The 72089-nt window shown below is 37.0% G+C and overlaps 1 pseudogene; it reads left to right on the top strand.

Annotated features, from left to right (window-relative positions):
• The first annotated feature begins 26200 nt into the window (after window positions 1-26200).
• On the top strand, window positions 26201-34400 carry LOC125963475 (protein tyrosine phosphatase type IVA 1-like; annotated as a pseudogene).
• Window positions 34401-72089: the final 37689 nt, after the last annotated feature.

The raw sequence follows: 72089 nt of genomic DNA, 5'->3' as shown, positions 1-72089 counted from the left end.
TCTGTGGTACTTAGAGTAAAATCCATACCCTGACCATAGCTTACCAGGTCCTATGAGATTAAACATCTGCCCCCCTCATTCTTATTTGTCCCATCGTATGCTTCATTCACCTAATCTAAACATTCAACTTTTGGGGACTTCCCTGGTGGTCCAGTAATTAAGACTCCGCCTTCCAGTGCAGGGGATACAGGTTCGATCCTTGGTCAGGGATCTAAGATCCCACATGCCGCAGGGCAACTAAGCCTGGGCACAGTAACTACTGAACCCACGCACTCTGGAGCCCGCGCACCACAACTACAGAGTCCATGCATTCTGGAGCCTGTGTGCCACAACTAGAGAGCACACATGCTGCAACTATTGAGCCCGCATGCTCTGGAGCCTGTGCGCCACAACTGGATGAGAAGCCTGTGCACCACAACTAGAGAGAAGCCCATGCGCTGCAGTGAAAGATCCCATGTGCCACAACTAAGACCCTACACTGCCAAAAATAAATAAATATTAAAAAAAGAGAAAAACAGCTCACCTTTTTAACTTCTCAACTCTGCTCCTTACATAGGCCTAGCTTATTTCTGACTGATCTTTCTTGACTATCAATTTAAAGTTCTCTTACAATTTCAGTCTCTATCATATTACTCTATTTTATATTCTTTATCTTGTTTATATCTTTTTATTTATCTTTCTTTCTTGCAGAATGTAAGCTCTTGTTCCCCAACTGTGACCTCAGCACTTGCAGCAGTACCTGGAACAGACAGTGCTTAAATATTTGTTCAATTAATGAATATGTAAATGCTTTACATTTTAATTAATAATACTTTCCTAAATCCCTCAAAGATAAACATTATATTTCATCCATCTATGGATCTCTAGCTGCTGTGGTCCCTGCTCTCATGAAACATATTCTGTGGAGGAGATAGAATGTAAATGAGTAAACAAATGAGGTAACTTTCAGATGGTGAGAAGTACTAGGGAGAACTTAGTTTCCTAGGGCTGCTTTTACAAAGTACCAAAAACTGGGTGGCTAAGAACAGCAGAAATGTATTGCCTCACAGTCCTGGTAGCCAGAAGCCCATACTGAAGGTGGCTTGTGGCAGCATAATTCCAATCTTAACCTGGTATTTTCCCTGTGTTAACATAGGGAAACATAGTTAACTTTCCTTATATACTTGTACTCTCTTCTCAATTAATTTGTAAACATTTCAAGGAGAAAGACCAGGTTGATGGTCTCACATTCCATGTATGTGATGTTCAGACTTAATATATATATAGCTAGAAATAAATGGGCCCATTTTATTAGAGAGCAGTCAGCAATAGTAGGAATGAACTTGTTATTCTTATTAGAGTGAATAGATCTTTTAAAATCCCATGCATTCCTACTGTTAACTGACCCCAGAGGAAGCTGGAAATAAATTGTTTATTAAGGGAAATAATATTTTATGGCCCAGAACTTTGCTTTAAACATATCTTAGCATATAAATTTAGATATTAGGAATAGTCACAGTGGTATACACAGAAAAGACTTGTCAAATGGAGCTATAATACAGATATCAAAAAATAAAAACTTCTCAAAAGGACATTCTGTACCTTCAACCTTTCTTTCACCTCTCAGTTAACTAACCTGATAATGGGGTTGTGCTATGTCAGTAATTAGAGCTATATTGGAGTAATAAGCCTGCCGTCTGTTTCCCTACCATTTCACTGCATTTAATATGCTATTGCTGATGTTTGGCTTATAACTCTTTGGAATGACCTTTACCAAAGATGCGGGACTGAGAAGATGGCACAGTGAGGACTTTTAAGTTTAGAAGCTCACCCTAAGTGTCTGAGAATAGAATTCCAGTTTTACCTTAGGCTCTCCTGTGACAGTCTTCAGAAGACAGCACATTAGCCGCAGAGTTATGCTGTGCTATGGAGTGATTTCCTGCACATCCTAATCAAGGTACTTAAACTCTGAACTCAAACAGCATTGTCAGTTGATAGTTCTACCAGTTGTACATAAGTCTGGAAACTTAGATAATTTTTTTTCTGTATGCATGCATTTACAGTTAGAAAATGTCTTTCATGACATTCTATATATTTGATTATGTTTTCCAGACTTTATGGACCCTCTGTTTTCTCTTGGGATTTTTCTGGACTCTCCAGAAAGTTGTAGAGATATAGGATCTTCTTAAGGAAAATTGACATTTTTGGTACAATTTTACTTCTAAAAGAGTTTATATAGTGTTTGTTGAATCCTCAATGTCTACTGTCTTTCTCGAGGAATTTTGGCAATATACATCAAAAGCTTTAGTATTTTGCATCCTATGAATTAATAATTCTATCTTTAGAAATTTATCATAAAGACATAATCATGAATGTGAATAAAGACTTAACTGTGTAAATGTTCATCAAAGCTCTGCTTGTCAGAGGGGAAGCATAAGTTGTATTTTGCTGCAAGGCACAGAAAATCATATTAATAGTGTGGAAATAGTCTACTCCTAGTTTGATTTTGCAATCCGTTTGAGAAACTAGGCTCTTTCTATCCTTCTTCTCTGCCATCCTCATTGGGCAGCATTTTTTTAGTCCTCTTTCTGTTGGCCATAAAATTATGGCCACAGATCCAAGCAGCAACCTGGAGAAAATGAAGTAAATGATAAGAAAAGCTCTCCATTCATCATGGGGAGGGGTGATATTTCCCAGAAGTCTCCCTGTCTCAGTAGATTTGCCCCTACCTGTCATTGGCCAGAAGTGGGTCATATGGCAAATTCTAGATGCAAGGAAGCTGGGAAAGTAGGTACCTGGAAAAAGAGATAGAATTTCCATGATTTATATGGAACACTCTTCAATCATTTCCTAGGGGATAAATACACTGCAACCCCAAGAAAAATCGGGGTTAAATTGACAGGAAAAGGAGAAAATATGGCCATTGGGTAGGTACTAACATTCTTGCCACTCATGTGTGAAATAATTAGGTATAGATGCAATGAAACTTCCAAAGTTATGTTATAAATTTACTTCATACCATGGAAAGTAATTGTTAACTTATAAATATTACAGTTCTCTGTACTTTGGAAGATTAAAAAAAATTCCTGGACTCAAAATATGGAAGGAAGACAGTAAGGCTTTGCACTAAAGTATTCCAAAATTCATCTCTGGGTATAAGGAATTGTTAGGAATCAGAGTGAGCTTAGAGTTTTGGTAGGTAATATTTGACCAGGTAATCAAGTAATACTGGACTTCCATCCCATATTTCAGCCATTCTTCTACACAAATCCTCCAAGGAACAAATTTGTTATCTAGCAGTATATCTAACATCCCAACAAGCTGGTGCCCCAGGATAGAGATATAAATAATCTCTTCTAAATCTAATGCTCTCTCAGCCCCCATTTCCCTCTACTCCCAAGTCCAGCCTTCATCTTGGGACCTCTCTTTTCTCTTGTGGCAGAGAAAAGAGAGGGGAACAGACAGGGTCTCATGAAAGGCCTGGATTCAATTGCAACTACTGCCTCCTATTTGGAGGTGTGAAGAGGGGAAAAAATTTCATCCAGTGTTTAACTTTTTAAAATATAATGACTCTGACCACTGGAAAATATACCCTAGCAGCATTCCAATCTATAGCCTATAATGTTAAATCTCTATTTCAGAAAGTGAAAGAGGAGGAAGAGAGGAGAGAAAAAATGTTTCCCTCTCCTGGTCCACAGGATAATTTACATTTCATATGAATCTTCTAAATTTTCTACAATGAACATATTTTAATTCTATAATAATAAAATATTATAATAGCATGACATTTTTGACATAAGTTGCATATTTAATGAGGTGTTATTTCCTGAAAGACTGTTTTCCACTCTTTTAGTTTCATAGGTCATAACTTTTGCTGCAGTAAATAACATGCAGTAGTCAATACTGGGGAAGTGATTTTTTATAACTAAAAGGAATAGGATCAGGAAAAGGAATATAAACAAAAAATTAAATGTGATAGAAAAATAATATCTTAGATTTGAAATGAAGCTTAGAAGTCATCTACTTATTCTAATTTTTCACTCTCAAAAAGCAATCACCTCTTGACATAGTCACTTAAGTTCTGCTTGAATGCTTTCAGTAACACAGCATTCACTATTATTTATATTAGTATAAGTTATATTACCACTGTTTAGTTATTACCAGCCATTTCTTGTGTTGTACCAAAAACTTTTGCTTTAAGATCCCACCTCCTCTTCATCTCATGGTCTAAACTTGCAAACTTCCTGATATGTGTCTGGTGAGATGGATGCAGATGGATCATGTTCTTTCTAAAAGTTTTACATTATTTATTTTTACTCAAAAGATCATAATTTCTATCTATGATCCTAATAGTATTTAAACCCCCATATTTTCAATATTAGGTATAATTCTAATATTCCCTACTCATTCATTAATTGATAATTCTCTTGATTTTCTTATCTGAAGAACTTTTCTTTTTATGTGTCTTGCAAGTTCTGTCTCCCTTTTTATGATCTTTCCTAATTCTCTATCTGACTCTGTGCCACTTTTTTATTCTCCTTCTTGATGACTTTATTCTATTGGTTGCTATATTACTGTGTGGCTATATCACAATACAAGACAAAAGTATTTAAGTTTCTCTTTCTATAGAATTCTGAATTATTCAGATAGGCCGTATGTTACAGAGGTAGTTCTACTATGTTTCATCTGCTCTTAAAGCACAGGTGGAAGTCTCCATGTCTTATACAAATTTGTGTCATCCAGTGCTTAACAGAGAACCTAACTGTAAGGTCTCTACATAGGGTATGCAAGGAAGCATACTATATCCTTCATCTATACTATAAATATTAGCTATATGTGTATATACAATATTGATAAAATCAGATATATATATGTATATATGATAATGAAAAATTTATAGTGAATCTAGTACACTGAAACTGTTTGTCTTTTGAACCTTTAAGAAGCCTGACTGTAAGCAATACTAAGACCATTGGCTTTCTCATCAGCTGACTCTTGAACTAGTTAATAGTTCTTCCAGAAGTGAGCTTCTTGCTTCTGCTGATAATTTCTTGGGAGTACTGAAAAAAGCATTTTTAAAAAGCTAGTATTACAGAAAAGATTGGTAAGTGAAAGAGTGATTACAAAACTATGGAAACAATAAGAAATTTTGAGTTACAGCCATTCACCCGAGTGCAGGATTGATCTTCTTGCCACACTTATGCTCTGTCCATCTTGTGCAATTACTGTTTTTTCACATAAATAGGATCCTTTTTGGAGTATGCCAAGAAGGATGCTAATCTATGCTTTTACCTATAATGGTGTATTTGCTCTTAAAATACAAAATTACTTATCTTCATTTCTCGTGCATCATCACACAAATATAACCAGTCTGTCTGGTTTTAATTAGTGATTCAGATAAGAAACAAATCGATCTTAAAGAATATTTTAGATTTTCTGCTACTGAATTTCCATTTATGATGCAGACTCCAGAAGTCACCCATGACTTCTCTTGATGAATTTTATCACAGTTTTAGAAGAATGTAGAATTTATCTGCTGTAATTAAAGATTTTACACTCAGTCTTTTTCCTCCAAGCAAATATTTAAAATTCCAAATATCCACAAAATGTAAATTTTTGTTAGTTCTCCTTCCTTTGAAAGAAATCAGTGAGGAAAAAGATACGTAAAGGAACATTACCGAGCAAATGAGAAATACATAATTTAGAAAGTGCACTAATGGTATTGCTTTTGTAATTGACATAAAGGCAAAGTGTATAGGAAAGTTTATTGTTTTTGAGGTCACTCACACCTGATTCAAACTCCAGGTCGGTCCATCACTTTCTAGGTATGTAATCTCATGATATTTATTTAGCATCTGCTTCATTCTTCTTATCTCTAAAATGGGGATGATAATATCTATCTTTTAGCATTGTAATGAAAATTAAATGGAAACATGTATATGAAACACTTAGCTTAATGTCTGACATATATATTATTATTATTAATGTCAAATATAGTTTCTCTTCAATTCAACATTCTATTGGAAGTTCTAGCCAGAGCAATTGGAGAAGTAAAAAAAAAAAAAAAAAACCATAAAAGACATCCAAATTAGAAAAAAAGATGTAAAATGATTTCTGTTCACAGATGACATAATCTTATATGTAGAAACCCTAACTATTCCACAAAAAAGTTAGAGATAATAAATTCAGAAAGTTGTAGGATATAAAATCAGCATGCAAAAATCAGTTGTATTTCTATACATTAACAATGAGCAATCCAAAAAGGATATTAAGAAACAATTTCATAAAAATAGCATCAAAAAGAATAAAGTACTTAAGAATAAATTTAACCAGGGTGGAAAAGACTTGTACACTGCAAACTACAAACCATTCCTGCAATATATTAAAGAAGACATAAAAATAAACATAAAAAGTCCCACATTCATGGATTGGAAGACTTAATATTTTTAAGATGGCAATACTATCCAAAGCCAGCTGAAGATTCAAAGCAATTCCTAACAAAATGTCAACAATGCTTTTTGCATAAATAGAAAAATCTATCTTTAAGTTCATTTGTAATTTCAAGTGACCCCACATAGCCAAAACAATCTTGAAAAAGATAAAGTTGGAGAACTCATACTTCTTGAATTCAGAACTTGCTACAAAGCTACCATAACAAACAGCATGATTCTAGCATGGGAAACAGATACATAGATAAATGAAATCAAATAGAGAGTCAAGAAATAAACTATTGCATATATGGTAAATTGATTTTTGACAAGGGTGTCAAGACCATTAACAGAGAAAGGACAGTCTTTTCAACAAAGGGTGCTGGGAAAACTAGATATCCATATGTAAAAGACTGAAATTATACCCTTACCTTACACCATATACAAAAATTAACTCAAAATGGACTAAAATCTCAATGTAAGAACTAAAACTGTGACAACTTTATTAAAAAAAAAAACCTAGAGGAAAATATTCATGACATTTGTTTTGCCAATGATTTGAATATTGTCATAAAGTACAAGCAACAAAAGAAAAGTAGATAAACTGGACTTCATTAAAATTTAAAACTGTCCATTAAATGACATTATCTAGGGAGTGAAAAAGCCACCCTCAGAATTAGAGGAAATATCTGCAAAGCATTTATTTGATAAGGGATTGATGTCCAGAATAAAGAACTCCTATAAGTCAGCAACTACTAAAAAATAAACAATTTAATTTAAAAAATACATAAGGACTTGAAAAGACATTTCTCCAAGGAGCATATGCAAATGACCAGTGAGCACATGGAAATATCTCAACATTATTAGCCATTGGGTAAATTAAAATCACAATGAGATACTACTTCACACTCATTAGCATGGCTATTATAAAAAACAGGAAAATAAATATCAGTGAAGATGCTGGAGAAATTGGAAATCTTGTGCATTCTTGAAGGGATATAAAATGGTTCATCCACTGTGCAAAACAGTTTGGTGGGTCCTCATAAAGCTAAAATAGAAGAATTACTATATGATACAGCAATTCCACTTCTCATTATATACTTAAAAGCTTTATTCAAACAGATACTTGAATGCCTATGTTCATAGCAGCATTATTCACAATAGCCAAAACGTTGAAAACAACCCAAATATCCACAACAGGTAAATGGATAAACAAAATGTGGCATATACATATAATGGAATGAAATGGTTGAAAGGGATAAAATTCTGATACATGCTACAACTTGGATGAGCCTTGAGAACATTTTGCTAAGTGAAAGAAAGCCAGACACAAAAAAACAATCGTATAATTCCACATATACAGGTACCTAGGATAGGCAAATTCTTAGAGACAGAAAGTAAAACAGATGTTATTAGGGGCTGTGGGGTGGGGAGAATGGAGAGTTATTGTTTAATGGGTACAGAGATCCTGTTTCAGATTATGAAAAGTTATAGAGTTAGATGGTGGTGATAGTTGCACAACATTGTGAATGTACATAATGCCACTGAACTGTACACTTTAAATTGGTTAAGATGGTAAATTTTATTTTATGAATATTTTAGCACAATAAAATATTTTCAAGGAACAGGATACAAAAAGATATCCCATATATACACTAATTAATAGAAAGCTGGAGTAGATATATTCTGTCAGAAAAGTTTATATTGAGTCAAGTAAAATTACCAAGAGTAAAGAAGGAAATTACAGTCAACCCTTAAACAACATGGGTGTTAGGGGCACCAACCCTAGCACAGTCAAAAATCCACATATAACTTTACAGTCGGCCCTCCATAGTTTCAGTTCCGCACCCAGATTCAACCAAATGTGGATTATGAGTATGTATTTATTGAAAAGATTGCATATAAGTTGACCCACACAGTTCAAATCCCTGTTGTTCAAGGGTCAACTGTACATACAATCAAAAGGTCAAGTCAGGGCTTCCCTGGTGGCGCAGTGGTTGAGAGTCCGCCTGCCGATTCAGGGGACACGGGTTCATGCCCCGGTTCGGGGGGATCCCGCATGCCGCGGAGCGGCTGGGCCCGTGAGCTATGGCCACTGAGCCTGCACGTCCGGAGCCTGTGCTCTGCAGTGGGAGGGGCCACAGCGGTGAGAGGCCCGCGTACAGGAAAAAAAAAAAAAGTCAAGTCAGCAAAAAGACACAAAAATCCTAAATGCGTTTGCATATAGCACATACCAATAGAATTTCAAACTAGAAGAAACAAAAACTGATAGAACTAAAAGGAGATATAAACAAACCAACAATAATAGTTTGGAGATTCAAAACCCCTTTCTCAGTAACCAATAGAAAGTCAATAGGATATAGAAAAAGAACCAGATAACACCAGTAACCAACACACGTGGCATTTTGAAAACACCCCAAACTAACAGAAGAATAAACATTATTTTCAAATCCTATGGATCATTTGCTGAAATAGAGAAAAAAAAAAGACAAACTATATCTTAAAACAAAACTACTATATCATATATTCATAAATTTATGGATCCTCAAAGTACTCGAGATATATCCCAGAATGATAATGGCTCATTGGATTTCTTAAAGATCAAATCAAATCTTTATAAAACCCAAGAATGAAGAAATGCCACTGTCATATTTTCCCAAATTTATTAATACTATTCACATACTATATTACTTTCCTTGAGTGGCCAAATATCTAACCATTTAGAACACATATTCTCAAACTTTAACATGCCTCAGAATCACCTGGAAGGCTTATTACAACCCTATTTGCTGTACCCTACTTCCAGAGTTTCTAATTCCGTAGGTCTGGGGTGAGGCCCAAGAATTTGCAATGCTGACCAAATTCCCAAGTGAGGCTGAGGCTGATGATCCAGGAACCACACTTGGAGAACCTCTGCTTTGGAGGATTGGAGCCAAGTTGTTCCAGATTTATATAGCCGTTTCACTATAATCTATAAAAACATTCTTTGACTTTCTTACGATCAGGTGGCAAAAATTATACATTACAAAAATGAATTAAGACCAAAATAGCCATAATGTTTTCAAATAGATGTTATTTTGAAATAAAATATTATATTAGAAGTACTATACTGAGAAAATATGTAGTTTTTTTAACTCAAATTAAAATCTGATAAAACTCTTATATAGATCAATTTTGTAATACTTATCACTATTATATTTAAATGATTAACTAATTGCATACCTAATATCTCTTTTCTCCACTTGATTTCTCTCACTTGCCCACAAGGGCAAAGACTCTTCTCTCCTCTGTAGTTTACTGTTGTATCTCTATTGCCTAGTGCAATGTGTAATACATAACAGGTATTTTAAAAATAATTGTTGAATAAATGAATAAATAAACTTTAAAAAACTACTATATCTTAAACCAAACATTAACCAAATTTAACATAATTGAAATTATGCAAATTATGTTCTCTGACCATATGGAATTCAACAAGAACTTAATAACAGAAAGATAACAAGAAAATCTCCAAATACTTGAAAATTAAACAACATATCTAAGTGATACGTGGATTAAAAAGGAAGTCACAGGAAAATTAGAAAATATTTGGAACTGAATGAGTATGAAAGTCCAAATAAATGAAAGTTTGTGGGATGTATCTGAGGCAGTGCTTAGAGGTAAATTTATACCCTTAAATGCTTATATTAGAAAAGAAGCAAGATCTCAACTGAATAATCTATTTTTTCACCTTAAAAGCTGAAAAATGTTAAATAACCCAGAGTAAGTAGAAGAAAGGAAATAATAAAAACCAAATCTATTCAATAAAATTGAAAAGAGAAAATCAGTGACCCAAGGATGATTCGTTGAAAATATCAATAGAGAAAATCAGTGAAACCCAAAGATGATTCTTTGAAAACATCAATAATAATAATAAATTAATGCTAACTTCTGCCAAAACATACAAGTAAACTATAGACAAGTATTTCTCTTAAATACAAACACAAAAAATCTTCAATAATATACCAGCAAATCTAATCTAATTACATATAGAAAAAAGAGTACAACATAACTGAATGATGTTTAATCCAGGAACAGAAAGTTCGCTCAATATTTGAAAGTCAGTCAATGTAACCCACCATATTAACGCAATAAAGAAAAAAATCACATAATCATATCAGTTGATGCAGAAAAAGAATTTGACAAAGTTCAACATCACAAAAACTAATCAAACTGGGAATATAAGGCACTTCCTCAACTTGATAAACAACATCTACAAAAACCTACCACAAATATCACTTAATAGTAAGAAACTAAATGTGTTCACTCTAACCTTGTGAATAAAACCAACTGTCTACCCTCACCAACACTAGTCAACATTATAAGTCATAGTACAATAAGGTAGAGAAAAGAAATAAAAAGCATATATATCAGAAATAAAGAAATATAACTGTCCCTATTCACAGATTACATGATTGTCTAGGTGAAAATGTTCATGGAATCTATCAAAAACTTTCTAGAACTAATAAATGTTTTGGAAAGCAGCAGGGCGTAAGGTCAACACACAAATATCAATCTTATTTCTATGTACTAGCAATGAATAACTGGAAAATGAAATTTTGAAAAATAGTATAACTTACTTTAGCACCAAAACTTGAAATTTGTAGGTATAAATCTACCAAAACATGTGCAGGCTCGCTATACATAATGCTACGAATCACTAATGAAACAATTCAAGGATGATGTAAGTATATCAGAAGGTATACTATGTCTTGGACTGAAATACTCAAAATAGTTAAGATGATCTTACAATTTTCTTTGTCAATAATACCTCAGCAAAGCTGAAAAAAAATAGTTCAGATGTCAATTTTCTCCAAACTAATCTACTTATTGAAGAAAAATCCCAACCGGAATTTTTGTAGATAGATACTAGACAAGTTGATTCAAAAATTTATAGGGAAAGGTAAAAAAATAGAATAACCAAAGTAATTTTGAAAAAGAAAAATAAAGTCGAATGACTCACATTACCCAATTTAAACACTATAAAAATCTAAATAATCAAGACAGCATGGTCCTAGTGAATGAGCAGATACAGATATCAACAGAACAGATAGATGTTTCATTGAACATAGAATCCATAAATAGTTCCTCATAAATATGACCAACTGATATTTTATTGTGGGAAAATACACATGAAGTTAATCACATTTATGCTTTTAAATGTACAATTCAGAAGAATTCAGTTCATTTGGCCAATTGATTTTTGACAAAGTTGCAAAGGCGATTTCATACAGAATAGATTGTCATTTTGACAAATGGTGTTGGGATAATTTGACATGCAAAAAAACAATCTTGACTCAAACCTCATCCCTTATACAAAAAATAATTCAAAATGAGCCATAGAACTAAATTCAAAACATAAAACTATAATAAAACTTTAAAATAGGAGAAAATCTTTATTACTGGGATTTAGGTTAAAAGTTCCCAGACACGATTTTAAAAGAACAGTCCATCAAAGAAAAAAAAAGATTGCCAAATTAAACTTCATCATAATTAACATTTTTTTCAGTGGATACACTGCTGTGAATACACAATGAAATACTGCTAAGAGAATAAAAAGACAAGCTGCAGACTGGGAAAAATATTTGCAAATCTGATATCCAACAAAACATGTGTATCCAGAATACATAAAGAATATGTAAAGAACTCTCATATCTCAACAGAAAGGAAAAAAAAACCCAACTAACACATGGGCAAAAGGCTTGAAAAAACACTTTACCCAAGAGAATATACAAATGGAAAATAAGAACATTAAAAGTATCACATGCTAACCAGAAACAAAGATGAAAAAGGAATTCTGGGAACTTTAGTTCAGCATGACCAAGTTGGCACATAACAAAAACATGACAATTGTTAAGTAGTATTCTATGATATGGATATACCACAATTTGTTCTTCCATTTGACAATTGACAGATATTAGGGATCTTTTCACTTTTAGACTTTGATGAATAAAATGGCCTCAGAATTTTTTGTTCAAGTGTTTTGATTGAGCTGTGTTTTAATTGCTCTTGGGCAAATATCTAGGCATGGGATCCCTGGATTCTATAAATGTATATTTAACTTCACAAGAAACTGCCAAACTGTTTGTAAAGTAGCTGTACCATTTTGCATTTCTAGCAACATTTATTCAACATTCTTGCCAACCCTTTGCATTGTCAGTCTTTTTGATTACAGTCATTCTAGTGAGTGTCTAGTGGTATTTCATTGCAGCTTAGTTCATACTTCCTTAATAGTTAATAGTGTTGGTAATCTTTTTATGTACTTATCTGCCATCTGAACTTCTTTTCTGAGGGTCTTTTCAAATATTTTGGCCGTTTGTTTTGGATTGCTATCTCGTATTATTCAGTTGTAAGACTTCTTTACATTTTAAGGGCATCTTTTAAAAATAAACTTCTTACTTTATAATAGGTTTAGATTTACAGAAAACTTGCAAAGAGAATACAGAGAGTTCCCATATAGCCCCCACCTAGACTCTGCCATTATTAACATCTTACTTTTAGTATGGTACATTTGTCACAATTAATGAACTGACATATTAACTAAAATCTATACTTTATTCATATTTCCTTAGTTTTTCTTAATGTCCTTTTTCTGTTCCATGTCCAGTTGAGGATTCCACATTACTCTTAGTCATTCTGTGTCTCTTTTGTTCCACTTGGTGGTTACAGTTTCTCAGACTTTCCTTGTTTTTGATAACCTTGATAGTTTCAAGGAGTACTGGTTAGGTATTTTGCAGAATGTCCCTCAATTGAGATTTGTCTGATTTTTATATCATGATCACACACGGGTTATGGATTCATCTGAAAATGCCTTTATTCCCCCTTTCTGAAGGATATTTCCCTGGACATAAAATGTGCCACTGGCAGTTCTTTCTTTTTCATAACTTTAAAAATGTTGTGTCACTTCCTCCTGGTCTCCATTTAAATCAGTGTTCCCCTATAGATACTGTGGGCTTTTTTCAGGCTGGTTGTTATCTTTGTCTTTAGCTCTCTAAAATTTACTGATGATGTATCTTGGTTTATCCTATTTGAAATTAGTTTGGTTTCTTGAATCTGTAGGTTTATGTCTTTTGCTAAATATGGGAAGTTTTCAGCTGTTATTTCTTTGAATAATTTTTCAGTTCAACTCTCTCTCTTCTCCTTCTGGCACTCTAATGATATAAACATTAACTTTTTTGTTATTGTTCCAAAGGTCCCTGAGACTCTGTTCATTTTAAGAAAATTTATTTTCTCTCTGTTGGTCAGACTGGGTAAATTCTATTGTTGTATGCTCAAGTTCACTGATTCCATTCTCTGTCATCCCCATTCCATTATTTATCAAGTTTTAAAATTTTGGTATTTATATTTTTTAGCTCTACAGTTTATATTGATTATTTTTTATAGTTTCTATTACTTTGCTAAGATTTTCTAATTTTTAATGTATTTCAAAAGAATATGTAATTGTTTATTAAAGCATTTTAATGATGGCTGCTTTGAAATCTTATCAGATAATTCCAACAATTAAATCATCTCCTGATTCTTGGTATGTGATTTTTATCTACTGTCTCCTGGATATTTTGGATATTATGTTGAGAGACTATGGATTCTATCTTTTTATCATCTCTTATTAGTAGGCAGTCTTCATGTTGAAGTATAGCACTAGGGCCAGTTGGATATGTATGGTCCACTCCTCGCCCTTTGATATCAGAAGAGGGGAGGGGGAAACAGAATGCCAGCTAGCCCTGCTTCCCACACCTCCTTCTACTTCGTTGATGAATAATTGGATAGTATCTTAGTTACCCCCTTGGCCCTAAATGGGTGGGGGAGTAAAGCCTGATGGTGCCGAGTCCCACCTCACACTGCTTTGCGAAGCTGGTGGCTGCTGGGTGGGAATAGAAGTTCAGTTGCTGCTGAACCCCACTGACAGCACCTTGCTAGGGAAATTGGAGCACAGCTTTCCGTAGGCCAGCAAGGATGTAACATCAGCTTCCTGCTTGGCTCATCACAGCACAGGACAGGGGAATCAGAGTGCTGCCTGCTTCTGTCAGACTGAGGAGTGCGTGAAAGATTAATTTCCACTTGGCCTTTCTGAAATGATAGTGGGTGGGGGTGAACTTTTTCCATTGGTATTTGATTGGAGTAGGGTGGGAATTGCCAATAAGTTTATCCTTGTTGGGTCACCCTATTGTGGGCCCTTAAACTAGAGGTAAGGGTTTACTTGAAGCCTTTTTAACCGTGCCCATTGTCATTCAGAGTTGGAGGCTTCTGCAGCACGCTGTCCAGAGAGATATGGGAGGCAATGAGGAAACAGAAGAACTCACCACTGTTGTTCCTCAAGTCCCCAGAAGCCTAGGCTGTTCACCTCCTTTTTTCCACCTTTCAAACTTTCTTTGCTTGTTGTGTTATCCTGTCTGGGATTTCTCAGTTTTTCCAGTTGATTTTTGATACAGCGATCCAAACAATTCAATGGAACAATTCAATAAAAATTCAACCATTGGGTTTGAATATGATTTTGTATTACTGAATATATGTATGAAAAAAAGTAAGCCTCAACTCCAATGTCTCCCTATATACAAAAAAAGAAGTTTGAGAAAGATTTTTGACCTAAAACTAAAAGCTAACATTATATAACTTCTAGAAAAAAGACATGAGAATGAGAATATCTTTGTGACCTGGGGTTAGGTAAACATCTCTTAGGCAGACACAGAAAGCAACCATAAAAGAAAAAAAATGTTATGGTACACTTAATCAAAATGTAAACTTCTACTCATAAAAATAGAGCTTTAAGAAAATGAACAAGCAAATATTTATATAACATATATATGACAAGTTATATGCAGAATATACTAAGAATTCTTATAAGTCAAGAATAGACAAAATCCAGTTTTAAAAACATGTAAAGGACTTGATAAAGATGATACATGAATGCCTGATAAGCACGTGCAAGCTTGTACTAGTTTCCAGGACATTAGATATTAAAACCATAATAGCATGTCACTTCAAGTCCCTAGAATGGCTAAAATTAAAAAGGCTGTCAGGGGCTCCCCTGGTGGCGCAGTGGTTGAGAGTCCGCCTGCCGTTGCAGGGCACATGGGTTCGTGCCCCGGTCCGGGAAGATCCCACATGCCGTGGAGCGGCTGGGCCCGTGAGCCATGGCCGCTGAGCCTGCGCGTCCGGAGCCTGTGTTCCGCAACGGGAGAGGCCACAACAGTGAGAGGGCCATGTACCACAAAAAGAAAAACAAAAACAAACAAAAACAAACAAACAAAAACAAACAAAAAAAGGCTGTCAGTACCAGTCTTTGGGGAGATTGGATAACAACAGAAACTCTTATATGTTATTAGTGGGAGAGTAAAATGATAAAAAACAGAAAATTGGAAAACAGTTTGGAAGTTTCTTATAAAGTTAGATATACTACTACTCTATGATCCAAAAATTTCAGTCCTAGGCATTTACCCAAGAGAAATAAAAACCTGTCCACATAGATACTTGTACAAGAATGTTCCAGCAGCTTTATTCACAGTAGCAATAAAACTGGAAACCATGTAAATATTTATCAACAATAAAATAATCAAATTCTTGTTTAATCATGCAATGGACTACTTCTTAACAACAATAAAAAAATTACACACAACAATGTGCAAGAATCTCATAAACATTATACCAAAGGAAACAAGCCAGATCTAAAGGCTGCATGCTGTGTGTGATTCCATTTATATGAAACCCTAGAACAGGCAAAACAAATCAGAAAAACAGTTGCTTTTGATGGGGAGGAATTACACAGGAAGAGCATGAGACAATAGTCTGAAGTAAGGAAAATGTTTTATATTTTAACATGAGTATGAGTTACCCAGGTGTATGCCTTCTTCAAAACTAATAGATTGGTACACTTAAGACAGAGGCATATCACTGTATGTAAATTTCACTTCCAAAGAAAAAAGAACTGTAATTAAATTTTGAAATAGAGAATTTTCCCCAGCTTACCCTTCCCACTCCCCGTAGGAGGGAGATGCAAGAGGGAGGAGATATGGGGATATATGTATATGTATAGCTGATTCACTTTGTTATAAAGCAGAAACTAACACACCATTGTAAAGCAATTATACTCCAATAAAGATGTGAAATATAAAATGGAGAATTTTTAAATATTAGGACAATGGGTTGAAAGTTCCTGTTTAAAGTCGTTGAGGTAAGTTTAGGGCGAAAGAAGAACATGCTACAAATTTTTCAATGAGAAAAATGTCTATTAATCTCATTCCATCAAAAAGTAATCTAGAAAGAAAAATGTGAATATATTAAAAAGGATATATGCTGAGAGACAAGCATTTACCTCTCAGATTTGTGTGAAGATAGTCCTTCTAGTCTGAACTGGATCACCTCATCTGACAGTTCTGTTGCCAATAATGATGGAAGTGCTGTCAAAGTATGGAAGAGGAAAACAGATCGTACATGGAAGGTGGGTTGGTCCAACAAAAGACTGAAGAACCCTGGCCTCAGGAGCTATTTCCTCCAAAGCCCTTTTCAAATATGCTTCATGTGTTAATTTTCATTTGGAGATGGAAGAGCAATGTACTGCTAACAATCTGTGTATGTCAAAATCTTCTCTTTATTATGCTGGTAACAGTGAAAAAGGACTTTTACTTAGACCTACAGGTTGTTGATTAGATGAAAACATTTCCTAGATCTAAAAGCTTTGAATATTTTGTGGGAAAAATAAACAATTTATTAGAATCTCCAGTTTCTCAAATAGTGTACTTACTTAGCTTCAATGCTATCTCATGCTTTGGGACTGGCTAGACAATCTCAGAAAGGACATTTTAGCTCTGGGATTCTTAAGCATTTATTTAAGTGTTTCCAGTCCTCATAAATATTTGTTGTGATAATCAGAATTTCATCTTCTCCCCTAGATACAATTCAGCAGATTATTTTTATACTTTGAAGCATCAATGCAAAAATTCACTGTCAGAGTGTCACTTAAGACTAAACAGCACAGTACAAAGGCCATGGAGTAATATTTTAACAACTGATCTATTTCTTGACATTACTTCTAGCTGTGCTGCTAATATACATTACCCTCAAGTCCAAATCAAAAACTGAATCATGAGTAAATATTTGAAATAACCACCAAAATGTGGTACATGGGTCACAATTTTACCCTCTAAATGTGCCACTAGTAAATTTTACTCTCTGTCCTACTAGTAAGTTGAAGACAAGTGTGGGCTGTCCTTGGAAGTTCTCTTTGTTATGTTTTGCATTTTTTTGTTCTGACATAGAACTAGATCTCATTAACGGTAACAATAGTGCATTAGATGATATTGAAATTTAACTTTCCATCACATTCCCATTAAAGTGTCATTTCTAGTCAATTCTTTGTTCTTATGAAACAGTTATAAGGATGAGCTTAACTTGAACCATTATAACACTGCTAACATTATAATGCTGCTAATAATTGTAATGGAAACTGCTATAACCTTTTATAATTGTTACATTATAGTTAACATGCTGAACCACAGATGATAAGTAATAAAAATTAGGTGGTAGATGTAGCCATTATTATTATTATTATTTTGCTTTGGGGAGAATCCATTTTGTAATATACAAAGTTTATCTGAACAGGAAGTTGCAGCGACAGTGTACTATGCTATGACCTTAAAATGCTATCATCTCAAGGACCTTCAGAAATATTGTAAGTTCTACAGGATTCTAAACTATGTTTTATTTTTTAATATAGGAAGGTAAACTTCTTATGATAAAGCATTGTTTATTAGAAGGATACAAAGTAGTGCAGGAGATTTCACGTCAATATTTTAGTCTGGCCCACAGCCTGAAACTTGGCTTCAGAAAGTGCTGGAGGCAGTGAGAGGAAGACGTGAAAACCAGGCTCCACTAAGTCCTAAAACTGACATTCCCTTCACCTGCCAGGAGCTTCAGTTTCTCCCTCAGCCGACTTTGGTTTTCAGCATGAATAAAGGCAGAGTTTTTCTTGTCGGTAATAGAAGAACATTTGCTCCACTTCTTATTTATATACTTTGTTTTGGATGCCAGAAAGTGAGTTAAGTAGTATATCGTAGGTTTCGGATGTGAAAGCAGCTGCTGAAGGAAATTACCAGCATGAGGCTTCTCTCCTGTGCAGCAAATCCATATTCTTATCAATCTTATATCACACGTGATATAATAGTCAACTGATGGTAATTCTTTAAATGATTGCAAGCAGCTGGAGTTTTTCAAGTTCTAATGTGCTTAAATATACAATAACTATGGCAGTGATCGAGCTAAATACGGTAGAAATAAAATAACATAAGAAACTATACTTACAATCATTTCAAAGCTCTAACTAGAATTAGAATGATGGAAGAGAAACTCTAAACTTACTCTTGCAGCTTTCTCTAGCTTTGTAGAACAAAAAACTCTGGACTCTCACCTAAAGGGTAAACCCACCTGATGTGAGATGCTTTTAATTAGATTGAGCCAGACCCCAGAGTAGGTCAGGAAGGAAAAAAGAGGAAAAATGTTCCTCAGAGCTTTTCTTCTACCACTGTTCTCCTGAATAGGCCTAGAAAATAGTCCAAACTTTCTCCCTGGGACAAAAACCTAAAGACATATCTTGTTTTTGAAAATAGTGCATGGTCTTTACATGATTTTCAACTCCATTCAACCCTCTTTGAGTACTATTCTATGCTAGGTACATATGTTAGGCCCCAAACCTGGGCCCTAAATATGAAAAAGACACAATTCCTGAGCCTAAAGAATTTAGTCCATTATGGGAGACGAACCCTTTAGTACTAACTATAAAGCAAAGTGATGGCGAGGTTTGAAAAAAGCAAAAATGCATGTCTATGGATCCCAAATGACTTCATCAGCCATCATTCATTTAAAGGCCTTTTCCTTTGTCACATTGTTTTTATGCTAATGGGAGGATTTATGAGGCTGTGCTAGAGAAAAAAAAAATGTTAAAGGCATACCTATACAGAGCTAGCAATATCTCCTTTGTCAATAACAAATCTAGGTAATTTTAGTTCCTGCTCAATTATGCAAAAGGAAATTGATAGAAAACAGTATAAAACATAGATGTGAATAATACTGAGTAACTCAAGGAGACGGAAATGGAGCGGATTATTCAGACTTCAAACAGGACTGCTAACAAAGATGGCTTTTGTTTCTTGCCACTTCCTTTAGAGCTAGAGAGAACAAGATGATTTTACGTATTGGAAGTATAAATTGCTTGTACATAGAGTTCCCCTTTTCATCCTCAGATTGGATGAAAGGAAAACTTCCTTAACTGATGGAGAGGCAGTAATAGGTTCAGTCTGATGGATATTATTTGAATTTCCCGTTTTCTTCATAGCCCCTTGCCTAGTTTCTAGGGAGAGAGAAAGACACACTTAGAAATTTAAAAAGCTATATTACTAAATCAGTAATGTTTTAGAACCCCTTTATCTCAATGTAACACAGAAGGGTTAGAGAAGCTTACCTCCCTCCTGTGTCACAGAACCCCCCTGAAACTTTGGTACCTTGTGTTCTTCAGTTTTTCATTGATAGTACCAGGCAAAGAGCAATATCCAAAGGGGCCATGAAAAGTTCTACTGGGGCAGACATTTGTCCGTACCCGAGAAACTCTCCCTGGAGATACCGAGAAATAAAGGGTTTTGATTGTGAGGAGGGGGAAACCTTTTCAAAGGGCCTGAATATCACGCATCAGAAAGTGTGAGCAAGTCCCAATTAAATCTGAGTTATTACTACATGTGTGACTCTTTACCTGCCCAGATGTTAACGAGGCTTGGGGCATTTTGGTTAGAAAAATAATTGGGAACAATATTAATTTTATAGGGCTGCCATAACCAATTACTACAAATTGAGTGGCTCAAAACAACAGAAATTTATTCTCTCACAGTTTTGGAGGCTTGAAGTCTAAAATTAAGACGTCGGTAAGATTGGTTTCTTCTGGAGGCTCTGAGGGAGAGTCTGTTCCAGGCCTGTCTCCCGGGCCTTCTCGGCCAGCAATCATCTGGCATCCTTTGGCTTGTGAAGACATCACTGCAGTCTCTGCCTCTGTTTTCACATGGTGCCCCTCCTCCGTGGAAATCTCTGTGTGTCCTCTCCTGTTATTAAGGACACGAGTCATCGGATTTAGGGCCCACACTAATCCAGAATGACTTCGCTTTATCTAATGATTTCTGCAAAAATCCCTATTTCCAGATAAGGTTGAATTTGGAGTGTCATCTGTGTTATATGGACAATGACTTCTATCTTTTGTGAGAATATTTATATATTTAAGGTCCTAACTTAAGCGGTAACACTGAGCCCTCAGAGGAAATAAATGTCTGCAGCAAGTCATGGTTGAAACAGAAACCAGCAAAAAGCATGTTCATACTTGATCTACAAGGTAGATTTATTATAGGAAATTCTACTTTTAATCATTTCAAATGACATTCTTCTTGGTGCGCATTCAGAAATCCAGAATGTCTTTCATGTAGAATTCCACTGTTATTAGACTTAATTTAGAATGACTCCTGATAAGTCCATTCATTAAAAAATGGAAAATAAAGGTCATATCGTACTTCAGAAGAAAGGTCCAGAAAAACTGCCTGAATCAAGGGTTTGGAAGAACAATGGCTAGTGAAAGTCAAACATGACAAAATCAAATAAAAGATAACAGGGAGTCTGAGATTCTAAAGCCTGCTTTCAGTTGGCATAGTTTTCCTTTCATCCAATCTGAGGGTGAAAAGGGGAACTCTATGTACAAGCAATTTATACTCTCAATACGTAAAATCATCTTGTTCTCTCTAGCTCTAAAGGAAGTGGCAAGAAACAAAAGCCATCTTTGTTAGCAGTCCTGTTTGAAGTCTGAATAATCCGCTCCATTTCCGTCTCCTTGAGTTACTCAGTATTATTCACATCTATGTTTTATACTGTTTTCTATCAATTTCCTTTTGCATAATTGAGCAGGAACTAAAATTACCTAGATTTGTTATTGACAAAGGAGATATTGCTAGCTCTGTATAGGTATGCCTTTAACATTTTTTTTTTCTCTAGCACAGCCTCATAAATCCTCCCATTAGCATAAAAACAATGTGACAAAGGAAAAGGCCTTTAAATGAATGATGGCTGATGAAGTCATTTGGGATCCATAGACATGCATTTTTGCTTTTTTCAAACCTCGCCATCACTTTGCTTTATAGTTAGTACTAAAGGGTTCATCTCCCATAATGGACTAAATTCTTTAGGCTCAGGAATTGTGTCTTTTTCATATTTAGGGCCCAGGTTTGGGGCCTAACATATGTACCTAGCATAGAATAGTACTCGAAGAGGGTTGAATTGAGTTGAAAATCATGTAAAGACCATGCACTATTTTCAAAAACAAGATATGTCTTTAGGTTTTTGTCCCAGGGAGAAAGTTTGGACTATTTTCTAGGCCTATTCAGGAGAACAGTGGTAGAAGAAAAGCTCTGAGGAACATTTTTCCTCTTTTTTCCTTCCTGACCTACTCTGGGGTCTGGCTCAATCTAATTAAAAGCATCTCACATCAGGTGGGTTTACCCTTTAGGTGAGAGTTCAGAGTTTTTTGTTCTACAAAGTTAGAGAAAGCTGCAAGAGTAAGTTTAGAGTTTCTCTTCCATCATTCTAATTCTAGTTAGAGCTTTGAAATGATTGTAAGTATAGTTTCTTATGTTATTTTATTTCTACCGTATTTAGCTTGATCACTGCCATAGTTATTGTATATTTAAGCACATTAGAACTTGAAAAATTCCAGCTGCTTGCAATCATTTAAAGAATTACCATAAGTTGACTATTATATCAGGTGTTTAAATACAGCAAATAGATCTTGTTTAGTCCACCTGCCAATTCAAGTGTTTCCAAATTTTAACTATGGATGAATGAGATGAAATCCTCCCTGAATGTCTGGGTGATTCTAGAGTAAATCTAACCTTTCCTTTCCTCAAAAGAAAATGTTTTAAAACTCTCTGTTATTTTCCATGTTTTCTCCTCTCATGAGATTCTGTAGAGGTTCTGATATAATATTATGATAGGTTTTTCTTCAACCTGCCCCTTTTCTCAGGTCCAGTGGGGGGTGGAAGCTGAGTGAAGAGAAAAAAAGTAGGTCAGCTCTTTCAAAAAAAGTAGCAGCCATTAAAAGTAAATATTACCCCAGCTACAGGCTCAGGTGCTGACATTCACTCACATCAGCTTCCCCTCTGCTCCTCCACAGCAAACTTGAGAGCTATTGTTACTGACCAGGGAATATTTCCTGTGTAACAGTCAGTCTTGCTGATTTGTTCTCATATCAGGTACTGCTAGACATGATGGAAAATACGCTAAAGAGATCACAGTTCTGTACTGAATTTTATAATTTTAACAAATCCCTCTCAGTGTATAGCAGTTGGGAAGAATGGCCTATATGTGGTCGTGGTGGGTAACTCTGGGATAGGCCTGAAAGTGTAAAGGTGCACTGGAGGAAGCTCCAAGGCTTTGATCCTTCTCTTCAGTTCCTACAGTATTTGATTCTGACCCTGTCTCTTTTTAAGTCCAATCTCTAGGCTCTGTGTAGTAATGACCACCATTTATTTTGGTTTTTTGTTGGTTTTAATTGAAATTTTTATCGAGATATTTGAAGATTCATGTGCAGTTTTTTCATTATAGGTTTCTTTTATAATTTATTCTTTAAAAGTTTTTTTAACATCTTTATTGGAGTATAATTGCTTTACAATGTTGTGTTAGTTTCTGCTGTACAACAAAGTGAATCAGCTATATGTATACATATATCCCCATATCCCCTCCCTCTTGCATCTCCCTCCCACCCTCCCCATCCCATCCCTCTGTACCATGCAGTCCTGTCTAGGGTTTGAGTCTCATTTCTCCCTAATAGTTCTTCCAAAAGGTCATGGCACATGGGGCTCTCTGTCCACACTTGAAAACAAAGGTTGCCTGAGGAGTTTGGGCACCTATCTTTCATTTCACTACATCCCCATTCTTCATCTTGTTTGTTCCTTGTTTCTGTGTGCCTGAATTCTCACTTTCTCTCTAGTCCCTTGGACTCATTTAGAAGAGCTGTTTCACAGGTTTTCTTTCTTCCCCAGCACCTTCTGTCTTGTACATCTCCTCTAGGCTCTACAAACTGCCGCTAGGAGGCAATGGAACACACAAACTTTAGGCTTTCCTATCGTTCCTCAGGCCCAGGTTCCCCTTAATTGGGAGATGGAGAAAAATCAGGATAAAGGGCACCTTGGAAATAAACAGAAGAGAAATTTTTCTATAATTCATTGTTTCCTAAAGATTTAGATTTCTCATCTAATAAGTCTTGTTAATTGGCTAGACAAATCATAAATGAAGAGGATGAAAGTCCCTGCATATTTAATAGTGCTTTATTCCCTGGCCAAGCACTGGATTTTCACATGGTCGTGGATCCAATGGCTCAACACAGGGATATAATTATTTCCACTGAAGCAAAGTAAGTGATGACAATTAGATAATCAATCTAATCCTCATGACTATTGTTATGATTGTATTTACTTACTAAGGTCTGCCTAAAGAGAGTAGTTTATTGAAATAATAGCATAAATGATGAAAGGTAGTGAAGATCAAAGCAAAGGTTAATTTTCTATTGAAATGTGCCTGGTGCATAAACAACATACAAGATTCTTCTTCTTCCTTGTTGAGCAAGTTGATTTTACCATACCACTGTAGAAGTCATCACAGTTCAAGTGGATTCGATGTTTCTTCTTGTGGTTTGTCTTCCAAGTTCTGCTTCTCTGTGGACAATGCTAGACATCAGCTTACTGTTGGACATTAGCCTTGGCAAATGTACTGGGAGAAGACTTAAGTTGGGAGACCCAGATTCTATCCTACATCTCCCTACATTGGCTCTGTATTGGGTCAGCTTAGCTAAGCTAAACTATGTTTTTTAGAGCTCCTCTGCATGATTCTGGGTTTGCATGGTCCATAGGAGATATTGTGCACAAGATTTGGTAGATGGATATGAGGCAGCTCTGAAGGTTGGTGCAGGGCACCAGGCAATTTGGCTTATGCACAAGAGCATGTGCAACTATGTAGTGAAGATGCCAGCTTCTGCTATATACCCATGGCATTGAGGTTGGATATGGTAAGACACAGACATGAGTTCCAGTTTGTTTTCGCAAGTTCCAGTTGCCATTCTTTGTCTCCTTCTATTTTTGCAAGTTCCAGTTTGTCCTTGCTCTCATTCACATCCAGTTTTCCAACTGCCCCTCTGGCTAACCTATAGTGACTTGAGGTTCAACATTAGACACAGAAATAATAGGCTGCTCCAACAACTCCCATAATTGTATGATGCCCAACCCCTAAAATAAATTATTCATTCTGTATCACTTGTAGCAGTTCTGTTTCTATGATATAAACCTGACTGGTATGTTCTCTAATTAGGTAAATTTAGGTATGCTTTAATTTCTAAAATTAGGATACATACTTGGTTTATATTTATCCTAATTGCTTTGTGAGAATCAACAGAATAATCTCATATGAAAAAAATTGAAGAGTATTTGGCGTACAAATGAAAGGTATATATGTGTGTGTGAACAGACACAGGTATACATTTTTACATACTAATTGGTATAGTGTCAGTGAGTTTTGCTTTATCTAGGAATAAAATAATTATTAATTTAATTAAAGCTTTTAAAGGTTCAAATTAATTTTAAGACTTCCAAACAAGTGCCCCAGGCAATTTACTTGACACATGCAAATAATATTGAAGTTAATTACGGAAGATAATGAAATGCTATAGAGATGTCTGGAAATGCAAAATATTATTCAATTAAAATATTTTTTTCTTTTTAGATCAAATTTGACTCTGCAAACTAATTGCATTCAGGTTTTGATTTCTGACGTTAAAAGACAGCCAGTGTTCCTGAATTTTCCTTCTAGGACTTTCTGGAAGACAATCAAAATCCATTTTGTCTGATCTCTCATCTGTCCTGAATGGAAGAGATGAGATCTTTGTAATTGTTTAAAGTCAGAATGAGCACATATGGAAGGTTCTCTCTGCATGGAACATGATTTATACTACATAATGTTTGTTGAATAAATAAATGGATGAATGAACCAATCAATCAATGAGAACATGGTCTGCACATATTGATGTCTTCTTACATTGCAGAAGAAGGAAAAGCACCTAACTTCTGATAGATTCCTGCCTCATTTTCTAGGTAGAAGCTTTGCCTGTTTCCACAGATTCGCTTTAGTTAACCTGGTCAGAGGGTAAAAACTAGAGACAACTATGCCAAGTGGTACCCCAGTTAACAATATAGGCCATAAGGCTAAGAGAAGTTGATAGTAGCAATGTATTTTCTTTTTGGTTTATCCTTTATGTAGTTAATGACACCTACTAAGATTCATTGGTGGCTTCTGTTTGATAGTATAAAACACTGAGAGGAGAGGCCAGGCTGTACTACCTCGTACATCTGACGAGCTGATGAATTTCATGAGTATGAGTTAAGAGTATTTTAGAGTCAGGTAACTTTTGAATGAAAAAGGTAAAGATCTTCCAAAATGCCAATTTCTCTGACTCTAACTACCTGGATTTTTAAAATTTTATATTATGAGAAAGTCAGAGTCATGGAAGAATTTAGTCACCCCTTAATTAAACATGTAGGTAGATCCAGTTCTGGCCAATCACATGAGATTGTCAACTGGAAATGAAAGTGTGTGCTCTTGTTAAACGAGTATAATTAAAGGCCAGGTAGATTGAGATAGATTAAGTACCTCCACTTTAAATCCGTCCTCTGTGTTCCTGTTGTGATACCATGATGGCTGTGATGGATGGTGAGTAGTGAAATTGACTTGCAATGTACACGTAACCCAAGAGTTTTACATAATGACATAATATTTAAAGACTGTTCCTAAGGAATGAGCAGTACTTCAACTATTTAAGGGTTTTATTTTCATGTAAGACTGAAACTCCAATCAGCTTTTCAAATAAAAATGACTAGAGGAAAAAACCTCAAATTTTGTCTTAACGACCTAGTGTTGTTAAAAACATTTTTATTTGCATCTTGATGTTTTGTATTCCCTTAGGCAGAAATAAGATCAAGAGTATGGAAATTGAATACATCAGGATCGCATTATAGCCTGTTAATATTAAGCAGCCAAAATGTCCTCTTTCACCTGTTATAATGACTGCATTACTCCAAAGAGATATTTGTGCTAAGTGATAGATACAATGAAATCTTCAATTTCAGGTCCTTTATGGGGGCAAAGAAGTTAACTGTATAATGGAAAACTCTTCAGAGCAGAAGGTCATGTTTTTCACTCAAAGATCATACCATTTAGCGTAATTGATTTAAAATATCTTGTTTTAATTGGCAATGGTCAGAAAAGGGGAATAACTCAGCAGAACAGAGAAAAGCCTTCATCTATAGGGAAGCTAGATTATTAGAATTTGAGTCATTGTTTTAGAAGGGCAGAAAGGACAAAAACAAGATGGTTAAGACACCCTAGTGCCATGTTATTTGGTGCTTAAAAGTCCATGATTTAGCTATTCAAATTAATTCTATGGTACTTTCATCCCAAGATGAGAATTGTATTCCTGAAAAATTTGTGTAGGAGACTTAGACTTTGTGGTTAAGAAACAAGACCTTTAACAAGCATGATTAAAATAAGCCAAATTCATCGTGGCAGTTTTAAAATATAGCCCCCAATTCATTGAGAAGTAGGGTGTATATTTCCCCCTCCCCTTGAATTTGGGAGAATTTGTGACTACAAGAGAAATGATGGTAAGTGACTTTTTGAGCTAGGTCACAAAAGGAAATAAGACTACAGTCTTGCTCACTGGAATACTTGTACAAGAGCCCTGAGGTTGCCATGCTGTAGAAGTCCATAGAGCCCATGCAAAATCACAGGGACAAGCCTGAGACTGAGTGAGAGAGCCCTAGCAGGTGCCAGCTGCTCCAGCCCCCTTCTCTTCCAGCTCCAGCTACCATCCAAGTTCAACCTGATGAAAGACACCAAGGCAGAACATACTGCCATGCTCTTTAGGAATTCTTGACCTGCAGAAATTGTGAGACATAACAAAAATGATTGCTGTATTAAGCCATTAAGCTTTGAGTTAATTTTTCATGTGGTAACAGAGAAAAAGAACATAATTTGGTATCTGGAATTGGACTGTATCTGTAACACAAGCCTAAAACAGCTGACATTGGCTTTGGACTCCAGTGGTGAGCAGTTGAGTGGACTTGAGGAGTCTGTAAATAGAAGCTAGATAGGCCTCAAGGAGATTGTTAGTGAGGACTTAAAGGAAATTAAGAAAAATGTTATTTGAAGCTGGAGGAAAGGAGATTCATTTCATGTAGTGCAGAATGTTTCACAAAACTCTTAATTATGGAAATATTAAAAATAGAAAATGTACCTCATGAACTGATAGATCTAGCTAAGATTTTTGTGCAGAATATTGGAAGTATAAGCTCTTTTAGCCATGTATAATAAGTTATAAACAGATGAACCACAAAAGGGAATTACTCATTTTTCAAGCATAATTTGGAAGAAATATAAAGGATCCAGGGCTTTCTGGGTGTTAAGATAAAATCATTTCTCAGTGCCAGTCTCTCCAGATGGCAAAAATAAAATAATATAACGTTTAAATTAAGAAATAGCTTCAGGGCAAAGACCAAATCCTGGGTGGGCCTATAAGATTCCTTGTTAAGACCTCAGAAAAATTTAACTGTCACATAAATCCTTTCAAACAGAAAAAAAAGCCTTCTAAATGTTTTAAGGGCATCCCTGGCAGACCACACCCCCTCACTGGTAAACAATAGGTCCCTAAGAATCTTAGGAGTGTTTCCCCATAGAAACCTCGCAGGAAACTCAAGGTAGAAAAGTGTTTATCTTGAAAAGATTTGTGGGTTTGATCTCTGTCTAAAAGAATCAGTTATAAGTTGCTACACAGAAAGCCCATATCATTTTTAATGTAATTGTGTTAGTGTGGACAGAATGGGACAAAGACAACACAAAATGCAAAAGAGCATTTGGATCTTTGAGTCTCTACAGGCAGGAGACAATCTGAGAAAATGACTCAGTTGCATACACAGCCTCCTTTTCATGGGAAAGGAAGGATAACTCAAGTGGCAGAACAAGGATCCAATAAGATGGAACCAAGAACTCTGAAGAATCAGTCCCAGGTTGCAGAACTGGCTCCTAATCAAGGAACTGCAAACGTGTCTGACTGGGTTTCAAAATTGCTGTGTATCAGTGAACTTTGTGCCTCCCATTTCCACCTCCCCTTTCCTTTTGAATAGTTGTGTCTATAGCACTTATCCTATGCCTACCCCACCAGTGTATATTGGATGTATAGGAGGAAAATAACTTTTCATTTTAATTCACACATCTTAAAATTGAGAGAAACCACACCTGAGGAGATGCATCCAAGGAAACTAATCCAGGGACCCGCGTGCCCTTCTGTAATGAGGTCTTGGGCCTCAGCCCTGAGCCTGAGGCTGCAATGAGATCAAACTTGTGGAGGCTATCAGGAGAGAGTGACTGTATTTTGAAAGTGGAAATAACGCAAATAATTTTGGACCAAAGTGCAAATTGTGGAGGTTTAAGAATATGACCCCATATTATTTGGCACTCCATTATTGCAAAATGGCTATATTCCCTGTGTTGTACAATATATCCTAGTAGCGTATCTATTTTATACATAGTAGTTTATACCTTTTAGTCCCCTAATCCTAACTTGCCCCTTCCCCCTTCCCTCTCCCCACTGGTAACCACTAGTTTGTTCTCTATATCTGTGAGTCTGTTTCTTTTTTGTTATACTCACTACTTTGTTTCATTTTTTGGATTTCACATATAAGTGATATCATACAGTATTTGTCTTTTTCTGTCTGACTTATTTTACTTAGCAAAATACCCCCAAGTCCATCCATGTTGTTGCAAATGGCAAAATTTCATTCTTTTCATGGCTGAGTAGTATTTTATCATGCATGTGTGTTCGGGGGACATCTTCTTTATCCAATCATCTGTTGATGGGCACTTAGGTTGCTTCCATATCTTGTCAATTGTAAATACTACTACTATGAACATTGGGGTGCATGTATCTATTTGAATTAGTGTTTTTGAGGTTTATTGAGTATATACCCAGGAGAGGAATTGCTGAGTCATATGGTAGTTCTACTTTTAGTTTTTTGAGAAACCACCATACTGTTTTTCATAGTGGCTGCACTTCCCACCAACAGTGTACTAGGGTTTCCTCTTTTCCATATACTCACCAACATTTGTTATTTGTGTTCTTGTTGATCATAGCCATTCTGACAGGTGTGAGTTGATATCTCATTGTGGTATTAATTTGCATTTGTCTGATCAGTAACAGTGTTGAGCATCTTTTCATGTGCCTGTTGTCCATCTGTATGCCTTGCTTGGGAAAATGTCTATTTAGGCCTCTGTGCATTTCTTTTTTTTTTAAGATTTTTTTTTTATGTGGACCATTTTTAAAGTTTTTATTGAATTTGTTACAGTATTGCTTCTGTTTTATGTTTTGGTTTTTTGGCCACGAGGCATGTGGAAACTTAGCTCCCCGAATAGGGATTGAGCCCGCACCCCCTGCATTGGAAGATGAAGTCTTAAACATTGGACTGCAAGGAAGTCCCCCATTCTTAATCAGGTTTTTGTGTGTGTGTGTTGAGTCGTATTAACTGTTTACATAGTTTGGCTATTAACCCCTTATCGGTCATATCATTTGCAAATATTTTCTCCCATTCAGTAGGTTGTCTTTTCATTTTGTTGATGGTGTCCTTTGATGTGCAAAAGCTTTTAAGTTTAATCAGATCCCATTTGTTTATTTTTGTTTTTATTTCCTTTGCTTTAGTAGATAGGTCCAAAAAATATTGCTATAATTTTTGTCAGAGTGTTCTGCCTATGTTTCCTTTTGGGAGTTTTATGGTTTCTGCTTTTATATTTAGATCTTTAATCCATTTTGAGTTTATTTTTGTATATGGTGTTAGATAATGATCTAATCTCATTCTTTTACATGTATCTGTCCAGTTTTCCCAGCACTGCTTATTGAAGAGACTGTCTTTTCTTCATTGTATATTCTTGCCTTTTTTGACATAGTTTAATTGACCATAAGTGCATGGGTTTATTTCTGGGCTGTCTCTTCTTTTCCAGTGATCTATGTATCTGTTTTTGTGTTAGTACCATACTGTTTTGATTACTGTAGCTTTGTAGTACAGTCTGAAGTCAAGGAGCATGATTCCTCTAGCTCTGTTCTTCTTTCTCAATATCGTTTTGGCCATTTGAGGTCCTTTGTGTTTCCATACAAATTTTTAAATTAGTTTTCCTAGTTCTGTGAAAAATGCCCTTGGTATTTTGATAGGGATAATAAGAGCTCATTTAATTAAGAGACTACCAATTATATTGTACATGTCTTAAATTAGAAATGCTAATTATTATCCAATTATTTTTATTTATCATACATTGCTCACTAAAACTCTTTTAACGTGATTCTGTAAATCCTTTTTGTAGCTGTAGAAATATACAAATCATAGGTATATTTTTAAAATTTGTTATTAATATTTTTTATTGGAGTATAGTTGATTTACAATGTTGTGTTAGTTTCTGCTATACAGCAAAGTGAGTCAGTTATACATACACATATATCCACTCTTTTTTAGATTCTATTTCCATATAGATCATTACATAGATATATTTTAATGTATGTAGTTCTCCATGCAAATACTTAGCATATGTCTTTCTGACTTCCTCATTTGGATACATTAATGACTGACTCAGGTTACAGGACTCAGAGATAGTAATTTAGAGGTTGTTAATGGAAAAGCCATTAAAATATTTACAAGTTGTATCCCAATAGAAATGTTCTGAATTTCAAGTATACTAGAACTGAAATCCTGGTAAATGAGAGATAGTCATACAGAAGTTTGTTTGTTACATGAGCTAGAATTTTGCAAAAGAGAAATCCAAAGTTACAAAGGGATTGATGAATCATGTCTAATAAAGTTTCAAAAGTTTATCTCTATAAATTGTGAAAACTAGGATCCCTAAACCTCAATAGTGTTGAACAACCCATATCTATCCACCTTTTCCCCTGACCAAAAGAGGGGATAGATATGAGATGGGTGTCTCAGAGGCATGCAGGGATGAAAGGAGATGCAGCTCTGGAGGGGTTGTGGGGTGGCTAAACTCTCCCTGGAGAAGTGGGATATATATGCTTTCAGGCTAATATGGTACAGTAAATGTGTTTCTTAAAATGTATCTGCCCCATTTTGAAATGGTGTGATAGCAGGTAATGTTGGTCTGTCTCCCTGAGGGACAAATAGGAAGAGGCAAAACACTCCTGATGGTGCTACTTCATCAGGGACTCTAAAGAGTCAGTGTGCGGAATGTAACAGAAAAGTGTCGGCATAGCAGTGAGAAGAGTAATGTGGTTGGTGGGTGCAGTCCAGAGAACTAGGGTAAGTGTGATGTTTGTGAGGTTAGCATGAAACTGTGGGAAAAAGGAGGATTACTGAAATCCTTCCCACCTCAGCAGAAAGAGTATCTGGATTGGGATGAGAGGAGGAGGAGGGAATAGGGAATACTTATATCCCCCTGACTTTCTTGTTGGTTTAGGAAACTCTATGACACTAACACATAGAGAAAATAAGTGTTTTTCCTTCTTTCTATCTTAACTGCACTAGAGGAATGGATAGAAAGCCCATGGGAAAAACAAAGGGAAAAGCTTGGGAAACCATCCACCCAGATCACAAGTCCTTTAACATCAAAATTCACAGTTATCCCTTACCAATGTAACTGAAAGTTAGTGAGGAGACTTGCTTTCCTGTTTGATGAGTCGTTATTTTAAGTTCCCCTTATTCTTTTTTTCTATTATTCTACTGTGCCTTAGATGTATATAGCAATTTATGTCCACAGAGCTCAAAATATTATACAAGTTATCTCATTTATCTTCAATCCCTGGAATTTTATACCCATGTGAAATTTTCCTAGTCAGATTCTATAAATTCAAAGGTATAAATTTGGGTACATTTTACCCAGGGGGTTTTAGATGTTGAGAACTGTCAGGGGCTATTTTTAGACTAGAAGGAATGCAGCATTTCTAAAAATAAGGATTCCATCGACTAGAGCCCTGTGCATTGCTGAAAGCAGCCTTTTGAGCAGAATCATCAGCAGGAATTCGATAATCCACTGACCCTGTCTCTTGGGAATTGGTAAGTGAGACAGTTGGCTCCAAAGTTAAAGGCATATTCTGCCCTATATTTTTGTACTGATGGTACAAAGAAATGGATATATCAATTTTAGGATGGCCTCTGAAGCTAGCTATATACTACAATTGGATTCCATTTAGCAAGAAGGAAGCTAAATATGTTAGAAAGTTTGGACCTTCATGAGAATCCATGCTTTAACTCTTACCAGCCCTTTTTAGAAAGAGACAGAAGTATGAAATCATGCATCTTAGAGTTATGCCAAGGGACTTGAATTGCTAGAGCACAGGGCGAATGTGGTGAGGATGAGTGGTAATTGAAGACGGAGAGGTAAGGCTGTGGCCAGACAATATATGGTGTGATGAAAATTCTGGATTTTATTCTGAAACAAGGGAAGTTAGCGGAGAGTTTTCAGCCGGTTGGAAACAGAGACTAGAGTAATCCTGAGAAACAGCTAAGAGACATTTCTGCCCAGCCCCATGTACATCCTTACATTTCTCCATGCAAAACACACATAAACATCCTGCCTCTATCCATTAAGTCTCTTGGCTAAATAGGTTCAGTTCATAAATTTTTTCATTAATGTGCTTTTGAATTCCCTCATTTCCCAGCTTTCCCTTCTTTGAATAAAAGTTAATCTTTGGGCCTCAGCATGCATGTCGGCTCCCTCTGCTGTGGGCCAACTTAGCACCAGGCTTTCCTCGGGGCCTCTCACTGCATGGTAGAAGGTGATGCCCCACCACCACCTGTGTCCCTACCACCTACGGTCCAGCTGTATGATTAGACCACAGCCTTTAATGAGTATTCCTTTCTTGGCCACATTTCTGGAGTTTCTGACGGCCAGTGGAGATTCTTCCAGGCACAGAATGGCCTCTCTGGAGACAAGTGAAATATAGAAATTCATCACCATTTCACCAAGAAGCCCCCATAAGAGCATTTAACCTGGACACAGAGTGTTGAATTGAAATCTGCAGAATATTTGCAATGAGTTCTGACCTAGATGGGATAAAACTCAGTGTACTTCCTATCCACTGCCTCAGTATTACTGGATTGAAAGATTTCTGCTTCTTGTTAGGAAGTTCACTTCATTTCCTATTACTTCCAGCTTCACACTCAAAGCACTGAGAATTTCAAGTGGAGTATATTAAAATAGACCAGTTTCTTTATGTCATTTCTTTATTCAATTTAAAAAATTTTTTTCATAACCTTATTGGATGTTTTTAACTAAATTAACATAGCTTGAATAAACCTTCCAGATCCTGTGGAAGTCTCATACAAGAACATGAGATTTCCCATTACATTCAGTCTAACGAATGCAACCTTAAACATTTTATGGAGAAATTTAAGAAGTAAGGAGTTATCACAACAGGATAGCACTGCCCTTGTGAAGAAAGAAGGTATCCATGTTCACAAGTGGCCTTTTGATGACGGTGTCCCGCCATCCAGCCAGATTGTTGATGACTGGTTAAGTCTTGTAAAAAGTTAAGTTTTGTGAAAAACATGGTTGCTGTGTTGCTACTGAGTTGTAGGTCTTAGCAGAGCGCCAGTGTTTGTCGTCCTGGTATTAACAGGTGGAATGAATGAAGGTGGAATGAAATATGAAGATGAAATATGAAGATGCAGTGCAGTTCATAAGACAAAAGCAGTGTGGAGCTTTTAACAGCAAGGAACTTTTGTATATGAAGAAATATTATGCTAAAATATGGATGTGCTTCAAAACTCCAATGACCTTAGAAACAACTATTATAGTCAACAAAACCAGGATGCCTGTTGCTGTTGCCTTAGAAGTGGAACTTGAGACAGGTCCTAATTTGACGTCCATACTAGCCAACATGGTGGCTTAGTGAGCAAGTCTAATGAAGCTTCCATAGCAGGCTGAAAAGTAGCTTTACCAGATCGCAAGCTTGGCATAATTATAATCTCTATGTTTCAATTACAGTCAACCTATTTGGATGCTTAACGAAAGGTTCTCATTGTTCAGCATTTAAAATGTACTTATTTTTTGTACCAATGGAATGTTCCTTTCCTGAAATCATGCAGAATTATGTTGTCTTTAAATTGATTCTCATGCCAGAATCTTATCAAAGTATAAAAAAATTAGGGATATCAGGTGCCAAAATATCCAACACAATACTTGTATATTTTTAGTATCACGCAAAACTGAAATCCCAGGAACTATGAACATTCTAGTACTTATGTGGTTCATTTCTTCAGTCATTTCAAACACTGAAAGTAGGGCCTATATGGTTATTTGCCTGCTCCCATCTCCCATATTTGTACCAGTCCACATTAGGTTCATACAACCATTGGTATTTACTGAATTTTTACCAAATCTTATGTTGATTATTTAACACCTTCATATGCATCTCCTTTTATGTTCTTTCTTTTATATATAAATTTCTTTCTTTCTTTCTTGATTTATTTTTGGCTGCATTTGGTCTTTGTTGCTGCGCACGGGCTTTCTCTAGTTGTAGTGAGCGGGGGCTACTCTTCATTGTGGTGCATGGGCTTCTCATTGCAGTGGCTTCTCTTTGTTGCAGAACACGGGCTCTAGGCGTGTGGGCTTCAGTAGTTGTGGCAGGCAGGCTCCGTAGTTGTGGCTCACGGGCTCTAGAGTGCAAGCTCAGTAGTTGTGGCACACAGGCTTAATTGCTTCGTGGCATGTAGGATCTTACTGGACCAGGGATTGAACCCACGTCCCCTGCCTTGGCAGGTGGATTCTTAACCACTGCACCACCAGGGAAGTCCTCCTTTTATGTTCTTATGGAAAATCTCCATTTTGAAAATCTACATTCTACAGAAGCACATGTTTTTAATGACTCCAGATAAAAAAACCTTACAGCTTATGTTTGTACTTTATGGCACAACTTAACAGGGAGGGTCTGAAAAAATCAGTGGGAGGGGATATTAAATATTTTTCATAAAATGTTGCCTTTGTCTTGTATGGAACATGTAGGATATATCCTTTAATTTAGTGAATATTTTTAAAGGGTAGGGTGCTTTATCATGCTTAAAATAATTTTCAATTATCAAATTTCTGAAATTCTTATAATTTTCTTATGAACACTGGAAGTTGCTCACCAACTATTATTCTTCTTTGAAGTGTTACTTTTTTCCCTTCTCTTGCCAACGTCTCTTGCAAAAAAAAGTGGGCTTCTGCTAATGAATTGAGTAGACGTCTAATAATTTATATCTTTTGCATTGTGCAACCAAATATTTGGATACTTGGTCATTGGTTTTTTTTTTGTTAACTGATAAAATTATGATGTATATTAATGTTATTTCAACCATATATTTATACTGTCTGGGAAAGTGTGGTTAGAGTTCTGTGGAAGATATCATTTGTCAGTGTTCAGCAGCTTGTAAAAACCCTAGTGTAAGAGCTGAAACATCTAAATAAATAATAACATACAAAATATAAAATAAAATAAAATCTAAAGAGAGCTACTCTTTGCACCTTATTACAGTGAAGCACCCAAGTTTATTCAAGAATTTTATTTTAACCTCTCATCCAGGGCTTGAGCCCCATGGACACGTCCTCTCTAAGGCAAATGTTTTTGATCTCCTTTTTCCTATTACAACTTCCTATCATGTCTCTTATACTCTAAATGCTCAGCTCTCTGATACTGATAGAATAATCCTTTCTAAGGTTTCAAATTCTTGTTTTCTTTCTGTGTTTCCTTTTAGATAGTTTCTTTTGTTATGTCTTCAAGTTTACTAATCTTTCTTTCTGTAATGTCTAATCTGTTTTTAATCTACCCCATGTACTTTTCATTACATGCATTGTAGTTTTCATCTATACAAATTTGATTTGCAACTTCTTCCATGCCTCAATATCTAGAATGCAGTTAAAATAACTGTTTTAGGGCTTCCCTGGTGGCGCAGTGGTTGAGAGTCCGCCTGCCGATGCAGGGGACGTGGGTTCGTGCCCCGGTCTGGGAGGATCCCACATGCCGCGAAGCGGCTGGGCCCATGAGCCATGGCCGCTGAGCCTGCACGTCCGGAGCCTGTGCTCCGCAACGGGACAGGCCACAACAGTGAGAGGCCCACGTACCGCTAAATAAATAAATAAATAAAAATAAATAACTGTTTTAATATCTTTATCTGCTAATTTTAGTAATTATATTGGTTCTGGATCTGTTTTGCCATTTTTCTCCTCATTATTGGTATTTATATGTTTTTTCCCATGCCTGGTATTTTTGATTGGATATCATTTATTGTGAATTTTGTCTCAGTGAGTATTGCATATTTTTGTGTCCCTATAAGTTTTCTTGAGCTTTGTTTTGGGATGTAGTTAATTTATTGGTAACACTTTGATTGTTTTAGGTTCTCTTTTTAAGACTTATTAGGTTGCAACCACAGCATTGTTTAGTCTAGGGCTGACTAGTCCCCAATACTGAAGCAAGATGCTTCTGACTCCTTTACCTAATACTCTGTGAAGTGAGATATTTTCCAACCTGGAAGATGGGAACAGGCATTATTCATGGTCCTATATGAGTGACACATTCTGTTCCCTCTAATTCTTTCAGTTAGCTCTTTTCCCAGCCTCAGGTAATTCCCTCCCATGCACATGCATATTTTAATTAAGACTCTAGGTTGAAAAAACTGAAGACTGACCTTATGGAGATTTTTGGAGTTCCTTCTCTGTGCTGCTGTCCCTATTTGTTCATTTTTGTGAACTGTAGTATCTTTAGTTTCCTGGATTCTCAGCTCCATTTCAATTTGAGTTGTATAGGTAAAGTGACCAACTGTCCTAGTTATCCCAGAATTTGGGTGGAAGGGGATCATGGGATGCAGAACTTTCACGTTTAAAATTGGGAAAATCTTAGGCAAATTGGAACAAGTTTGTCACCCTCTGCCCTGTTTTCCTCCCTGTGGTGTTACAGCCTGGAAACTCTCTCAAAATAATAAAATGGAGAACCTATAGGATAACCTCTTTGTTCCAGTGTCTTGGGGGTCACTGTCCTGCATTGCCTGAAATCCAGGGTCTTAAAAACCGTTGTCCCATATTTTGTCTGTTTATTTTTTTCTCTTTTGATTGTTTCAAATGGGATGGTAAATCCTCCATTTTGGCTGGAACTGAAACTCATTCTCTCTTGATTTCAGTCTATCAGGTTTTCTTCACCATCTCTCCCCTGAAAGTGCCCTCATTGGAAGTCACCAATGGGCTGGATGCTGCAAAAGTACAATGATCAGTTTTCAGGTTCATTTTACTCAACCAATCAACTGTAGTTAACACTCGATTACTAATTTTCTTTGAAACAACTTTTTCAGTTCGCTACCAGGATAAAATTATCTTGGTTTTCCTTTAACAAGTTACTCCTTCTTAGTCTCCTTTGCTGAATCATCCTTATGTCCCCAACGTCTAAATGTTATAGTGCCCTGGGGCTTAGTCTTAGGACATCTCCCTGTTTCCCTCTACATTCATTCTCCAGGTGATCTTATCAAGTCTCAAAGTTTTATATATCTTTAAACACAAACTCCTAATTTATATCTCTAGGTTTCCAAAGTTGTGTACTTAAGGGCCTACTCAAAATTTACACATGGAGGGATGTCCCTGGTGGTGCAGTGGTTAAGAATCAGCCTGCCAATGCAGGGGACATGGGTTCAAGCCCTGGTCTGGGAAGATCCCACATGCCGCGAAGCAACTAAGTCCGTGTGTCAAAACTATTAAACCTGCACTCTGGAGCTCACGTGCCACAACTACTGAAGCCTGCATGCCTAGAGCCCGTGCTCCACAACAAGAGAAGCTACCGCAATGAGAAGCCTGTGCACCACAGTGAAGAGTAGCCCCTGCTGGCCTCAACTAGAGAAAACCTGGACTCAGCAATGAAGACCCAACACAGCCAAAAATAAATAAATAAATAAATAAATAAATTTAACAAAAGAAGGAAATGATGACAGAGGACATAAGTGCCTTTAAAAAATAATTTACCCATGGAGAAGGTATCTCAAACTTAATATTTTCAAAACTGAACTCTTAATTCCCCCCAGTCCCTGAACCTGTTACTTTCAGATCCATCTTATTCTTAGTAAATGGCAACTCTGTCCTTCTGATTGCTTAGGTCAAAGTCTTGCCGTCATCTTTGACTACTTTTTCACACTTCTATTCCATCAGCAAATCTAGCAGTTTTGTCTTCTCACTATCTTTACCTGTTTACATCCTATCCAAGTCATCATCATCTCTCACTTGCATTATTGCAAGAGCCCCTAGCTAGTCTCTCTGCTCACACACCTGTGTGTATTTTTCATGTGGCTTCCAAATTATTCATTTCAAATTGTGAACTGAATTGTGTTACTCTGCTTAAAATGCTGCAGTGCCTGCCATATCACTCATATTAAGACATAGTCTTTACTTTGACCTTCATGGAACGTTATGCCCTAACCAAATATTATAAGGACGACCACCCTTCCTTTTTCTCTACTCCATCTACAATGACCTCCATATTTTCTTCAAATATGTAAAGCATATTCCTGCCTTCAGATCTTTGACCACTGTGACTTACTCTTCCTGGAGTGCCTCCCCTGAGATGGGTGATTCACTCCATTATTTCCTCCAGATCTTGGCTCAAATGTCACCTTATCTGAGGGTCTTCCCTGACCATCTAATATGAAAGCACATTCTCTAACACAGTCCCCACCATCTCCCTTAATTATTTTCTTATATTTTTCTTCATAGTACATATTACTGTCTGACATGCTTCTTGCACTGGGTTATTCCAAGAGAAGAGGGATGTTGTTTGCAGAGACATGCCTAGTACCGGCGCACAATGGCTACTCAATAGGTATATATTAGGTGAATAAATGAGTGAGTGAAACTCTGTAGTTATGGACATTTCTTATTTAGGACATTAAACAACGTAGCTGATTTAAAGTGAGCACCGATTACAGGTAACTTTTCAGGTTGAATGTAGCAACATTCTTCAGAGGCTCTCTCAGGTATGCTTGTAAGATATCAGTTAGTTAAGCCTTATATGTATATGTCTTTTATTTTTTATTGGAACATCATAGGATATAAATCAATTCAAAGAATCATCATACATAAAGACTTTCTTCTCATAATTTTAAGGAAAGGAAAAAGCTTCTTTCAGATGAATAAAGTTTGAACTTTAAGTTTCCAGGGGGTGAAAAAGATATTATTTACAGCTATTTTCTAATGTTTTGATTAGAGCAAAATGGTCCAATTCCTTCCAAAAGCATTATTCACCTGGACACATGATGACAGTATTTCAATGACACAAAAATCATACATTTTCCTCATTCAGTTTCAAGCAGAAAATGAAGTTTCACTTTTTCAGAAAAAACAGCCCCATAAACCTGATTCCATTCCTTTTATTTCCAAAAATATTCTTTCAATTTAGGTCTTACAGTTTATGAAACATTGTTTAAATATTTTTTATTATTTTTTCATTAATGAAAATCTTCCTCCTCAATTTTAGCAATAGAATTTTTTACCAAGACAGTATTTTACAATATTTTAACAGTTGTTCTCTGGACCAGGAATTATATGGTTTCTTCTGTTGTAATGGGTGATTTTTGCTGCATCTCACATAGAGGTGGTCTCAGTAACAGTGATTATAAGGGACGACAGGTTCAACTACCTACTTACATACACTTTCACATCTACAGGAGAATTTTCAGAGTAAAATATATTTTTGCCTTTTATATAAGTATTTATAGATATGCCTACTCTTTTGTAGAAAAATGTATATGGTATATTTCAGTCATAGAAGGAGATAATATTACAGCATATATATATATATATATATATTTGACTAAGAAGCTGATTAAAATAAAAATTTAGTTCATTGTAAGGAATCATCATAATCTCATAATTATAAGTAAAGGTCACTTTAATATGGAATTATTTTACTTTTAGAAACCCTATTCTTATCTAACATTTCATTTTCTCTCCATCTAAATCTTGTAAGGAAGCTAGCACAAGATATCATTATTCCTATCTTACTGATAAAAAAAACATGTTTAGCTAGGAAAGGTGATTCTCCCAAGGCTTCATAATTAGTCCCTGCTCTCTACAAATGATTATGGAACATGTTTTTCTGGTATGTAATATGCAGAAGGAGTAAGCAAAGGGAAGACGAGAACATAACAGTAGATGTCAGGATCTTTTTTTTTTTTTTACTTTTTATTTTATTTTGAGAACAGTTGATTAACAATGTTGTGTTAGTTTCAGGTGTACAGCAAAGTGATTCAGTTATATATGTACATGTATCAATTCTTTTTCAAATTCTCCCATTTAGGTTGTTACATAATATTGAACAGAGTTCCCTATGCTGTACAGTAGGTCCTTGTTAGCTATCCATTTTATTTTATTTTATTTTATTTATTTTATTTTTTAACATCTTTATTGGAGTATAATTGCTTTACAATGGGGTGTTAGTTTCTGCTTTATAACAAAGTGAATCAGCTATACATATACATATATCCCCATATCTCCTCCCTCTTGCATCTCCCTCCCACCCTCCCTATCCCACCCCTGTAGGTGGACGCAAAGCACCGAGTTGATCTCCCTGTGCTATGCGGCTGCTTTCCACTAGCTATCTATTTTACATTTGGTAGTGTATATATGTCCATGCCACTCTCTCACTCATCCCAGCTTACACTTTCCCCTCCTCGTGTCCTGAAGTCCATTCTCTACATCTGCATCTTTATTCCTGTTCTGCCCCTAGGTTCTTCAGAACAATCTTTTTTTTATTCCATATATATGCATTAGCATACAGTATTTGCTTTTCTCTTTCTGCCTTACTTCACTCTTTATGACAGTCTTTAGTTCCACCCACCTCACTACAAATAACTCAATTGTGTTTCTTTTTATGGCTGAGTAATATTCCATTGCATATATGTGCCACATCTTTATCCATTCATCTGTTGACAGACACTTAGGTTGCTTCCATGTCCTGGCTATTGTAAATAGAGCTGCAATGAACATTGTGGTACATGATGCTTTTAAATTATGGTTTTCTCAGGTTATATGCCCAGTAGTGAGATTGCTGGGTAATATGGTAGTTCTATTTTTAGTTTTTTAAGGAACCTCCATACTGTTCTCCATAGTGGCTGTATCAGTTTACATTCCCACCAACAGGCAACAGCGTTCCCTTTTCTCCACATCCTCTCCAGCATTTGTTGTTTGTAGATTTTTTTATGATGGCCATTAGGACCAGTATGAGGTGATACCGCATTGTAGTTTTGATCTGCATTTCTCTAATGATTAGTGATGTGGAGCATCCTTTTATGTGTTTGTTGGCAATCTGTATATCTTCTTTGGAGAAATGTCTCCTTAGGTCTTCTGTCCATTTTTGAAATGGGTTGTTTGTTTTTTTGATATTGAGCTGCATGAGCTTCTTATATATTTTGGAAATAAATCCTTTGTCAGTTGCTTCGTTTGCAATTATTTTCTCCCACTCTGAGCGTGGATTTTCATCGTCTTTATGGTTTCCTTTGCTGAGCAAAAGCTTTTAAGTTTCAATAGGTCTCATTTGTTTATTTTTCTTTTTATATCTATTTCTCTGGGAGGTAAGTCAAAAAGGATATTGCTGTGATTTATGTCAAAGAGTGTTCTGCCTATGTTTTCCTCTGCATGTTTTATAGTATCTGGTCTTACATTTAGGTCTTTAATCCATTTTTGAGTTTATTTTTGTGTATGGTGTTAGGGAGGGTTTTAATTTCATTCTTTTATATGTAGCTGTCCAGTTTTCCCAGCACCAATTATTGAAGAGTCTGTCTTTGATCCATTGTATATTCTTGCCTCCTTTATCAAAGAGACAGTGACCATATGTGCTTGGGTTTATCTCTGGCTTTCTATCCTGTTCAACTGATCTATATTTCTGTCTTTGTGCCAGTACCATACCATCTTGATTACTGTGGCTTTGTAGTATAGTCTGAAGTCTGGGAGCCTGATTCCTCCAACTCCATTTTTCTTTCTCAAGATTGCTTTGGCTATTTGGGGTCTTTTGTGTTTCCATACAAATTGTGAAATTTTTTATTCTTGTTCTGTGAAAAATGTCATTGGTAGTTTGATGGGGATTTCATTGAATCTGTAGATGGCTTTGGGTAGTATAGTTATTATCACAATGTTGATTCTTCCAATCCAAAAACATGGTATATCGCTCCGTCTGTTTGTATCATCCTTAATTTCTTTCATCAGTGTCTTACAGTTTTCTGCATACAGGTATTTTGTCTCCTTAGGTAGGTTTATGCCTAGGTATTTTATTCTTTTTTTTGCAGTGGTAAATGGGAGTGTTTCCTTAATTTCTCTTTCAGAATTTTCATCATTAGTGTATAGGAATGCAAGAGATTTCTATGCATTACCTGCTACTCTAACAAATTCATTGATTGGCTCTAGTAGTTTTCTGGTAGCATCTTTATGATCCTCTATGTATAGTATCTGCAGACAGTGAAAGTTTTACTTCTATTCTGATTTGGATTACTTTTATTTCTTTTTCTTCTCTGATTGCTGTGGCTAATACTTCCAAAACTATGTTGAATAATAATGGTGAGAGTGGGCAACCTTGTCTTGTTCTTGATCTTAGTTGAAATGCTTTCAGTTTTTTACCATTGAAAACGATGTTGGCTGTGGATTTCTCACATATGGCCTTTATTATGTTGAGGTAAGTTCCCTCTATGGCTACATTCTGGAGGGCTTTTATCATAAATCGGTGTTGAATTATGTTGAAAGCTTTCTCTGCATCTATTGAGATGATCATATGGTTTTTCTCTTTCAACTTGTTCATATGGTTTATCACATTGACTGATATGTGTATATTAAAGAACCCTTGCATTCCTGAGATAAACCCCACTTGATCATGCTGTGTGATCCTTTCAATGTGCTGATGGATTCTGTTTGCTAGAATTTTGTTTAGGATTTTTGCATCTATGTTCATCAGTGATATTGGCCTGTAGTTATCTTTCTTTGTGACATCTTTGTCTGCTTTTGGTATCAGGGTGATGGTGGCCCTGTAGAATGGGTTTAGGAATGTTCCACCCTCTGCTATATTTTGGAAGAGTTTGTGAAGGATGGGTGTTAGCTATTCTCTAAATGTTTCATAGAATTCACCTGTGAAGCCATCTGGTCCTGGACTTTTGTTTGTTGGAAGATTTTAAATCACAGTTTCAATTTCAGTGCTTGTGATTGGTCTGTTTATATTTTCTATTTCTTCCTGGTTCCTTCTCAGAAGGTTGTGCTTTTCTAAGAATGTGTCCATTTCTTCCAGGTTGTCCATTATATTGGCATATAGTTGCTTGCAGTAATCTCTCATGATCCTTTTTATTTCTGCAGTGTCAGTTGTTACTTCTTTTTCATTTATAATTCTATCGATTAGAGTCTTCTCCCATTTTTTCTTGATGAATATGGCTAGTATTTTAACAATTTTGTTTATCTTCTCGAAGAACCAGCTTTTAGTTTTATTGATCTTAGCTACTGTGTCTATTTCTTTTTCATTTATTTCTGATCTGATCTTTATGATTTCTTTCCTTCTGCTAACTTTGGGGTTTTCTTTTCTTCTTTCTCTAATTGCTTTACGTGTAAGGTTAGGTTGTTAATTTGAGGTGTTTCTTTTTCTTGAGGTAGGATTGTATTGCTACAAACTTCCCTCTTAGAACTGCTTTTGCTGCATTCCATAGATTATGGGTCATCATGTTTTCATTGTCATTTGCTTCTAGGTATTTTTAGATTTTCTCTTTGATTTCTTCAGTGATCTCTTGGTTATTTAGTAACGTATCGTTTAGCCTCCATGTGTTTTTATTTTTTACAGATTTTTTCCAGTAATTGATATCTAGTCTAATAGCATTGTGGTCAGAAAAGATACTTGATACGATTTCAATTTTCTTAACTTTACCAAGGCTTGATTTGTGACCCCAGATATGATCTATCCTGGAGAATATTCCATGAGCACTTGAGAAGAAAGTGTATTCTATTGTTTTTGGATGGAATGTCCTATAAATATCAATTAGGTCCCTCTTGTTTAATGTCTCACTTAAAGCTTGTGTTTCCTTATTATTTTCATTTTGGATGATCTGTCCATTAGTGAAAGTGGGGTGTTAAAATCCCCTGCTATTGTGTTACTGCTGATTTCCCCTTTTATGGCTGTTAACATTTGCCTTAGGTATTGTGATGCTCCTATGTTGGGTGAATAAATATTTACAATTGTTGTATCTTCTTCTTGGATTGATCCCTTGATCATTATGTAGTGCCCTTCTTTGTCTCTTGTAATAGTCTTTATTTTAAAGTCTACTTTGTCTGATATGATAATTGCTACTCCAGCTTTCTTTTGATTTCCATTTGCATGGAATATCTTTATCCATCCTCTCACTTTCAGTCTGTATGTGTCCCTAGGTCTGAAGTGGGTCTCTTGTAGGCAGTATATATATGGGTCTTGTTTTTGTATCCATTCAGCAAGTCTGTATCTTTCGGCTGGAGCATTTAATCCATTTACATTTAAGGTAATTATCGATATGTATATTCTTATTACCATTTTCTTAATTGTTTTGGGTTTGTTTTTTTAGGTCTTTTCTTTCCCTTGTGTCTTCTGCCTAGAGAAGTTCCTTTAGCATTTGTTGTAAAGCTGGTTTGCTGGTGCTGAGTTCTCTTAGCTTTTGCTTGTCTGTTACATTTTTAATTTCTCCATCGAAAGTGAATGAGATAGTTGCTGGGTAGAGTAATCTTGGTTGTAGGTTTTTCCCTTTCATCACTTTAAATATGTCCTGCCATTCCCTTCTGGCTTGCAGAGTTTCTACTGAAAGATCAGCTGTTAACCTTATGGGGATTCCCTTGTATGTTATTTGTTTTTTTCCCTTGCTGCTTTTAAAATTTTTTCTTTGTAGTTAATTTTTGATAGTTTGATTATATGTGTCTTGGCATGTTTCTCCTTAGATTTATTCTGTAAGGGACTCTGTGCTTCCTGGAGTTGAATGACTATTTCCTTTCCCATATTTGGGAAGTTTTCAACTATAATCTCTTAAAATATTTTCTCAGTCTTTTTTTTTTTTCCTCTTCTTTTCTGGGACCCCTATAGTGAGAATGTTGGTGCATTTAATATTGTCCCGTCTCTGAGACTGTCCTCAATTCTTTTCTTTCCTTTTTTTTTTTTATTCTGCTTTGTGGTCATTATTTCCACTATTTTATCTTCCAGGTCACTTTTCTGTTCTTCTGCCTCAGTTATTCTGCCATTAATTCCTTCTAGAGAATTTTAAATTTCATTTGTTGTGTTGTTCATCACTGTTTGTTTGCTCTTTAGTTCTTCTAGGTCCTTGTTAAATGTTTTTTGTATTTTCTCCATTCTATTTCCAAGACTTTGGATCATCTTTACTATCATTACACTGAATTCTTTTTCAGGTAGACTGCCTATTTCCTCTTCATTTATTTGGTCTGATGGGTTTTTACCTTTCTCCTTCATCTGCTTTGTATTTCTCTGTCTTCTCATTTTGCTTACCTTACTGTCTTTGGGGACTCCTTTTCACAGGCTGCTGGTTCATAGTCCCATCGTTTTTGGTGTTTGCCCCCGGTGGGTATGGTTGGTTCAGTGGCTTCTGTAGGCTTCCTTGTGGAGGGGACAGGTGCCTGTGTTCTCGTGGATGACCCTGGATCTTGTCTTTCTGGTGGGCAGGACTGCTTCTGGTGGTGCGTTTTGGGGTGTCTGTGAAATTCTTAAGATATTAGGCAGCCTCTATGATCATGGGTGGGATTGAATTCTTGTCTTGCTAGTTGTTTGGCATAGGGTGTCCAGCACTGTAGCTTGCTGGTCGTTGAGTGGAGATGGGTCTTAGCATTGAGATAGATATCACTGGTAGAACTTTCGCCATTAGATATTACATGCTGTGAGAGGTCTCTGGTGGACCAATGTCCTGAACATGGCTCTCCCGCCTCAGAGGCTCAGGCCTGACATCCAGCCAGAGCACCAAGACCCTTCAGCCACACGGCTCAGAAGAAAAAGGAGAAAAGAAGAGAAAGTAAGAAAGAAAAATAAAATAAAGTTATTGAAATAAAAAATAAATATTATTAAAAATAAAAGGGTAATAAAAACAGAAAGAAAGAAAAGAGCAACCAAACCAGAAAACAAATCCACCAATGATAACAAGCATCAAAAACTATACTAAAAGAAACAAGCAAAAAACAAAAAAAAACAGACAGACAGAACGCTTGGACAAGTGGTAAGAGCTATACAGAAAAAATCACACAAAGAAACATACATATACACATTCATAAAAAGAGAAAAAGAAAACATGGAGAGGAACCAAGATGGTGGAGTAGAAGGACGTGCTCTCACTCCCTCTTGTGAGAACACCAGAATCACAACTACGTGCTGGACAATCATCAACAGGAAGACACTGGAAATCACTGAGAAAGATACCCCACATCCAAAGACAAAGGAGAAGCCACAATGAGACAGTAGGAGGAGCGCAACCATAGTAAAATCAAATCCCATAACTGGTGGGTGGGTGACTCACAGACTGGAGAACACTTATAGCACAGAAATCCACCCACTGGAGTGAAGGTTCTGAGCTCCATATCAGGCTTCCCAACACGGGGGTCTGGCAACGGGAGGAGTAATTCCTAGAGAATCAGACGTTGAAGCCTAGTGGGAATTGATTGCAAGAATTCGAGAGGACTGGGGGAAACAGAGACTGCACTCTTGGAGGGCACAAACAAAGTAGTGTGCACAGCAGGACCCAGGGGAAGGAGCAGTGACCCGAGGGGAGACTGAACCAGACCTACCTGCTAGTGTTGGAGGGCCTTCTGCAGAGGGGGGGGTGGGGGGGGTGGGCGCTGTGGCTCACAGTGAGGACAAGGACACTGGAAGCAGAAGTTCTGGGAAGTACTCCTTGGCCTGAGCCCTCCCAGAGTCTGTCATTAGCCCCACCAAAGAGCCCAGGTAGGCTCCAGTGTTGGGTTGCCTCAAGCCAAACAACCAACAGGGAGGGAACCCAGCCCCACCCATCAACAGTCAAGTGGATTAAAGTTGTACTGAGCTCTGCCAACCAGAGCAGCAGTAAGCTCTACCCACCACCAGTCCCTCCCATCAAGCCTCTTAGATAGCCTCATCCACCAGAGGGCAGACAGCAGAAGCAAGAAGAACTACAGTCCTGCAGCCTGTGGAACAAAAACCACATTCAAAGGAATATAGACAAGGTCAAAAGGCAGAGGACTATGTACCAGATGAAGGAACAAGATAAAACCCCAGAAAAACAACTAAATGAAGTGGAGATAGGCAACCTTCCAGAAAAGGAATTCAGAATAATGATAGTGAAGATGATCCAGGACCTCGGAAAAAGAATGGAGGCAAAGATCAAGAAGATGCAAAAAATGTTTAACAAAGACCTAGAAGAATTAAAGAACAAACAACAAGAGATGAACAATACAATAAATGAAATGAAAACTACACTAGAAGGAATCAATAACAGAATAACTGACTCAGAAGAACGGAAAAGGGACCTGGAAGACAGAATGGTGGAGTTCACTGCTGCAGAACAGAATAAAGTAAAAAAAATGAAAAGAAGACAGCCTAAGAGACCTCTGGGACAACATTAAACGCAACATCATTCATATTATAGGGGTTCCAGAAGGAGAAGAGAGAGAGAAAAGGACCAGAGAAAATATTTGAAGAGGTTATAGTCGAAAACTTCCTTAACATGGGAAAGGAAATAGCCACCCAAGTCCAGGAAGCACAGCGAGTCCCATACCGAATAAACCCAGGAGAAACACACTGAGACACATAGTAATCAAATAGGCAAAAATTAAAGACAAAGAAAAATTATTGAAAGCAGCAAGGGAAAAATGAAAAATAACATACAAGGGAACTCCCGTAAGGTTAAAAGCTGATTCCTCAGCAGAAACTCTACAAGCCAGAAAAGAATGGCATGATATACTTAAAGTGATTAAAGGGAAGAACCTACAACAAAAATTACTCTACCATCAAGGATGTCATTCACATTCCATGGAGAAATCAAAAGCTTTATAGATGAGCAAAAGCTAAAAGAATTCAGCATCACCAAACCAGCTCTACAACAAATGCTAAAGGAATTTCTCTAAGCAGGAAACACAAGAGAAGAAAGGACCTATGGAAACAAACCCAAAACAATTAAGAAAATGGTCACAGGAACATACATATTGATAATTACCTTAAACATGAATGGATTAAATGCTCCAACCAAAAGACACAGGCTTGCTGAATGGATACAAAAACAAGACCCATATATATGTGTCTACAAGAGACCCACTTCAGACCTAGGGACACATACAGACTGAAAGTGAGGGGATGGAAAAAGATATTCCATGCCAATGGAAATCAAAAGAAAGCTGGACTAGCTATACTCATATCACAAAAAATAGACTTTAATATAAAGAATGTTAAAAGAGACAAGGAAGGACACTACATAATGAACAAGGGATGAATCCAAGAAGAAGATATAACAATTATAAATATATATGCACCCAACATAGGAGCACCTCAATACATAAGGCAACTGCTAACAGCTATAAAAGAGGAAATTGAGAGTAACACAAATATAGTTGGGGACTTTAACACCTCACTTACACCAATGGACAGATAATCCAAAATGAAAATAAATAAGGAAACACAAGCTTTAAATGACACAATAGACCAGATAGATTTAATTGATATTTATAGGACATTCCATCCAAAAACAGCAGATTACACTTTCTTCTCAAGTGCACACGGAACATTCTCCAGGATAGATCACATCTTGGGTCACAAATCAAGCCTCAGTAAATTTAAGAAAATTGAAATCATATCAAGCATCTTTTCTGACCACAGTGCTATGAGATTACAAGTGAATTATAGGGAAAAAACCATTAAAAAACACAAACACATGGAGGCTAAAGAATAAGTTGCTAAACAACCAAGAGTTCACTGAACAAATCAAAGAGGAAATCAAAAAATACCTAGAGACAAATGACAATGAAAACATGCCGATTTAAAACCTATGGGATGCAGCAAAAGCAGTTCTAAGAGGGAAGTTTATAGCTATACAAGCCTACCTCAAGAAACAAGAAAAATCTCAAGTAAACAATCTAACTTTACACCCAAAGGAACTAGAGACAGAAGAACCAACAAAACCCAAAGTTAGCAGAAGGAAAGAAATCATAAAGACTAGAGCAGAAATAAATGAAATAGAAACAAAAAGCAATAGCAAAGATCAATAAAACTAAAAGCTGGTTCTTTGAGAAGATAAACAAAATTGATAAACCATTAGCCAGACTCATGAAGAAAAAGAGTGAGAGGACTCAAATCAATAAAATTAGAAATGAAAAAGGAGAAGTTACAACAGACACCACAGAAATACAAAGCATCCTAAGAGACTACTACAAGCAACTCTATGCCAATAAAATGGACAACCTGGAAGAAATGGACAAACTCTTAGAAAGGTATAACCTTCCAAGACTGAACCAGGAAGAAACAGAAAATGTGAACAGACCAATCGCAAGTAATGAAATTGAAACTGTGATTAAGAATCTTCCAACAAACAAAAGTCCAGGACCAGATGGCTTCACAGGTGATATCAAACATTTAGAGAAGAGCTAACACCCATCCTTCTCAAACTCTTCCAAAAAATTTCAGGGGAAGGAACACTCCCACACTCATTCTATGAGGCCACCATCACCCCGATACCAAAACCAAAGATACTACAAAAAAAGAAAATTACAGACCAATATCACTGATGAATATAGATGCAAAAATCCTCAACAAAATACTAGCAAACAGAATCCAACAGCACATTAAAAGGACCATACACCACGATCAATTGGAATTTATCCCAGGGATGCAAGGATTCTTCAATATACACAAATCAATCAATATGATACATCATATTAACAAATTGAAGAATAAAAACCATATCATCATCTCAATAGATGCAGAAAAATCTTCTGACAAAATTCAACACCCTTTTATGATAAAAACTCTCCAGTAAGTGGGCATAGAGGGAACCTACCTCAGCATAATAAAGGCCATATCCCACAAACCCACAGCAAACATCATTCTGAATGGTGAAAAACTGAAAGCATTTCCTCTAAGATCAGGAACGAGACAAGGATGTCCACTCTCACCACTATTATTCACCATAGCTTTGGAAGTCCTAGCCATGGCAATCAGAGAAGAAAAAGAAATAAAAGGAATACAAATTGGAAAAGAAGAAGTAAAACTGTCACTGTTTGCAGATGACATGATACTATACATAGAGAATCCTAAAAATGCCACCAGAAAACTACTAGAGCTATTCAATAAATTTGGTAAAATTGCAGGATACAAAATTAATGCACAGAAATATCTTGCATTCCTATATACTAATGATGAAAAATCTGAAAGAGAAATTAAGGATACACTCCCATTTACCATTGGAACAAAAAGAATAAAATACCTAGGAATAAACCTACCTAGTGAGACAAAAGTCAGTATGCAGAAAACTGTAAGACACTCATGAAAGAAATTAAAGATGATACCAACAGATGGAAAGATATACCATGTACTTGGATAGGAAGAATCAATATTGTGAAAATGACTCTACTACCCAAAGCAATCTACAGATTCAATGCAATCCCTATCAAATTACCAATGGCATTTTTTATGGAACTAGAGCAAATCATCCTAAAATTTCTATGGAGACACAAAAGACCCCGAATATCCAAGGCAGTCTTGAAGGAAAATAACGGAGCTGGAGGAATCAGACTCCCTGACTTCAGACTATAGTACAAAGCTACAGTAATCAAGACAATATGGTACTGACACAAAAACAGAAACATAGATCAATGGAACAAGATAGAAAGCCCAGAGATAAACCCATGCACAAATGTCAACTAATCTATGACAAAGGAGGCAAAGATATACAATGGAGAAAAGACAGTCTCTTCAATAAGTGGTGCTGGGAACACTGGACAGCTACATGTAAAAGAATGAAATTAGAACACTCCCTAACACCATAAACAAAAATAAACTCAAAATGGTTTAGAGACCTAAATATAAGACTGGACACTATAAAACTCTTAGAGGAAAACATAGGAAGAACACTCTTTTACATAAATCACAGCAAGGTATTTCTTGATCCACCTCCTAGAGTAATGTAAATAAAACCAAAAATAAACTAATGGGACCTAATGAAACTTCAAAGCTTTTGCACAGCAAAGGAAACCATAAACAAGGCGAAAAGACAACCCTCAGAACGGCAGAAAATATTTGCAAAGGAATCAACGGAGAAAGGCTTAATCTCCAAAATATATAAACAGCTCATGCAGCTCAATATTTAAAAAACAAACAACCCAATCCAAAAATGGGCAGAAGATCTAAATAGACATTTCTTCAAAGAAGACACACAGATGGCCAAGAAACACATGAAAAGCTGCTCAACATCACTAATTATTAGAGAAATACAAATCAGAACTACAGTGAGGTATCACCTCACAGCAGTTAGAATGGGCATCATCAGAAAATCTACAAACAACAAGTGCTGGAGAGGGTGTGGAGAAAAGGGAATGCTTTTGCACTGTTGGTGGGAATGTAAATTGATACAGCCACTATGGAGAACAGTATGGATGTTCCTTAAAACCTAAAAATAGAATTACCTTATTATCCAGCAATCCCGCTACTGGGCATATATCCAGAGAAAACCATAATTCAGAAAGACACATGCACTTCAATGTTCATTGCAGCACTATTTACAATAGCCAGGTCATGGAAGCAACCTAAATGCCCACTGACAGAGAAATGGATAAAGAAGATGTGGTACATATATACAATGGAATATTACTCAGCCATAAAAAGGAAAGAAATTGAGTCATTTGTTGAGACGTGGATGGATCTAGAGACTGTCATACAGAGTGAAGTAAGTCAGAAAGAGAAAAACAAATATCGTATATTAATGCATGTGTGTGGAACCTAGAAAAATGGTACAGATGAACCAGTCTGCAGGGCAGAAGTTGAGACACAGATGTAGAGAACAAACGTATGGACACCAAGGGGGGAAAGCCGTGGTGGGGTGTGGATGATGGTGTGCTAAATTGGGCAATTGGGATTGACGTGTATACACTGATATGTGTATAAAATTGATGACTAATAAATACCTGCAGTATAAAAAACAAACAAAAAAACAACTAATACTATACTTTCTTTGGGTTATTTGTATGGAACTATGTTAATATAAATGTTTCAGACATTACATGAAATTTCTAAAACTCTTATATGTTCTGGTATAATGTTATAAGTCATGATTCTCATTTTTACTTTAAAATGTATATCTCAGAAATAACCAAATTTCCTTGTCAATTGCTTTATTATGAACTTTCATCAAATCTTTAACCGTGGTCATTTTTAAGTCTTTTGTCATTTACAGACAGTTCTGGGTGTACTCTGATGCTTTTGCAAAAAAGTTCCTATAAAAGGGTTTCATCTTCAAGGAATTCATGGAAAAGACTCTGACAAGTACAGGTTTCTGGTAACTGACTATACTGCTGAACTGAATGAATAAACATTTTCATAACTCTAATGGAAAACTGATGAATTCATAAAAGTACTAACAAATGATCAACATAAAAAAAATTAATTACATGGGACTGAGTGAATTGATGGGGATGATTATAATTTTTGTGACTTTCTGTTTGAAAAAAAAAAAATCGCACAAGGACTCAGAGGCAAAAAATATACAAATCAATTTTCACTGCAAAGTAAAGGAGCTGTTACAGTGGAGAGTTACGGGACTGAATGTCAATATTATGACATAGTACGAGTGTGTTTCGTGTTTGGTAATTGCAATCATTGTTGCTTTTGTTGCGGTCATTCATTTACAAAAATGAAATATATATATATATATATATATATATATATATATATATAAAAGAGGAAAGGAGCAACCAAATCAATAAACAAATCTACCAATGATAGTAAGCTCTAAATACTAAAGTAAGATAAACATAAAACCAGAGATGCAGAAAGCAAACCCCAAGTCTACAGGTGCTCCCAAAGTCTACCGCCTCAATTTTGGGATGATTAGTTGTCTGTGCAGGTATTCCACAGATGCAGGGTACATCAAGTTGATTGTGGAGATTTAATCCGCTGCTCCTGAGGCTGCTGGGAGAGATTTCCCTTTCTCTTCTTTGTTCTCACAGCTCCCGGGGTTCAGTTTTGGATTTGTCCCCACCTCTGTGTGTAGGTCGCCGGAGGGCGTCTGTTCTTCACTCAGACAGGACGGGGTTAAACGAGCAGCTAATTGGAGGGCTCTGGCTCACTCAGGCTGGAGGGAGGGAGAGGTATGGACTGCAGGGAGAGCCTGCAGCGGCAGAGGCCGGCATGATATTGCAACAGCCTGAGGCGCGCCATGTGTTCTCCTGGGGAAGTTGTCCCTGGATCACAGGACCCTGGCAGTGGCGGGCTGCACAGGCTCCCGGGAGTGGAGGTGTGGATAGTGACCTGTGCTTGCACACAGGCTTCTTGGTGGCTGCAGTTGCAGCCTTAGCATTTCATGCCCACCTCTGGTGTCCGCGCTGATAGCCGCAGCTTGTGCCCGTCTCTGGAGATCATTTAAGTGGTGCTCTGATTCCCCTTCCTCCCGCACCATGAAACAATGGTACCTTGACTCTTAGGCAGTTCCAGGCTTTTTCCCGGACTCCCTCCCAGCTAGCTGTGGCGCACTAGCCCCCTTCAGGCTGTGTTCACACCACCAATCCCAGTCCTCTCCCTGGGATCTGACCTCTGAAGCCTGAGCCTCAGCTCCCAGCCCCCACCTGCCCGGGCGGGTGAGCAGACAAGGCTCTCGGGCTGGTGAGTGCTGGTCGGCACCAGTCCTCTGTGCCGGAATCTCTCCGCTTTGCCTTCTGCACCCCTGTTGCTGTGCTCTCCTCCGTGGCTCCAAAGCTCCCCCCAACTCCACCCCCCGTTTCCACCAGTGAAGGGGCTTCCTAGAGTGTGGAAACCTTTCCTCCTTCACAGCTCCCTCCCAGAAGTGTAGGTCCTGTCCCTATTCTTTTGTCTCTGTTCTTCCTTTTTTCTTTTGCCCTACCCAGGTACGTGGGTAGTTTCTTGCCATTTGGGAAGTCTGAGGTCTTCTGCCAGCGTTCAGTAGGTGTTCTGTAGGAGTTGTTCCACGTGTAGATGTATTTTTGATGTATTTGTGGGGAGGAAGGTGATCTCTGCGTCTTTCTCCTCCACCATCTTGAAGCTATCCCTCGTTATCCATTTTAAATATAGCAGTATGTGCGTGTCAATCCCAAACTCCCTACGTATCCCTGGCCCCCACCCTTCCCCCAGTAACCTTAAGTTCGCTCTGTAAGTCTGTGAATCTGTTTCTGTTTTGTAAATAAGTACATTTGTATCTTTTTTTTATAGATTCCACATATAAGCATATCGTATGATATCTGTCTTTCTCCATCTGACTTACTTCACTTGGTGTGACAATCTCTAGGTCCATCCATGTTGCTGCAAATGGCATTATTTCATTCTTTTTCTCTTTAATAGATTGCAGGACCAGCTCTTCTCAGGCTTCTTTTGTTCATCAACATTATGATCCTTTGCTTTGATGAAAATAGGGAAAACATTTACAAAACACTTTTGACTTCGCCTCAGCAAGACTTAATGAATTGCATCAGGTAAAAAACCAAAGGAGAAATGTTGCGATTTGTAACATGAATGTTTGCCTCTCTCTAGTTCCCAGTTCTTTCTCTGGTAAGGAAACAATCCCAATAATGAGACCGTTTTCTCTGCTCCAGACTGTAAATATACAATCACAAGCTGGTAGTTCATGAGCCATTGCTAGTCCCCAAATGTGTGTGCTTGATGTGTCAAAGTCCCTAACATTCCATGTTATGTTACACATACTGTTCTACAAACTTGCATTGCTTATGTGGCCCCTGAAGGTATCTGAGTCTGGCCCAGAAGACCCATAAACCTTCATCACTGCTGCTCTCTGTTTTTCCTCACTGGGCTGCAGATCATCTCTCCCTTACCTTTATTTTACCCATGACTAGAGTTAATGCCAGACTGTTGACTGTACATCTATTAGGAGACTCCATTCCCACACTCTATAAATGTCAGCTAGAATGCCTCCCTCTAGCATTACAGAAAGCTCTTTCTGAACAAAACTTATTTTTAGAAATGCAACATAGTGATTTTTTTCTAAAAGTAAAGTTTGAATTTCCATTTTATTTAGAAGCCTTAAGGACAGTATGGCTGAGGAAATGCATCCTTTAGCCAAGAGGCTTGATCATATTGTCCTTACAAGATGACAGTGGGTATTTTGCTAGAGGAAGGCAAAGGAAATTAGACCTGTCATTCTTGCTTAGGTATCTGAGAAGTAAGTGTACAGCATGAATGATGCTGGCTCAGGCTTTTAGACCTGAACCAAAGGAGCAACAAGACTCCATTTTCAGTACTATCTGGACTTAGCGCCCATTCTGGGCAAAACCACTGTTCAAGGTCACAGTCTCAGTCTTTCCTCAAACATGTCACAGTATGTCGAGATTTTTAGCATCTCTTTTGGATCTATTCATAGTTATCATTTTTCTATTCCATCCAAGTCTCCCCAAATACAAAGTGAGTCCTGGATGAGTCTCCACTGTACCTAGCTTACCTGTCATTAACAACCACTCAAAATAAGCCTTGAACCTGCACTTCACTCTAAACATTGCCTTGATATCAGGACTGGTCCACTGGAAGAAAACACAGGAGTTTGTTTTCAGAAAGACTGGTTATCAGGCAGGAAAAAATATTCAGGCAAGATTAAGAGAGATACCCAAGCAGGATTGGAGCCTCAGTGGGCACCCTTATTTATATGCTTAAAAAAAAAAACAAAGCTCCAAAAAGTTTAACAATACACATTTCTTCTCATTGCCATGGTTTGAGTTACTTTCAAAATAAAGATTTTTCTATATAAATGTATGATTTTTACAGTGCAAATATTAACTTTTTTTTAATACTCTCCCATCCCATACTCAGGACTTTACTCAAGTAATACAAAAATATGAAAGAGAGGCTGGCACATGAAGACTAATGTCCAGTAAACATACCGCTCCCCACCCCCCATTTTATAGCACACATAGCTTGTTTTAATTCTTACCTGGTAAATGATGGTGTTCTTAAAGGGATTGTGGCTTTTATGACACTTCAAGGTTCCCATAGGATCATGAGTTTGCAAATGATACTTCTTAGTGCCTGAATATTAGCTCACTAATCATAACACCGTCCCTGTGAATGTGTCTGAGTTTTATCATTTTGCAAGTGGACATGCTTATTTTATCTCTCAATTCTGAGAAATAGGATTTTCAATAATAATTTTATTTGGGTCTGTATAGTTAAGACTCTACTTAAAAGACTGTGTTTTAAGTTAGGACTTTATAAAGAGAACATGTTAATTAAGAAAAACTAAATTCATGATAGAATCAACCATGAGCACAGAAATAGAAAATGCCAGCAAATTTCTGGATATGCATATGCATGTATACTCACACACTAATACATTACAATAAACATGCAGTCTGGGAATTCAGAGAGAACCACACATCTCTCTTCACTGCTGCATCGATGAGTTCCTGCATTGACTGCATAAGGGAAATTACTTTTTTCCTCATTATCCTTGTTCTGGTATCCATTTATCTTCCACTGTATCTGCGGAAGCCCAAATAAGATTCATAACTTCCTTGCATTAGAAAATATATGTCAGTTCTAAGATTGGTTAGTTTCTGTTACAAGTGCTTACAGTTTTGACTTTTTAAGGACAAATGATTTTAAAAGGTCTAACTATTTCTGTTTCTGTTTGAGAATGTGAAGATCTGAACAAGTACAACTTCAGGTTACAACGCTCTCTTTTACTTGCTGCAAAATGTCTTTTTTCTTTTTTCATGTTATGCATTGGGAGGAATTCATACTCCTCCCTGGTTCTCGACAGGACAGGAAAAACATTGGTTTCAGAGTTCTCAAGAGGAGAGTTACCCCGTTATAAGCATTTTTTTAAGTTATTTGCTTTATAATCATTCCCATCTATTTCTTAATTATTTTTTATATCACCTCCCCCTGACCAAACAGTAGTAGCAGTTGGGATAGAAAACTGTCAGATTTGTACCTCCAGATTGTTTTGCTATTTAACAATTTTGTTACAGGTATCAGAACTTATCTTCCAAGCAGTTTTAGCTTCTAAAAACTTTTAAGGCCAGAGCATAATTTAAGAGAGATGGCAGTCTTTCCTGGGAAATCCTGGCACTGTCGAGTAGGGTAATGGCCTGAAAAAACATTTACAAAGATGTTTAGGCACAATATAAATTTTCCTCTTCCTGTCTCTTCCTAACTCTTCCTCTACTCCCATCATCTTGGAACCCCAGATAACAAGAGACAAGAGCAGTTTCTGGTACTTCTCTAACCTAAGAGCTTTTACATCCTTCAAGAATTATAACTTTGCCAAGTCAACTACAGCTAGATTACTGAGTCTCCCAGGCCATGAATTTAAAATCCCAACTCACCCATGTTTTGTATATTAGAGAGAAGAAACCTGCATTCTTCACTTTTGTCTGTACATTTGCACATCTGTAGCTGATTCCGAGAGCAAATAACTTCAGACCCACGAGAGGCATTCATTCTGAAACGATTAGCTGGAAACTAAAGGAACAGTATGTCCCTGTGTTATAAGTATAAGGCTATTAGGCTTTAAGGAGAGAATGAAATGTCAGGTCCTTAAGAGAAAATGGAAAAGAGGCATGTGTGATCAGACCACCCATGATGGCAGTTCTCTTGCTCTCTGTATGTTCCCTGCTCAAGATCAGTCCCTGCTTCACCTACACTCAACCCACATGACTGACCTTCCCTCTTAATCATAGGGCTTAATGTAAATGCTATGTACTTGTCCCTAGCCCCAGCTACTGATTGTTCTAATCATTAGACTAGAACTATCTCTACTATAATAGTTTATCAAAGGGACAGTGAGGGACGTGCTCCTCTGCTTGATTTCCCTGGTAACTGATGAGCCAACCTGATATCCATTCCCTCTATAACCTCCCTCTGCCCACAGTGAAGACAGCTGCTGTGTCCTGCCCCCCGTGTGCTGCACATGGTGCGTTGTCGCTCCAGGATCTTGCTTTAGATGCATAAGATTCCCCATCTATTAAACCACTGATGTCTCTGTCACTGTCTCTGGGCTCTTTCTTCGTTCTTGAGGCTGGGCAAATACAGGGCTTGCCGGCCCGTGGAGTGCAGCCCAACAGGGCAGATTCAAATGTTTCCTTTTCTTATTCCATTTTACTATTAATCTTCCCATTTGATTTGAATATGCTTTTGTTTCTCTACAGTTACTCACTGTACTTTATGACTGTCATACTCTCAAACATGGTCCATATAAAACCTTACTCAAAAGGAGCAATCCCTTCTAGATGGAGGATATCAAGTAGGGCAGAGTTGCAAGAACCTGTAAGCATTTGTCTGAAAGCAAAATCTGCTTACCTTGCAGGCTGGTCTTTTAAAAACTTTCTTACTCTGAATTCAGTAGAATTGACATGATCCACCTGTACACCAAGACTAAGGCTGTAGTAGTGCTTTGGTGTCTGTTTCAATTATTTTCCAAAAATTTAACATGTCAGACAAACCCATAATGACACTCACTGTGCATCTCTCCTCCACATCTCAATCATTTGCCACTGAAAAGATTAAATGCTCCATACACATCTATAATTTACATTCCTTGCAATGAGTCACCTGTTTTCTGTCCTACAGGCATTTTCTTTGAGCACTCACCCTGGCTGTCCATTGAAGTTCCTGTGTTGGAAATAATTCAAGTATTGAGGCAAAATTCACTTCCCTGAAATGCAAGATATACTAAGTATTGACAGAAAAGTTCTGAGTAATAAACGTGAACCTTCAATCACATGCCCACTTAATACATGTTTAACAGAGGAATTGTCAGCGTTCTGGACTTAGCTGGGTGCCTAGTTCTGGACAAGGAGATGTCCCACAACATGAAATGCTAATAACCAGGACAGACTACCTCCCCATAACACAGCTATCTTGATTTATTTTCTTGATTTCATAAAATATGGAGGGTGCCAATGACCAAAAATTTCTTGTTGAAATAGAACCTATATCCCACCTCTATGAAAATTAATGCTGTCAAAACAAGGCCAGCCTCCTTAACAATCAGTCTCATAAAGGAGGTGGAGGCATTTGATAAGCCTAGAACTAAATAAAATATTCTCAGTCAGATTCAGAATATACTCTGAGGGATTTACCTCTAAAAGAGTTATCCAGGGTACTGACCCCTCTACTTCTGGGATTCTGAATTAGTGCACTGGAACCTCTGTGTCTAAATCTGATTTACTGCTTCTTCTTCAGCCTTGCCCTATAATTTTCAACTCTTCTCATTTTAGTTTTTTCTTTGACCTTGTAGTGTAAGCCCTGACAGTTGGGTTTTCTGTCTTTTTTTTTTTTTTGTAATGGAAGTGCCTGATTTAAGCTTCGATTGCCCAGGCATGTAGTTCAAAGATGGCTATCTTGAATAAACACATGGCCAGTCACAGGACTAGATGAAGAGCCAGGCCACCCCGCCCCCACTCCCAAGGCTCCTTTGTTTTACGTATCTTGGCTGATTTCAATAACAACCATTTGGGCCACTTGTTTTACTCTTCCTGTGCTTTAAATTCCCACTCATATGTTTTAAATTTACCAATAAAGAGTGAGCACGTGAAACCCTAGGCCTCGACCCTTGACCCCAATAAAACCAATAAAATTGGAACCCAAAGCCCGAACTCTCTCTCAATCTCTGCCTGCAATCTTGCTGTGTGGCCGCAGGAGTGCTGTGTAATTTCCAGGACTTGTAAGTGATAAACGTTTTTTTCTTTTTTTAAAGTTTCCTAATGGTTATAGTGGAGGGCATCTTGCAGTCATAATGAGAACCATGAAGGCCAGTCTAGCCATAGCATTATTTACTGATAGGCTAGAGACTGAACCCAACACAAAATAGACCTCATTCTTTCATATTTCAGATACTTCACATAACTTGTAAATCATCTCTCTGCCTTAATGTCAAGCCATCTAGACATCTAGTGTAGCTTACTTATACCTAGTACCAGCAGATACTAAGAGGTTTATTAACTGAGAATACCATCTCTCTTACCTCCCTATACCAACATCCTGCTCCAACGCCACTATCTTAAGCAACATCTCTGACTCTCCTAGAGGTTAAAGGGGATTAAAAAGGAATCTGAATACCTAAAATACAGGCATATGTTTCATTTATGGTCAGCAGTATATCCTTCAACTATCCAAGGAAAATAAGCCACCTGAACTACCCCATAAGATTTCTAATTCTGTACTTCAAGGAGTAAATCCTCAGTCAGGCTGACAAAAATTTAATTGGACACAAGGATTTATTTAGAGTGGGTTTGTCAGTTTACAAAAGTACTCCTAAATAATCCTAAATTCTGGGATTAAAAATACAAACTTCACAATAAGAGTCTTGCACTTTCTCAGTTGAATAAAGAGACGTAGATAATGAGATTGTGGCTCTGAGGATTTCTCAGGTACTTTATTGTGTGGGGCTCTCTCGAGTTAGAGAAGAATCATGGAGCTGACCAATGGAGGCCTAGAAGCAATAAACTAATCCTCCAGCTGCGACCTAAAGGCAAATATCCATGCATATAATGGAACACAGAGATCAGCCAGGACAAGCTTTCACAAGCAAAAAAGGGAGAATAGGACAGGAATCTCAGTATCTGTGTGAGCAAATACATTCCTGAAGTTGAGATCATCAACTGAGTACTAGTTTGTGTAGAAAAATATCTTGGTATTTGACACTGATGAGCATTCAACTCTTTTCAAACTTATTTTGAAGAGTTGTCCTTGTACTTACTTGCACCTCCTGAGAGTAACTTTCAATGTCCAAACAACTGTCTTTTGTGTTTATAATTTAAATCATATTCAGAGAGTTAAAGCAGGAATAAAGTAGATAGGTACCAACAAAACTTATTGGTGTGGTGAAACCATTGCAGCTGAACATGGTATGAAAGCCAATAATAGTACTAGTGTTACTGTTACTGAAACAATTTGAAAACTGAGTGCTTTGTAAAATGCAGTTGGTTAAACTGTCTTCAAAGTTGTTTGTACCCCTCTAAGTCAAACGGTACAATCAGCATAGCTGTAGAAATGTTTCAACTTGAATGAGTCAGGTGAAATATGAAGACTGTTAACTTACAGTAACTCCCTACATAGATTTAGTTGAAAATTTAATTGACTTCCCTAAGTGCTTAGGTCCATGTATACTGCAAAGATCTTACATTCGATTGATACTGACTTTAAAAAAAGATGGATGGAAATCACCTTTCTCCACACCGGTATATCATTTCAACCTCATTAAGAGTTTCTCCTGAGGGGACTGCGTTCTACTTTGGTGCTTTTCCTGGAGTTTCTTTTCTGAGGAGAAGGGCCGAGAAAGGGCCCTTCCAGGGCGCGGCGCTGGGTTGCCACATTTGGGAGCGCCGCCTGGAGTTGGGCGCACAGCCTCCCGCCGCCCTGCCGTTGGGCTGGTGGAGGCCGCAGCGCTGTTAGGGTTGCATCAGTTTTCCTGTTTGCATTATTTCTTTTTGTAACCATGGCCCCGTTTTAAGTATTTCCAATTGAGAAACGAAACCTCAGGAAACCGAAACTTAACCAGCCGCTCTCGCTTCTGTAACCACGCTTGCTGACCCCCCCCTTGTAATTATCCAACCAATCAGACGGCGACTAGTGTCTTTGTTTAAAGGTTAACCAATCAGTACTCCCCACCCCTGGAAAGTCCCGAACTTGATTGTACCTGTCTATAAAAGAGCTGAACTAAACTCCATCGGGACCTCTTAGCGTCACCGGCAACAAGTGCGCAGAGGTCCAGGTTCGAACCTGCAATAAATGACCCTTGCCGTTTGGCTTTGACTCTCGACTCTGGTGGTCTTGTGGAGGGGTCTCGCGACCGTGGGCATTTCACTCCTTTTATCTATCCAGGGATAAAGGCTTAGCAATATTATAAGGGATTGTTTTGAAAAAACTTTTAATTTTAGCCAGATACCTTACTGTGGAACAGGCATTAGAGTCAAGTAACACATTGCTTATTGCTCTCTGGACTATCAGGTTCCTTGCCAAACAATGTGTTGCATGCACTGTTGGTTTCTCTTATTAGAGTATGTATCATCTAAGGGAGGAGAGACAGGGTGACACTCTTACAGAAATAGTGCTGATTAGGAGTTGCTCTTCAGTTTAAGGACGTTTCCAAACTAAGTGTGATAATGACTGATACAGTGCAGTATAACATGTAGCTCTTAAATACTAAGGGAACTCAGAAGTTTGTTTCAATTGATTAACGTAACAATATTCACTTTTCTAATCCTTTGCAGACTGTGATGTGGAGGGTGTTACATTTAACGACCTTCCTTATGATCTTAGAGAAAAATGTCTAACTTAAGTACGTCAAATGATTTGTGTCTCTGTTTTGCTCTGTAACAGCTTTAGAGTATCATTTTCACAGTTTTCTCATGAGATTAGAGACTACACGGCACAGATGTTTTCTCTTTCAAATACTCATCAAGTAAACACATGTACCTGGCACCACACTGTTTTTCCTCCCATTCCACTTCACCAGTTGAAGGTCCATTTGATATGAATTGTGACGCTAACATATCAGGTGGGACAAATTACAAAATACAGCAGGCAATTACAAGAGACTTCTAGGAACAAGTGGTCAAATGCTTCATTCCATCCTAAGAATTTTTGGTGTGCTTTGGAGCAAGTGGCTAGCTTGAAGGATAGGTGACCTTTCTTGGATTGATACACCCATGTACTCACTGAAAAAAAAAATCTTTATGTTGTTCAGAATAGGGCAAACTGTAATCACACACTTGAATGAGATTAAAAGATTGCTTTTCTAACATTTCCACTGTCTTTATTATTTTCTTCTCTTATTTTGACAATCTTTTAAATATTAATGTTTACTAGACCATCGTCTCATGAAACATTGGCTAGTTGATCTACTTTACCCTCAGAATTTCAAATTACTGAATCTCTAGAATCTTTTACTTCAAATTCAACTTACACCTTTAATTTCACACTATCTGTTAAACACGTAGGTATTCCCTAGCCATTGTGACCATGAGAATAAAGCAATCTAAAACTTAAGAGTGGAAAACTTCAATTCAGAGTCATTCCAGTGGTCTAGAGAGAGATGATCACCAGAACCAGGGTAATAGAAGTAAGAATGGAAAAGAGGATATGGGTGAAAAAAAAATTCATAAGATTGAAATCTTATGACTTCAAAGACTCTTCGATATGGAAGAAATGGAGAGGAAGAGGAATGGGCCTGTGATGATCACAAATTTCTGACTTGGCAGCCTGAATGGGTATAGGGAATATGGGGAGAAAAGATACAAGAGGACAGGACAGATAATAAAACCATTTCTGGAACTGGGGACTGAGATAACTTCAGGATATACAGGTGAAGATATCTGTTAAGGAACAGAATATAGGGGCCTGAAATCCAGGAGAGAATTCTGGGCTTGAGCTGAAATCATGGGCATGGAATATAATACCCTGAAAGAACATGTAGAAAGAGAGGAAAAGATGATGAATAAAAATCCAACACAGAATTTCTTGTCTTACTATACCTTCATAGTAATCACTTAATTGATTTTAAAAGGTTGTAATTGTCTATATTTTTCAAAAAATCACAAATTATAAACATATGATTAAGAAAATGAATAAAAATCTAGCCTTTTCAAGTATTGTAATATTTACAATAGGTAATAAAATTATATATATAGTATATAGAGAGTGTATATATGTATATCAGAATTAGATACAGCATCTTTTACCAATCTTTTAGAGTCATATTCAATTTTGAAAGAGAAATGAAGTGATACATTTACATACAGTAGTTTAAAATGCTGAAAAGTGTTTGGTAGGCAGTAATTAGATCAGAATTATCTGGTTTGGAATTTTACAGGCCACTGAAGTTAACATTCCCCTTATATCTAGGGATTCAGATGAATCACCAATATCAACAGAGGCAAAAGCAGCAAACTAATTTAGGCATCTTTGGGGTAGGCAGTATTACTATCGGCATACTCACTCACGCCATCTGCAATAAGGAAAGGACATAAGTTAAATGCAGAGGGGATGCCCAGAAGATTTGAATACTTTTTTATTCAGGTATGTAATAGATGGTCTTTTAATGCTAAGCTTCTGAAATGGTAAAAAGATGTTAGTGTCCCCATAGCATTGGCTTCATTCTCTCTATAAAATTGTTTAAGAAGAGCTCTGTCATCTCTGATAGCACATCAATGCCTTTGGATAAATTGGCCCACTCAGGGCAATGGAAATTGTTTGCATTTTCCTCATAGCCATAGATGTACATGTTGCCCACTTTGCTTTGAGAATTATCTTCTATGGTTGAAAAGAAAATTTAAAACCACAGTAATTTTGTTTAGGGTAGATATAAGAATACATCTGGGATTATCAATACCAAATTTGATATACTTTGCACAATAAAGATTTGACATTACTTTTGAAGTCATAGAATTTGCAGATATTCTAGGCAGCTTACTTCAATGTTTTGCCTCTTCCAATCTGTAGATTTAGAACCCCACTTGCCTTATTTACTACCACGTGAGTAAATTTGATCCCTTCTTCTTATTTACTATTCATATATATATATATATATATATATATGATACTGTAAGTAGCATACATATTAGAAGCAGTATTTCCTCAGCAGTTCACACCCTCTAGACCATAAACAGACTGGACAAGGGACTATGTCTTTCTCTTCTTACTTCCCCAGAATATAGAACATAGCATACAGTAGGTGGTAAATATGTGTTTGTTGAAATGAAAAATGAAATGCATACTCTTATTTTGAAAGTATAAAACTGAAAATGAAAGTATTCTGGAATGAAATCTATATTATGGGAAGCTTAAGCTAGATAACATTTGAGAAAAATGAAGCAGATAGAAAATAATACATTTTCAAAGTGCAGAAAAATATAAGCTAATTCTGAAATATATTACTGTTCATATCAGTTTCATTTGAATAAGTTGTTTCAGAGACATGAAATTTTAAAATATATTAGTGTTATATTTTCTACTATTTGGTCTTGACTTTTTCAGAAATGTACGTGAAATGTAGCTGGGGTATCAGTTTCTTATTATGATATATGTAGAAATATCTGTAATTAATTCAATTTAGACATAGTTGAGCTAATTCTGAGTGGGAAAAAAAAGAAAAAAATCCTACCTGCACAAAAGAGCTCTCAAATGGTATGCTTTGGATACAGATGTGCTTACAGATGTGCTAAGGAGTTGATTTCCTGGGGCCATGATGTAGCCACCATCCAGTTACCTCAGTGTAATCTATAAATATTATTTTCTACATGGGCCAAAATATGAAAATGGTTGAGAATCACTTCTTTGTGGCATAAGAGTAAATCATGACGTTGACCTAAGCCATTTATTATGAATAGCAAAATGTTATAAACAACAAAATTATATTGATATTATCCATTTGTACATGAAGAGAAACTTTAAAAATCTTTGTGCTATTTGTTTATATTGACAACATAATACGTGGTTTATATTGGCAAGAAACCAGCATGACCTCAGTAGGCATCAAGTTTAGGCACAATATTAGGAGTAGTTGTCTTTCAGGTATTATATATTCTTTACTTAAATTAATTATCCACTTTAATGAAGTCAGTTACACACTAGGGGTTCATGGCACCAGACACCAAACTCTGGTATCAGGATCAGGGACAAATAGCAGATTTGGAACTGTTATTCCAAACTAAGGATTGAAAAAGGCCAGTAATAAGGAGAAGCTGAAGTTTAACAATCTGAGTCATAGGAGTTCTTATTCAACCAGAGTTCAAGCAGCTGGGAAACTCGGACAGAACACAGCCATATGCCTGTCTCTACAAATGACACAATTTCATTCCTTTTTATGGCTGAGAAATATTCCACTGTATATATGTACCATATCTTCTTTATCCATTCCTCTGTTGATGGACATTTAGATTGCTTCCATGTCCTGGAATAGTGCTGCAGTGTCTTTGAAATATGGTTTCCTCTGAGTATATGCCCAGGAGTGAGATTGCTGGGTCAAATGGTAGTTCTATTTTTAGGTTTTTAAGGAACCTCCATACTATTCTCCATAATGACTGTATCAATTTACATTCCCACAAGCAGTTCATGAGGGTTCCCTTTTCTCCATACCCTCTCCAGCACTTATCGTTTGTAGATTTTTTGATGATGGCCATTCTGATCAGTGTGAGATGATACCTCGTTGTAGTTTTGATTTGCATTTAGTGATGTTGAGTATCTTTTCATGTGTTTGTTGGCCATCTGTATGTCTTCTTTGGAGAAATGTCTACTTAGGTCTTATGCCCATTTTTTGATTGGGTTGCTCATTTTTTGATATTGAGTTGCATGAGCTGTTTCTGTATTCTGTATTAATCCTTTGTCAGGTGCTTCATTTGCAAATATTTTCTCCCATTCTGAGGGTTGTCTTTTCATCTCATTTATGGTTTCCTTTGCTGTACAGAAGCTTTTAAGTTTACTTAGGTCCCATTTGTTTATTTTTGGTTTTGTTTTTATTACTCTAGGGGGTGGGTCAAAAAAGATCTTGCTGTGGTTTATGTCAGAGTGTTCTGCCTATGTTTTCCTCTAAGAGTTTTATAGTGTCTGGTCTTACATTTAGGTCTTAATCCATTTTGAGTTTATTTTTGTGTATGGTGTTAGGGAGTGTTCTAATTTCATTCTTTTACCTGTAGCTGTCCAGTTTTAACAGCACCTCTTATTGAAGACACTGTCTTTTCTCCATTTGTATATTCTTGCCTCCTTTGTCATAGATTAGGTGACCATAGGTACATGGGTATATCTCTGGGCTTTCTATCCTGTTCCATTGATCTATATTTCTGTTTTTGTGCCAGTACCATTCTATCTTGATTACTGTGGGTTTGTAGTATAGTCTGAAATCAGGGAGCCTGATTCCTCCAGCTCTGTTTTTCTTTCTCAGAATTGCTTTGGTTATTTGTGGTCTTTTGGGTTTCCATACAGATTGTAAAATTTTTTGTTCTAGTTCTGTGAAACATGCCATTGGTAGTTTGATAGGGATTGCATTGAATCTGTAGATTGCTTTGGGTAATACTGATGTGGATTGAGCTAGAGAGTGTCATACAGAGTGAAGTAATTCAGAAAGAGAAAAACAAATACTGTATATTAACACATACATGTGGAATCTAGAAAAATGATATAGATGATCTTATTTGCAAAGCAGAAATAGAGACACAGGCATAGAGAACAGATATATGGATACCAAGGGGGAAAGGGGGGTGGGATGAATTGGGAGATTGGGATTGACATATATACACTATTGATACTATATATAAAATAGATTACTAATGAGAACATACTGTATAGGACAGAGAACTCTACTTAATGCACTGTGGTGACCTAAATGGGAAGGAAATCCAAACAGGAGGGGATATATATACATGTATAGCTGATTCATTTTGCTGTACAGTAGAAACTAACACAACGTTGTAAAGCAACTATACTCCAGTAAAAATTAATTAAAAAAGAGACACACCATGAGTATCACCTCACACCTGTTAAGATGACTATTATCAAAAGACAAATAATGTGTTGGTGAGGATATGGAGAAAAGGAAACCCTTGTGCACTGTTGGTGGAATGTGAAGTGGTTCAACTACTATGGAAAATAGGATATTCCTAAAAAAATTAAAAGTGGAACTACCACAAGATCCAACCATTCCATTTCTGGGTATATATCAGAAGAAAATGAAAACACTAATTAGAAAAGATATATGCACCCCCATGTTCATTGCAGCAGTATTTACAATAGCCAAGACATGAAAACAACCTAAATGTACACCAATGGATGAATGGATAAAGAAACTATTTTTTATATATATATATATACATATATGGAATATTATTCAGCCATTAAAAAGAATGGAAACTTGCCATCTGTAACAACTTGAATGGGCCTTGAAGGCATTATGAAAAGTGAAATAAGTCAGACAGAGAAAGACAAATACCATATGATCTCATTTATATATGGAAGCTTAAAAAAAAAGGAGTTCATTGCTACAGGAACAGATTGGTGGTTGCCAGGAATAGGAGGCGGGGGTGGAGGGAGTGGCAAAGTAGATAAAGAGCATCTAAAGTTACAAACTTCCAGTTAAAAAATAAATAATCATGGGGATGTAATGTACAACATGATGACTATAGTTATTAATTCTATATTAATAATACTATAATCGCATATTTGAAAGTTGCTAAAAGTAGATCTTTAAAAAAAATTTTTAACTATGTATGGTGACAGATGTTAACTAGACTTACTGTGGTGATCATTTCCCAATGTATACAAATATTGAATCATTATGTTGTATACCTGAAACTAAAATAATGTTATATGTCAATTAATACCTAAAAAAAAAAAAAAAAATCCAGGGATCAGGATCCAATTAAGAATAGTAAGGTCAAGGACTTAATTTAGAGGTCAGGGAGGCTGTCTATAGTAACTAGTTGTCGGGGCCAGAGGTCTGGGAGCCAATCAGTTGCCTGGAGCATAAGAAGAGGTCAGAGGAAACATGAGGTCAAAAATTCAGACCCAGAAAGCCTGAATTAGTGAGACCAATACCCAAAGAATTGACATGATCTAAAGTCAGCAGTATTTTAACTTAAGCGTTCTTGATGATTTCTTCCTACTTTCTGTCGGGACAGGGGTAGGTCTCAAAAGGCAGAGATAGCCTAAGATCCATTCCTATAGTCTATTGATTTGATCTGATTCATCATATCATTGTCCTCCTTCTCTAATATTCATTCCCCTAATATCTCTGTGGTAGCCGCACTGGGCTACTAGCTGATCTTTGAAAATGTCAAGCACTCCAGGGGATTCAGATTTGCTGTTGCCTTCAAAAGCTGTCTCCCAGACATTTGAAGCATTTGCTTTCCCATTTTGTTCAGAGGTCTGTTCCAGTAACACCGTCTCAGCGAGGTCTTTCTTAACAACCCTATGTAAAATACCAATAGTACCATATATCACCTTCCATCCTTTAACTATTCTCATTTTCATTCATAGACCTTAACCCTATGATACTGCATTGCATCTTATTTTTTATTTGTAAACAGGATATAAGTACCATAGTGGTAGAAAACGTGTTGTGTTTCCCATCTTATCACCAGAACCTAGAATAAAGCCTAACACATATTTATGAAAGAATAAGTAAGTGAATGAACAATTTGAGTAGAAGCTACAGGTAGTTGGAAACTTAAATGAGAAGATGGAGTTACAGATAATTTTGTAAGCTCACTGATGAAGAGGATTCTGTCCTTGGGTATAACTAGTGTGACCATATGTTAGAGTCTGAGCAGGACAGTCTTGTTATATAATTATTGTCCCAACAAATTGCTGATAGGACTGTGTTTCTGTTTATGCTCATAATATTTTGATTTGGATGATAATTTAAGATCACACTAAGGGGACATTTGTATGGGAAGGGAGCAAATAATGGGTGAATTTAGACAGTGGTAGTCGCACCTGTTTTAAATTACAAGCACCTGAGGGGAAATTATATGATCATTTGTTTTGATTGGGTTTTTAGCCATTGAAATTGCATGTGCCTCTATTGGAGGCCAATCTCTAAGGTAATAGCTTTAATCTAAAATGCTTCAGGAGATAGCCAGGTAACAGGAGTGTGTGGAGTGGGCAGAGTGAAAGACAGTGGGGAGCTGTGAAGACTACGTGAAGCCAGATTTCCATGTCCCATAGAAAGAGGGAAGCTGCTCTGCAACCACAGCCAACTGTAGTTCCGTGTCAAAATACAGGTCCAATAGTGCAGTCCTTACACATCTAAAGAAAAAATATAAATGCAGGAGAGGAGATCATGATGGTGGAGTAGCAGGATGTGGAACTCACCTTCCCCAACAAACATATCAGAAGTACATTTACATGTAGAACAATTCTCACTGAAAACTAACTGGAAACTAGCAGAAAGATTCCTGTCCAGCCAAGGTTGTAAGAAAGATCCACAGGGAATCGGGTAGAAAGGGAAGCAAGAGATCAGGTTGGGGCCTGTATCCCAGGGAGGGGACTCAGGAAAAGGGAGATTACATGGGTAGAAATTCTCCCTGGGGTGTGAGTAGTTCGAGTCCCAGATTGGGCACTCCTGCCCTGAGGTCCAATACCAGGAAGATGAGTTGTCTCGGCTGGTTGGAAGGGTGGTGGGACCAAGAGGAGGGCTATGGGAAGCCTGGGGTCTGTTCCAGAGGAGCATGTACACCCTTGCTTACTCCTGAAACACAGCAGAGAGCAGATTGAAACTGCATGGACAGCCGACTCGTTTCCCACGACCACCCTAGCACATGCCACGCACTGAGCTGAGTGACTGCTCTGGCCTTGCTTGCTTTGTGACACAGCTCCACACTGAGGCAAGGGCTCCTGCAGCCAAGAAGAAAGCTCAGCTGTGAGACACAAAAGCAGCTTAGACCCAAAGTGATGTATGAGCAGGGCGGGGGGCAGCCCTTACTTGCACTTACCGAGGCAGTGCATCAGGAGCCGCCCCAAATTATGTCTATGGCTGGACCACCATCGTCTGCATCCTGTCCTATGCCAAAAGCCCACACCAGTGCTGCCTGCCCTGCGGTGTGGCCCCACATTAGGGTGAGAGTGGCAGAGGCCAAGGGAGAACCCAGCAGTCAGGGACAAAGTCAGATCAGACCCAAAGCTACATTTGAGCAGGGCCAGTATGGGTGCATACACAGGCAGTGAATCAAGCAGTCCCAATCTCTTTCTGTTGATGGACCATCACAGCACGTGCCCAGACCCACACTGAGTGCACACACCAGGCCCTCTTGCCAGAGCACTTCTTCCCTCTGGGGTGAGGGTCCTGGTGCTGGGAGGTAGGAGAGCTTGAACCTGACCCGCCGGGCTTCTGCTCCAGCAACTTGGGACCTGCCCTCACCCCAGATAGGGTGATGACAGCCACTGCGAAGAGGAGAAGCCCCAACTCACATCTGGCTCTGGCCCTAGCCCCTCCATCTTCAGCCTCGTCTCCTACCAGCGTGATAGCTGCCAGCGCACCCTGAGGAAAGACATGACTTGTGTTCATGTCGGATTTAGCTCTCCCATCAAAGTCACTGTTCTCACATAGACTCTATAGGGATGCTCCCACACAAGGACACCACTTCAAGACTGCAATAGGTAACTATTTCAGCTAATTTCACAGAGACAGTGAAAATTAAGCAAAATGAGAAGACAGGGGAATTTGTTTCGATTGAAAGAACAAGAGGAAACTGTTTAAAAACAACTAATGAAACAGAAATAAACAACTTACCAAATCAAGAATTCAAAGCATTATTAATAAGAATGAATGCTAACTAAATTAGATAAAAAAAATATATGAACACATGTGTCCTAGCCACAACAATAAAATAAAGAAAAATAAAAGGCATCCA

The sequence above is a fragment of the Orcinus orca genome, chromosome 2, assembly GCF_937001465.1.
Source record: "Orcinus orca chromosome 2, mOrcOrc1.1, whole genome shotgun sequence".
Taxonomy (NCBI): domain Eukaryota; kingdom Metazoa; phylum Chordata; class Mammalia; order Artiodactyla; family Delphinidae; genus Orcinus; species Orcinus orca.
This window is presented reverse-complemented; position numbering and strand designations above follow the sequence as displayed.